The sequence below is a fragment of the Nuphar pumila genome, chromosome 6, assembly GCF_984573655.1.
Source record: "Nuphar pumila chromosome 6, dmNupPumi1.hap1.1, whole genome shotgun sequence".
Taxonomy (NCBI): Eukaryota; Viridiplantae; Streptophyta; class Magnoliopsida; order Nymphaeales; family Nymphaeaceae; genus Nuphar; species Nuphar pumila.
The window spans coordinates 12276369-12348457 of record NC_143254.1 but is presented as its reverse complement, the minus strand read 5'-3'; the positions used below and the strand labels follow the sequence as shown (position 1 = coordinate 12348457).

Sequence of the window (72089 nt, the reverse complement as noted above, 5' to 3'; positions counted from 1 at the left end):
CTCGCTCTTTAATTATGGGATGAGTGATCAATGTAATCACCATCTCATCTTGAGTCATATCTTATCACTTACAACCTTCACTGTAAATCTTTCTATCTTGACTTTTAATTCATAATGAGAATGTTTGCTTTCTAAAAAATATTTTTTTTTTTTTGCTTAAGCCAAATGCTTGTGCCACTTGCATGAGCCCAATGGACCATCAACATGTAAAATTGGTGAACAAGTATTTAATGTAAAAGCATTTCAGCAATGGATAGTCATCAGATTAGAGATGATATCAATTTAAGAAGCTTATTCTATGTCAACGATGAGGTTAGATCTTGATTTTTTTTCTCAGCAAGAAAACTCTCTCTCTCTCTCTCTCTCTCTCTCTCTCTCGTATGTGGCTCCTGGTCTAGCGCGACACAACTGAGATCTTGTGCGAAGGATGCATGTAGTTTTTGGGGGGGGGTGTGACTCTTCCATGTGTGGCTCTCTCTTTCACTCCACCCCTTCCTCGATAGTGCCCCCCCTCTGTCACCTTTGGATGTTAAGGTTGAAGAGGTAACCTAGATGCTTGATATCTCTCTCTCCTCATCGCAGCTGCTTCATATAACTGTCGATATGGTATCTACCATTTTGGCAGTCTCTACTATCGTATGTGGCTCCCTAGGTCCTTCATTTGGTGCTATCTCCGATTTGAGGGGTGATTCTATCGGTTCTTCGAGGGCTACTGAGTGTGCAGGGGTTGTTCGGCATCGACACGTTAGCAGTGGTAGTAGAAGCAACCCACTTAATGTTACGACTTTCGATGGCAGGTCTCCACGAAGGTCGTCGAGGCCACACACTCCCCAGATTTTTTTTTATTGTGTGTCATGAAGTCGCTTTGTTGGAACATCAAGGGCTTGAATTGACCCGCAAAGAGTATATTTCTGGCTAATTGGGTTAGACAAGAGAAGCCCAACCTGATTGCTATTTGTGAAACCAAGATGGATGACGTTTCTCATTCTGTTGCCTCTGGTATATGGAGGGGTGCTGACTATTTTTTTAAGCCTGCGGTCAACCTTGCCGGTGGTATCCTTATTTTGGTGAAGCAGTCTTTACAAATTTCTCAGCTAGATATGGGTCTTTTTTCATTGTCAGTTGCCTTCACTTTGCAAGACAGCGACAGGAGAGTCGTGGTCACTGTTGTGTATGGCTCTAATCATGTTGTCATTAGGTCTGCTTTCTGGAATGACTTAAATAAGATCATCGTTTCAAACGGGGGGTACTATTTTCTAATGGAGGATTTTAATTGCCTTTTGTCTATTCATGATTCTAATAATTAACCCCATTCTTCTCAATCCATCTATGCGAGGTTTTCAAGATTTTGTTCATTGGCATCACCTTTACCCTATTCTTTTTATCGGAAAGCGTTTTGCTTGGTCGAATAGGCGGATTCACCCATGCTGCAGAGTTCTTGACAAGGTTTTTGTCACTCCAAATCTGCTGGATCTCATTCCCGATGTCAAGTGTGTCTTGCTAGCTCCTTCTATTTTGGATCATGGTCAGTTAATCACTCTTTGGGGGGGTGATTTTAAATCCGCTAGGAGTTTTGTGTTTGAACAATGGTGGCTCCAAGAGCCAGACTTTCATACGATTATTTCGGACTCTTGGAACAAACCCTCAAATGAGCAGTGGGCGACTATCCGGTGTCATGAGAAGCTGTCTCGTCTCGCTAAGGATATTAAATCTTGGCTCCATAATAGAGATGTGGTTAAATTTCAGCAAATGACTGCTTGGGAGCAAGAGATTTCAACATTGTATCAAATTATGTCCTCTCCGGAGTCTTTATCTGATTTTCATCTGCAGTGTTTGCAGGCCAGATCCATTGAGTTGTCAACGCTTTTGAAAAACTGGAGGGTCAAGGAGAAAATTAGATGAAAGCCGCGGGTAAGGGTGAAATGGCTTGCGACTGGAGGCGCGTGACAACGAATTTTTAATTACGCAATCTCTGAGTTGCTGATGACGTATTTGGGTCTGCCGTTACAAGTGAAGTGCCTCTCCTCCGCTGCTTGGGCTCCAACTATTCAAAAAGCGGAAAACAAGTTTTTTTCGTGGCAGACGTCTTATCTCTCTATCGCTGGACATCTGACTTTAATCAGACATGTTCTTTCTTCTATCCCTGAATTTTTCATGTCAATGTTTGTGATGCCTGTGGGTGTGGAGAAGCAGATTTGCCGTTTAATGGTGGATTTCCTTTGGTCTGGGTGTCAACTCCAGGGTAAGTGTCATTTGGTTGGTTGGCAAACGGTGGTGTTACCTAGGCGTATGGCTGGCTTAGGTGTTTTTTCTCCAAGACAGAGGAGCATTGCTCTTGTGGCCAAGCAATGTTGGATGACCCATCAACCAGGTTATCCATGTGCTTGTTTGCTTTATGCTAAATATGGTGCTTCTGATTTATCTTTTTTTTGTCATGGAACCCGGGGGTTGGCGATCTCGCACTTGCGAAGCATGTGGCTGAGAGCCTTATTGTTCTTTAGAGATCAAATTGGGGATGCGGAAAATTATTATCAGTGGTTACAATGGGTGATTGCGCCAAATGGTGTGTTCCACACCCACAAAGTGTATAGATCGTTGCTTTCCCCAAGGGCAGATTGGTTCCCTAAGTGTGTGTTATGGGCTAAGGGCCCTTTCTTATGATCTCAGGTCTTGGCTTGGTTAATTTTACATGATAGGGTTCAGACTCACAATTATTTAAAGAAGTTGGGTTTTCAGTTTCCTAGCTGGTGTGTGCTTTGTCAAGCTGCTGAAGAAACTACCTCTCATTTATTCTGGTCCTGCCCAACCTTTGTGGCTCTATTTAATAGGACGTGAAGATCTCTGGATGTAATTGTCAAAGAGGATTTTTTTGCGCTTGATTTGCTCCTGGGCCTTGTTGGAATTAGACGATGCAAGCGGTGGAGACTGATTTGGAAGACGTGGTTGCTTACTACTTGGTGGTTTGTTTGGATGGCATGCAATGATGCTATTTTTCATCAAATTCTGGTCGTCCTTAATAATCTTGTCCATAAAATCCTGATTGATGTATATGTGATTCTACGTATGCATCTTAAAGACCTCTTCTTCCCTCTGATCAACGTTCACTCATCCGTGGTTCCTTCTAATTCAGCGGATCCTGGTTGAGCTTGGCTTTGTTGTCTGTTGCTATCTGTTTGTAGTTTCTTTTTCTCTAGCTTCTTATTTTTCTATAGTTTTATTTTTGTTTTCTATCTTGTTTGGTTCATGGGTTCAATATTTTGTTGATCTTCATGAGTGGTAATGTTGATACTCTCTCTCTCTCTCTCTCTCTCTCTCTCTCTCTCTCTCTCTCTCTCTCTCTCTCTTACTGCTTAGTGGGAAATCATAACCGCAATAACTGCAAGCTTTATTTGCACAATCTGACCCATAGATGAGGTCAAATGCGATAGCTAGATAATTAGATTGAACTGTCATTCTGAGGAGTTTCAGTTTCCAATCCTACAAAGGCTGCCCCCAGCTTACCTACCAAAGACAAAAAACCAAACCCATAGACGCGCTCGGCATGGTGCATTCTGCATGGTTTGCTTAATAGGAACAAAAACTATTCTTTGGATCGAGTATAAAGCTCAAAAACTTTTTTCTGAAAAAGATGACACTTTTGGCACCATTCCGTGTTCTGACCGAGAAAAAAATGACAAACATGGCAAATTCATGACTCAAAATATGACAAACATGGCAAATTCATGTTTTTTCTTGATGAGTTTTTACCCTTTCGTGGCCTGGAGAACTAGGTGCCTTGAGCACAAGGCCCACAACCACTTTTGTAAGTTGTCGCTTGAAAAAAACCAGGTGCCATTAAGTCGTCACCTGAAAAATCAAGAGATTTTGACCACAGTACCTAATTATTCAGGTGAAAAACTGGCAAGTAAATTTCCCATTTTGCCATATTTTTGAGTTTGCAGCTAATTAAGGTATTGTGCCAAAAATTAGTGCTATCTAAATCATTATCATTTCCATTTCCATCATTGTGCATGCACTATCAATTTTTAAAGTTCTTATATAAAATAGTTATTTGGCAGACCCCAAATTCAATATACAATTCCTACTAAACAAGCCACACAAAATGTTGTTGCCCCAATGGGGTTTGGCGTAGCAGGATGGGACCTAGGCAGGCAGTTTAGGTTCAAATCTCACCTCTTGCGCAACTCGAAGTGTGGCGACTCCCTTGGGACAAGGGGTAAGCCAACAGAGTTTTACATTGTCAGGACGACGATCATAAGTACTAGCACAGCTAGGTCTCTGATCCTGCGGGTGGTTTCTCGGTATAAATATAAAAACAAAAGGCCACACAAAATATTGACTTTATATGCATAGTGAATATCAAAAGAAACTCAATAAAATCAAAATTAACGTGATGCCTTGCATAGTCAATAGGATCATAATGGTCCATTGACCAATGTTTAGCTTGCATCTATATATATATATATATATATATATATATATATATATATATATATATATATATATATATATATATATATATATATATATATATATATATATATATATAAAGGCCCAAACAACCAGCATGCCCACTTCCTAACATGCATAAAAACATTAAGGCAAGGTGCTCACTCAAATTGAGCCCAAAATGGCCCTTGACTGGTTGGTCAAACTCCCAAAATGTTAGGCAATAAAAACTCTCTTTAAGAGGTTTAAAATAATCCAAAATGGCAAAACAATAGCCGAGTCAAACCAAGACTAGGACCAAGATTAAACAGAACCAAGCAGGCTAGGCCAAATCTGATTTTAAGTCCAAACTTCAATTGGCATGCATTCAGACGGCCTTGCCCTTAAGGCCACTACATATATATAATAAAATTTTAAAATTAGGCCCGGTTTGGGATTCTATTTTCGTGACCCGACAAAACCCAAACCCGGTTATTAGTTATATGGGCGGGTCCGATCAATTCTGACCAACCCTAACCCGATCCATTGACAGCTAACCCTAAACATACTTTATCACTCTCATAAAACTAATGCATAATTAGCATTACGAGATAATAAACAACCCTTTGTTTATATTAGAACATGTAAAAAGTAATTGTATGGCCAAGTTTTTTCCCAACCCATAACATGAAGCTCACATCGCCAAAAACTGTTACATTAAGAATATACACACATACAGCATACAAATGATGGAAATTCCATCCCTTCATATCAACAGCTTATTTTCAAGTTTCTTTTTAATCCACTTATATTTCTTAAAGGTCAGAACGGGCAATTGGTATTTAATTAGCGACTAGGCTTCAAGTTAATTCTTAAAACACTTCGTCTAAAGCAGCTAGGCTGAAAAATTGAATACTGTTGCTCTTCATGTTAGCATCCATGGTTGGCAATCTCTTGTAACGCTTTGAAGGGCCTACTGTTTGCTTATCTTCCTCTATGAACTCAATATAAACACAATATTAAAGCTGGATGCGCGTACTTTTCAGTTATGGTTCTCGGTGAGAGTTCCTCGTAAAAAGAAAAAAAGAAAAAAAAATCTCCATTGTCTTTAAACTTTTCCTATCAAGCATGGTATTGCTATATTTCAAACCATGTGTTACAAATTAACTGCAATTTATAATGTTGATGATGATTTAGAATTTGATTGTACCGAGTTATGTTCAGAGACAGCTATTCTTGCCATTAACAGAAACAATATACAAGAAAATGCTGTTGTCATGGCATCAATGCAAACCGTAACAATTCAAACAGAAGAAACAAATATCTGAAATTCTGCGTAAAATCTAAACAAGTACCAGCAACACTTATGCATATCTTTGCATCAAGAAAGTAAGGTCATCAGCTGAACCAGAAAAGAAAAACAACTCAAATAGAGAAACTCTTAAGATCATAAGAATCTGGTGTTGGAAAAGATGTTATAAGGCGATCTACAGAAAAATGGATGTGACATGATTCTGCTTTTGGGATACAACTAAGGCTGGCCTGACTCGTGCTATGTCGACTTCCTTCTACGCTAGGCAAGATGGCCACCACAACATGATTACTCAGCAGTCTCAAAACAAAAGAAGAAAAAGAGAGAGAGAGATAGCAAAACCAGACGTGTCTGACACCTCTTGGATAAGAGATTTTGTTTTATTAGTGTGGTGAGTTATGTACACCCGTTAAAACTGATATTGTTTAAAATTTTGCAATTATTTGTGAGGTGATGTATGTGCACCTCTTATGGTTGTAGCTTATAGCCAGTACTATTGGTCACTATTATGGTTATTTTTAACATTTGTGTTTGATCTCTTGTTCTATGCGGTGATACACTTGGATTTTGAGGTTTTGAGTTGGAGGCCTGATCGAGGTGATTATTTGTTGTGATCAAAGTATTGTTGGGATTTATAAATATCATTTCTTCTTTTATGATATTAAACTTTATTATATGTGGGTTTTTTTTAAAAATCTCTTCACGTTTTTTCTAAGCTTATTATTGTGAGGTAATATATATATATATATATATATTGGCTCTTGTGAGTTTGTTTTTTGTGTATGAGTGTTTGGCCCATAAGTGGCATTTACATATTACTCTCTTATTGCCCTTATATGCATTTTCATTGTTTTTCTATTTAAATCATTACATGGTTCATTAATATGCTTATACATGATAATATGCCTGCATAGGTTGATATAGTTTTAATGTATTTATAGATATTGTTACAATTATTGAAATTTAAATTGTTATGATAGGTTTGAGCCTTTGTATATCTTAGACACATTAAAGTATCATCTTTGTATCTATGTTGTTTGCTTATTGACAACTTGATATAGTTGTTGATCCATGTTTGCCATTGTTGCAAGATATCATTTCTCTTGATTTATTGTTTGTAGGATTTTTGAATTTTCTCATTTGTTTTCGCTGAGCATTTGTATGAAATTGTTTTTTTTTAAACCTCTTCATGAATATTTTATTTTCTCTTATTGTGGATTTAACTTCTTAGTGAGTTGTCTTGTTTAATTGTTCTCTTTTGATCTTTTTTTGTGATATTTAAAGGTTTATATTTATGACTTCATATAAACTTTTTGATTATGTTTAAAATTTTGTGCTTCAAATTATTATTAAAAATATTTTGTCATAACACTCATCTTTTTGGATACTATATATATATATATATGTGTGTGTGTGTGTGTGTGTGTGTGTAGTTGGGATGTTTTGTTAGCTCTATGTTCTCAAGCATTGATGATATTGAAGATCCTAAAAACCCTTTGTATAATAGAGCATATGATTGAAGATCAAGAGCATCTTTTAAGGAAGCAATAAACAAAAGAATTTGATGAAGTCAATAAAAACATTTTATGTAAATGAGTTCTTTCTTTTGTAATTGCGAACTTATGATTTGTCACCATAAGTTTGAGGGTGGTGTTAAGATTAATGTATCTTTTTTTTGTATATATATATATATATATATATATATATATATACAATATACATAAAGTCAACCAAATTTGACTCTCTTCTAGGCATTGAAAACTAATTCCAACGATTAGAGAGGACTCTCTCTCTCTCTCTCTCTCTCTCTCTCTCTATATATATATATATATATATATATATATATATATATATATATATATATATATATATATATATATATTGTGTGTGTGTGTGTGTGCATATTGTGGCTCGGAGAGTGATGAGTAGTTCTAGGTTTATTAGTGTTCTTAGTGTACTTTATAGTGAGGTTTTTATGCATTTATTTATTTTATATATTTTATTGTTTACTATGAAAGAATTCATTTATTTACAAAACTTGTATTAGTTTGTATCTTGTTATTATTCAACTACATTTTGATTTGGCATTTGAATTACGATTTGAAATGTCTTGAGTTCCATGCCAATTCATGACATCAATATAATAGAGTTTTTCTTAAAAAATCATTCCTTAAAACTTAGGCAAATAGGGATGAAACTATCACCAGGGCATGGGTACAAAGGGTACAACATGACAATTTTAAAAAATGTGAGTATGGAAATACGACTATATATATATAATAAATTCAAAATAAACTGAATATAATCTAAATATATATGACATCGACTACCTCCAATTGGTAAAACTTTGAGATGACTATTAGAAAGTATACTATGTTGAAAGTGTAAACCCATTTTGGGATGTGAGTCAAGGTCAAGTATTGAATTTGTCATGTAATTAGTTGTAGGTAGTTTTGTCAATGTGCGGTGTGTAAAGATTGAATGGACAAAATTGACATTTTCATAATGTAATTTTTTTTGAGAGAATTGCCATTTTTCCCTTCGTACCCGTGTCGACACTCGGACACGCCATTTTACCCTCCATACATGCAAGTAAGTTTGTATTCAATTTATAATTTAGAATTTCAGTATATAATATATATTTATCATTTTGTCACGAAAGATCATAAACAAGTATGACATAATGGACTACAACAAATTCATTGTTCAAGCCTGAACACCAAAACAAAGGAATTCCACTTGCTCTGACAATATTTCCAAAGAACATGAGAACATGAATATACAAGACTGATACCTACCCAAACAGATTGGATATCCCAACCATCGATGACACTGCTTAAAGAATGCTCTGTGTTGTTCTGGTTTTGCTATGGTCTTTTGGCATAGACACAATGTTTGAACTTTGAGTAAGACTTGATCAATGACTACAAATGATGGAACCTTGATCAAGAGATCAGTCCTTTCACTGCTCTAGTAATACACATAGATGCAGATGGGCTGGTTATGGCTGGGTATTGAGTTTGTTTGTACTCCCTTCAAGCTTGAATCCTATTTCATTAAGGCTGGTTCTCCTAGTTCCAATTGTGTATGATATAGGTGCACTTAATTGTATGATGCATGGCCAATATATCTTTATTGAAGGTGGCCTGCCCTTTAAGCACGACATAGAACTTACCATGTTGGGCAGGGCAGTATATTGTCCAGCCAAACTGATTTGGAGGTCTGGTCAAGACTAGTGCTAGACTTTATCCGACCTCATTAGCTTGTATCCATATTTGCACTGCAATTTATATCATCATCGATATACTAATAAGGCATAAGACAATTAGGTATTGGATAGTTATTAAGAAACAAGCTAAAGTTTCAATCAATTCTTGCCAATAGACGTATGAAAATTAAGAACATGAAACCAATAGCCCAAAGAAGATGCCCAACTAAGAACATTATATATAGGGCTACTAGAATATGAGATCCTCCATGTGAATTGAGATTTTCATGAGTTTTCTGTTCTTTTCTCTTAAATCTAACCATACGGATGTGATTTACATGCTTGGTTTTTAATTCTAATATATTTACAAGCTTGTGAATATATAAGTTCAGATTCATTACTGGATCCACTTAAAAAATCTAGATTTAAATTTATTGAATTTGTATGAGTCCATATCCAAATGCGACTTGAGATGTTATCCATCAAGTTCAAGATGATTCATATTAAAATTCAAATGGATCCACATCTTAAGTCCACCATTATTCTTATATAGATCTATCTTGGTCAAACTAGGATCCATACAAAACATATTATTAGATCCAATATTCAATCTTGATATTATCCATCGATCAAATCTAGTTTCATATTCTATATTCGGGCATTATATTATCTTGAGCTAACACAAAACCTGAATCAAATCTAGAATTATATCACATATCTGCCAGTATATTTCTTGATTCGTCTGTAAATCAAATTTGGATCCATATCCCATATCATGGCATTATATTATCTAAAACCAAAATAAACTCTGAATAAAATATGAATCCATATCCTATTAACTTGATATATTTAGATCCATTTAAGTATAACAAGATCTAATAGCATTGCTTAGATCCAAAACTAATCTAACTGAATTTATACTCAATTAAATTGATCTATCCAAATCCACACAGATTCATCCAAATCCAATATTATTTTACTGGATCAAACTAGTGTGTGTGTGAACCACCTGCTCTATTTAATCCCATAAATGTATTCGTGCAGTCTATTTGTTAAGGATGACATAATACAACTTTTTAAGTCATAAAATTTTGATGCCCACGAGGGCTTCATGCACCTAGCTAGGTGGGTCGGCTTAAGGCTTTCAAGTTGAGGGAGGTCGAGAGTTTGATATCTGGATTGCAATCCTTTGACTTTGATGCACAAGCTAAATAAGAAACTATCTCCAATCGGCAAGGAAGATCTTTCTTTGTAAATCTGACAACACGTTTATGTTAATTAGGCATGATAAAATTTTATAATATAGTAAATAAATCATGCTAAATACATTTATATGATTAGTTTTAGCATCAGAACAACATCATATCATGGTAAACAAACACTATCTATCTATCTATCTATCTATCTATCTATCTATCTATCTATCTATCTATATATATATATATATATATATATATATATATATATATATATATATATATATATATATATATAATGTGTATGTGTGTGTGGTGAGCCTGAAAAGGTTTTCATTTTCAGTTTTGGTTCCCCAAGTTGTTTTTCGTTTCTGTTTCTCTTTTGACAACCTTGGTTTGTAGTTGTAATTGTGTATAATATATCATTAGAATTTAGTTTTCATGATGGTGAAATGTGTGTGTGAGAGAGTGTGTGTTGTGATATTTTTGAAATATCTCAATACTATATTTCAAACAAAAATATCTCTATTTGTTACCTTCAACATGAATCCTTCAAATGGAAGTTGAACACAAGTCTTGGATCATTTCATTGCAAGCAAAGCTCAATGTGCATTTCTGTTCATTATAAGGTTTATGTCATGTGCCTGAATTGACTAATAGTAGCTACTTTTGTTAAATCTACTCAAACTATGGTTGACAGAAAAGAAGTTAAAAAAGAAACTAAACTGAGAAAAAAAGTTACAAACTAACTAAACTAACATGCTTATTGAGTCCTGGCATGGCAAAACACCCAAGAGGGGGGAGGGGGTGAATTGGGTATAAAAGCTTTTCACTTTTTACAAAAATAAATAATGAAAAATCTTAAGTAATATGAAGAGCAAGACAAACAATATATAAAGGTTCAGCCAACCCTAGTCTATATCATCTTAGCAGTGAGCGCATTCCACTAAACCACTAGCTTAACAATGTTAGTTACTAATACAATCATTTTACACCACTTATGAAATACCAACATGAGCTTTTTTGGCTCACTGTAGCTCAACCCTAGAGTTACCAATACAAAATAAGGTTAAAATAGATCACTCTTTACATAATACAATATCACAACACAATAAAGAACGAGGGTGAGTGAAACCCAATACAAAAAACCTAAAAGATTCCAATACAATAGATAAAAATTGAATATATAGTTGTTGGAGAGCTTTAAAATGCATGAATGCTTGAATCTTGATGAGTTTGAGTATATACATTATTTTCAGCCATCCTAGTATAGTTTTCTATCATCAATTTATAGCTGGGGATGAGATAGATCTATTGGAGAGTCGTTGGGGATGAAAAACAACTTTTACAATGGCTATATGATTGTTAAAATCCTCCCATTATACCCTAAAGTTGACTCTGAACTTTTCAAGGGTTGACACTTTTTTTTCGAGAGTCAACTTTTTAAATCAAAGTTAAACTCTTTCATAACTTTAGCTTCCACAAGAATCGACTCTTCATTCTTGAGGATCAACTCTTCAGTGCACAATCAATATGTATGTATTCGGTTGCATGAGGGTTGACTCTTTTGTGCACTGTCAATCTGTGTATGTTTGGTTTTTTGACGACCATTTCTTCATTTATGAGGGTCGATTCTTTTGTGCATAGTCAATCCGTCTACGTTCGATTCTCCGATAGTTGACTTTTGATTTTTGAGGGTCAACTCTTTGATGCATAGTAAAAAAGTGTGCATTCGGTTGTTTGAGGACTGACTCTTCCTTGACGGAGGGTCGATTCTTTTTTCTTTGAGACTTTATATTTATATATTTTTAGGAGTCAACTCTTTGACTTAAGGGTAGACTCTTCTATACTTTTTTTTTTTTAGTTTTTGGAAGTTGATTCTGAATCTCTTCTGGAGTAGACTCTTCTTCATTTTAAGCATATATATATTTTAAGTTTTTATTTAAATTAAGTGATTTTTTAACACTTTTTAAAAGAATTTTTACAACTGAAATTTAATCCTTATAAATAATGTAAGATTAAATGTACGCACACTTAAGATAGAAAATTAATCCTTAAATAGTTTTGTAATCATCGAAATCAAGTCTAGAAGCTCAACAATGCTAAAAATGGGCAAACTGAATCATGAAGGCTTTACACTGGAACATCAACATCCCCAAAAACCATAGATCCAAATAAAGGGTGTTTGGATACCCACTTATGTAAGTGCATTGCCTTGTTCTCCATAACACAATATCCCAACTTATCTTGGTTTTATGTGTTAGTGACTGCACCCAGCCAGATTTCTTGTTAAGATAAGTTGCAAAATCACATTATCCATTACAATGTTTTATTATAAATTACTCTGCTTTTTTGGTTAAACTGTTGCATCCCCACAGTGCAGATGTAATTTATCCTACATTTCTAAATAAGCAGATTGCATCAGGACACCCAACATGGGGGATTTATACTTGGTGTAATAGTTGGAATCTCACCACACAAGTTGTTTTGACTCGATCTAACTTCGTACATGTGTTCAGCATGGTCCTTTTAGTGGGTTACAACCCTCTAATCATGTTTTTTTTTTTCATGAAAAAACATATCTTTTTAGTAAAAAAAATCAAGAAAAATTGCCGCCAATTTTAACAGGTCAGATTCTTGCAATCAAAATGCCTGTTTCCACTAAATAAAACCTGCAGATATCTACCGTATTAGATGTGATAAAAAAAGAAAAAATAATAAAAAGAGCAAAGTTCGCTGAATCTATTGTACTTCTCTCAAATATTTATCTTCAAAGCCCATGTAAAAATCGTGAACATTCACCAAGCTGAGATGAAGGAATGCCACAAGTTCGAGCCGCTGGTATGTGTCCTTCGCCGTTAGGCAAAAGATGGTTGTACTCTTTGGTGGGCAAAAGAGATCTAAGGTCTCTGTACCAATGAGCTCTAAACCCATGGGTGGCATCCTTGCCCTAAAGTAGAAGCTTGATGTACTCTCCAATGCGCATGAGGGATCTCAAGGGTTTTACCAAGGGAGGCCAGCCATCGTGTGCTCTATGATGGGGGAGGGAGGGGGTCCTTGGATTATAAAAAAAAACCATAAAAGTATTTTACCATTAAAGAAGGAAATGGCCTTAGACATTATTTAACCATTACAGTGTCCGCGTGGAGAGGTGCATAGCAATAGAACATACCCTGAGGAAGATTAAAAAGGAAAAATCAAATGGACCAGCCAAGAACTTTCTTATAGATGAAAAAAAATGTTAAAACGCCTCCCATTTGACTTGATCAATACAAGCAAGCCTTGTTGCGAAGGACCTGTTGGCGGGCTGAACAGGGATGACTCGGGATGAACCTCTCTAGTACATTCAAAAACAAGAAAAACCAACCAAGATCCTGAAAATGATGGATTTTATGAACATGGTCAGGTTTCATATCATCTGGACTTCATTAAAAGCTTCAGTTTGTCACCAACCTGTTTGTATCGTTGAAATTCATGAATATATTATAGTTCTTTTCTCTCATTTTTTTTTCTTAAGAAAAAAAGATTAACAGACAAGGATAAAAACGCTGAAAATAGAGAGAGGATCAAACAGAAAAACAGAGAAAAGAAAAAAATTGCTTAACATTGAATTATTTACATGGAGGAAAAAGAAAAGGAAAAAAAAAAAACTAAAAAAGAAAGCTTACTGAACCACCGTGAATCACATCTTCTACCCTCTTTCCCTCCAACCACTAAACCCCAAAAAACACCACTACCACCATTACCAAAGGCCACATTCACCAGCACAACTACCATTGCCAAGAAAAGGGGTATTTTTTCATGGTTGGTATGGTTGATGTCAGAGGCTGCAGCCACAGCAGAGGAAGTAGAAGCAGAGAAACGAGACGAGGGCGATGAGCTCGAAGGTGGAGATGATCTTGAAGAAGATGTCGTCCACAATGGAGAAGTGGAAGTAGGGCCATTGCAACTCCAACCGCTTCCACGCTCGGCTGAGACTGAATCTCGAAGCCAACTGCTTCCTTGTCCTCTTGAAGAACCCTGCTGCTGCTGCTGCTGCTGCTTCTTTCGCCATTTTACCTTTTTTTCCTGCCTTGCTTTTCTTCTGTTATAAGCCTACTAACGGTAAGAGAGAGAGAGAGAGGGTTCCTTTGAGTTTTATGAATTGTATGACCCCTTTTATTGAGAACTAAAGAGCCATCGGTTGCTTTGCCTCCACGTTTAGGTTTAGCTCGTGAGCTAGCTGGGCCCATTGATGACATCTCTCTCATGTATTTGTTTTTGAAAGTCTAGCTGGGTCAGGCGGACCCGAACAACAACAACCGCTCCCATGTGGCAGAGGGATTCGATCCGGGTCCTTCAACTTGACACAGGACCCCGCTTACCACATGGGATACCACCTGGGTGGTAAAAGGACACTCTCTCATGTATTTGGTTAGGTGTTATGTTCTAATTTCTATATGTTTAAGATACCCTTATAGTTCAACTATATATATGTGTACTACATAAGGGCTCATGGTTCACATGTCCAAAATGAGGCTTTGGCAATATTGAAGTAACCTTAGACCCAAGGGGTTGGTGGTAGTGGAATAGGGCCTAGACTGTTTGATGGGCAGTCTAGGTTCAAATCCCATGGGAATCACCCTTGCGGAAGCTGAAGTTTGGCGACTCCTTGAGGTCGAAATTTGTTATAAAATGAAGACCTTGGGTTATACATATCACAGGCTTACTTAGCCATTAACTTGCTAGTGCCAGGTGACATGCAGCCACACTTCTCGTTGAGGTTATCTTTGCCATCATGCGGAACATGACCAAATTCATGAGGGCCAAAATGTGTAGTCAGTCATGAGTCAACTGATTTGATCTAGTAGGTCTTGATTGTTTTGATATATTATTTCCTCTCTTTCTTTTTTTTTTGAAAAGTTTGTGTCATCTTTTGGCACAATTTCTATGAGTTTGATGCCATTTTGGCCAGGTAAAACCAAAGGCTTAGTGTTCAAAGTTTTAAAACCTAGAGTTTCATGTATTTTTAGGTCTATCTGAGTGGGTGCAAGTTTCCCAACAAACAAGATTCAGTCCAATATTTGGTACGTTTTAGGTATTAGGTTTATTTGAATGTACAACTTTTTTAACAAAGATTTAGTCCTTGAATTCACAGGCACTTACCAGCTAGTGAAAACTTTAGAGTTCATGAGTTTTTTGTTTTTTGTTTGTGTTATATATATATATGTGTACTACATAAGGGCTCGGTTCAAAATGCCTTTGTACAAGCTCGGCTTGAGCTCGGAGCTGAACTTGAATGACATTGTCCAGACTCGACTCGGTTTCAAGCTTGAGCTGAGCTTAAATGACATTCCAAAAAAGTTGCATCTTGTAAATATTTTTGAAAATATAGGATTCAATCCCCAACCTCTTCCAACATTTCACTAGTAACCCACAACCAAGCCATATCATGTATTTTATTTATTGTGATCGAAAAGAACATATACATATTACATACTAAAAATCCTCGAGATTAACGTACAATGAAAAACGTAATGGAGAATTTGAAGTCAGCACCTTTTGAGGAAAATACTAATGCCTTGGCCATTATCAAAACAATGACTTTTTGATTTTTTTTGCAAACATATTATATATATACTTTTATCCGAGCCTTATGTAGCTCAGTAGGCCGATCAAGCTCGGGTCATTTGCTCGTCTCAGCCTCAAAGCCATGTACAAGTTTGGCTCATTTAAAATATGAACGAGCTTCGAGCCGAGCTCAAGCCATCTCGGTTTGATGTGCATCCATACGTGAAGCACAAGCAAAGCTCATGTAGAGGCCAGAGATGGGCTGAGAGCTGTTGAAGGTATGCAGGAAGACTTGGGCTGCAGGACACAACGGTCTGCAAACAGTGCTAAGGACTAGTTCCTGGATGAAGGAGGTGATCCTGATCTTTGTGTGTCGCAGTAGTCAACTGCATCAGAGTGGCCTTGAGTGAGGCAACGCAAAACACTTGTACAAGGCCATAGTGTAACATGTTGGCTCCCCATAGACCCTTGTTGGGCATTTAGGAAGTTAAGTGTATAGCAATAAAACGAGCCAGCGTTAACCCTTTGAAACTCAGAGTGTCTCTGTGGGTTGGGTGTGTGTACCTATTCATTTCTAAGTGTCCCTTGCACATCTAAGTCTTGTGCTTTTCCTTAGATTGTCCTTGGGTTAGCTAGGCTGCTGTACTTGGATAAGTGGTGCAGGCCGCATTGAAGGTAAACTTCGTGAAAAATTTGCTCCTGTGACACTAGACAATCCTTAAATACTTGTTCTTTTATCTATTAGGGGACAAATGATCTAATTATGTGAGTATTGCCCCTCCTATTCCAGGATCCAAGCTTCTTTAGATCTTCAACCTGCTAAACAGAACGACTCTAGAGGTGCTCCAATTTCTGTTAGGCCTATACTCAGGGATGTGTTAGTGATTGTAGAACCAACTAGGGCTTTGCTTTTGCGGCCAGGTGCAATTATGGTTTTCACCTGATATGTAAACAGGTCGTGTTTGGTTCAGACCAGGTGTTACCAGACTTGAACCCGGTTTTTGGGTTTGGTTCAGGTCCAGAACCGGGTCTAATCGAGTTCACTATATATAAGAAAAATAATACCCGGATCAGATAAAAACTACATGAACTAGACCTGGACCATACCCGGTAAAACCATATTTTTTATCATTTTTACATTGAAAATTTGCGGGTCTTAATCGAAACTCGGGTCGGGTTTGGGTCTGGAATAAAATTTCACAAACTATACCCACGTCAATGTATTAATCGGACCTTCGAGTCCGAACCCGAGTCTTAATCAGGTCTTACTATTTATCACCATACCCGGATCCTATAGGGTTTGGTTCAGGTCGAGTCTGGATAAACCCGACCCGTTGACACCCCTACTGATATGGGATGACTATAGTTCCATATCAATGGCGGTGTCCCTCACCAACAAGGTCGAAGCTGGGTGTTCTCTGGTAGGCAGGGGGAGACCTCAAGAATTTTACCAATAATGAAGGTGTTTTCCCTTCACCTAACCAAAGACAATGGTTGTAGAAAGGGGATATACATTGATTAGTTTTTAAGGATTTCTGTTTTAAGTGGCAACCATGTCCTGATGTTGGCAATTGCTTCTCAGGGAATTTCCCCCTTTTTTATTTTTTATTTTTTAGGTTTAGTTTTTGTTAAAAGAGACAACCTGTATATACAAAGAGTGATTTGTGCATTGACTTTCCAAAGCGACTAATGCTCTCCTTGACGTGTCTCATTCTCATTTTATGTTATTTACTTCAGTTGCACATTTTTTTATTTATCAATGATTAGTCCCACCTACATACAATTATGATGTCTGCTGAGGACACCTTGCATACAAAATTAAGAACTCACTAGATTTTCAAATTTTCATACAACTGCAAAGGTAGATGCTCAGGACCACCAAGAACATGAAACCTTCATATGTTTATTTTTCAGAAAAAGTTTCATTTAGGAGTTAACCTTTTGCCTTCAATCCAAAAAATGAGCTTAACTTTTCTGAAATTCTGGATATGGGCCACAGTTTTCCAACCGTCAAATATGAACCTCAAGTTAATATCCATCATCTTGAAAAACATGATTTGGTTTCCTGTACTGTCCTTTATAATTGAAGGATACTTGTTCATCCTCGTTCAAAAGACAAGGGTAAGAATTTTGGACATTTAATTATGAAAAAAATGATTACGTAAGCCTTTGTTTGGTAGTTTTCAGGAGAAAAGAGGCTCATATCAAGAAAGGCTCATTTTTTGAAATTAGAGAAAAAAAATACGCCCTTAAATGAAATTTTCCTTTTTTTTTCCCTTGTTTTTTAGATCCAGAGCAGTTCTGATGTAGGAGAAAATTCAGAAGTCAATAAAATTCTGGATTTTCAGAAAAATGGTGGTTAAATTCAATGTTGTCTAATGAAGATTTAGGGCGCAGGTGTGGCCTCTTAGACCAAATCTTAAGACAGCAGAAGCATCTATTAAGTACAAATTCCCTCGACCTGCATGAAGTTTTTCCCGAACTTAAGGCTTTTGTAAGCTTTCTATCTCTAACCCAATTTATTAAAGTGACAGAACAATAATAAAGATGAAACTGAACATATTTTATTATACCAAACGGGGGCTCGGCTTGTCTGGTAGGAGCAGTTAGTGCACGTCACCTTGTGTTGGGACATTGCAAGTTCGAACCCCAAATGGTACAATTGTATAACTGTTTGGGGTCGGCCTAACCCCCCAGCTTTCTCTGTCGAAAAAAAAAAACTATAATTTTAAGAAACAAAATAATCGATCAGAAAACGGCTCTCTGGTAATACGAGAATTACTATGGGAAATGATAGTTCAGCAGAACTCCTGAATCCTGATATTATTGCAGGCACATTCATATTTTATTAATGCTTAGCAACACTAAGCCAACATTACCAAGTTTTCAATGATCATCAGCTACACTATAGAGTTTTAAAAACTAGGTGGTATATAGTACCAGAAAGCATTGTGACTTTTTTTTTTTATGAGAAGCGGGAAAATCAACCCGTGATCAGAGACCTAGTTGTGTTGGCTATGACTGTTGTACTAAGGGTTGCGTTTTCAATGGTGCAAACCCTTGTCATACCCTTTGTACTCAGGGAGTAGCCTTGCTTCGGCATGGTGAGCAAGGGTTGTAATACCCTTGTCTTTTCTTATATGCAAGGGGTTGACACCCCTGAGAATGGCACTCTGATCACTCGCTTAGCAGCTATGGCGTCCTCCCACTATGACAATCCCCTTAAGGTTGGTGAGGACTTTGCTGTTTGCCACACATTTATACGTTCTTAGTGCTGCAAGAGATTAAGTAATTAACTAATGAGCCCACCACAGGTCGTCGTCTAGTTGGTTAGGGTGAGTGTCCAGATGTGTTTGGAGGCCAGAACATCATGCTGTAGATTCTCCTAGAGTCATGCCTATGATAAGCTAAGCCACAATGACACGCCATTTACAGCGAGTGTTATGGGTGACAGGAGTTGGACAGGTTATGATAAGCTGGCACAATTCTGACATGTAGAAGCATTGTTTTAATATTTGAATAATATTTCATTAAAAATGCATTTTTATATGTTAAAATAATCTTTCTATTGATTGAATTTTTTTAAAAGTTTGTCTTCATATCTTACTTTTCAGAAAATCTTAAGAACTGATCACCACGTTTCAAACCCTTTGCGCGACACAGGTTGTACAGATATCATTGTGAGATAGCTGATCCACTGTCCTCATGTCTTAAGGCTGGACCCTCAAAGATTCATCACAAAAAAAAAAAAAAGACAAGCGCCTCATACCAACCAAACAAACATAACTACATGTTACTGCTCTGTATCATATCTAAACATTTGTGCTGCATCATCCTTTCATCTCAATCTGTTTATTGTGGGTGTTTTTCTTTCTTTTCCTTTCACGTTTTCATTGTTTCCTTTCTTTTTTCTTCTTATTATATGCATGATTTCCATGTAATATTCTTCTCCACGACAAGTAGTATGTAAATGAATAAAAAACAAAACCAAAAGATGCCTTTCAAAATGAAAAAAAAAGAAAACCCGTGCATCACGCATGCTAATGGGCTTAGGTTTAGGTTATTATCTTTATTCCTTAGTCCAAGATTCGACTTTGAATATGGCCCAACTTAAATATAATAAAATCAAAGTGCCATGTTATCATCTTTGTGTTGAATGGTGTGTACAATGATTTTATAGAGTCTACATCAATAAGTTCCTTGTAGGGAGCTTCCATAGATCGATAATTTAGACATGTTCTATTGGGGGAAAACATTTTCAACTTTCTACCCTCTTGGGTGAGGAGCTCTCTAGCTGGAATTCATAGGGAAGGGTTTTTGAGCAAATCTAATCACATGGATGGGTTTAGCATGGTTGAAGTAGTAAGAATGTACCCTTGAATCATAATTTGTTTTCTTATGTAAAAATATGTTTCTGAGGGCTGAAAATTCGGTACGCTGTTGATTTTTCAGCCCCTGGAAAATCCAATGTATACGTTGCAAAAGCATTGATCCAAAGGTCACTTTTTTACTAAAACAAACATGTAAATCATATCCGAAGGGTCAAATGTGTAATTTTTTTTTTACAGTTTTTCACTAGAGAGTTCCTTACTATTACCCCTTCCATTTGATATCCTTAAGGAAAATAAAGTGGAATTTTAAAAAATTACAAAAATTATACCTCCTGCAATGTCTAATATTGGATTTCGAGTTTGTTGAGATCAATTGATGCATCAAAGTGTTACCAACTTTATTAGGCACTTCAAAAATTTAACCATGACAGTGGTGTTACCAGATAGTGGTTAAGGTTGTTTCAGGGATCCTTTGTGTGATCTTGCTCCATTATCTTCAAACCATCGATTAAAGGGACTCATCATACCTTTGCACAGAGGCTTTGCGATGTAATATGCTTGAGATGTTCGAAGAAGGACCTCAAGATGTACTTAGTCTACAATTATAATCTTCATTTTGTTGGCGCTTTACCAATGGGATAAGTGAGCATCATCTAATGTAATCACCATCCCTTCCTTCTTGAGTGATACCTCGTCACTCAAAATCTTCTATGTAATTCACTTCATCTTGAGAGTTAATTAATAATTTTATTTTTATTTTAAAAAGACATAGGGTGTAACATGATTATGATTCATGTGGTCTCAAGTAAACTAGTTCAAACTAAGTGACCCATTCAACCTAGTGGTAGACACCACGCTTTAGGCCTCGTAGTCCGAGTTAGCCAACAAACCTATAATCATGAGAAGGGCATACTCTGCTTTTTTGCTAGGAAAAATGAAAGAAAAAAGAAAACATGATGGGGACCTGTATAACCAAGATGAGTTTTAAATTCGAAGTTCAAATTTTCCAATTTCCTTCTCATTTACAAAATATGGTTCTGAAGGTTATCTGCACTAAAGGTGGCAAAGGCATCATGCTTTAAGAATATAATCCATTCATGACATCTTTTTTGCACCCTTCAACTTTTAGATTGTTTTTAACAGGGACACCCATTACGAAAAGCAAAAGAGAAAGGATGACTTAAAAGATTCCAAATACAAAGGAAAGATAGAAGAAAGTCAGTCTGTGAAAGAGAAAAAGCATATCCCTAATTGAATGTTTCTCAGATGTTTCCTGGCACCCTATTCATTCTTGCATATTTTTTAAAACAAAGTCGACATACTTATTAATTAGAGCTCTAGCAAAGTTGAATGCCTGTTAAAAAAGAGAAGTGGGAACTATCTTCCAAGCCACAATCCATAAACTCACTCTTGTTCAAACCAAATACCTACATAGTAGTAGCAGATTATATTTGAGAGCTAATTAAGTGGGTGCATCCAATCAAACCCTAAAAGAAATCTTGGAATTAAAAAAAAAGGGTCTCAAGGGATAGGCTTGCATGTGTTTAATAATGTGAAGGCAACCAAAAGAAGAAAATAAAGGTAGTTCTTGAGTCTTGCCAAACTGTGACAGCAATTGCCAACATTGCAGACTTGTGTGACCATCGTGGCGACCACTTTGCTGATTGTGTGGCTTGTGTGCAAAGAAACTAGTTTCTTATAACAGCCTTCGCTAGTAAAAGTACCCACTGCGAAGACAAGCTTTTTTTTTTTAATTTCCCTAGGAAACAATCATTATGTGGGTATACCAACCCCAGTTTTTTGAACTTTGGTTTCTCCAGAGCTTTTTTTTAAAAGAAGGACGCTGGGGTTTACCCATAAATTATATTAAAGAATCAGAAAACATTACAAACGATTGCCCAAATAGGGTAGCTTGTCCTTCCAAAAGAGATTATCACATGTACGAAGCAAAAATAAGATATAGCCCATGGCCAGAGAAGGGGCCCCTTGTGCATAACTTTATGCACACATAGACATGACTATGACGAGTAAATAGCACAGGCAAGAGAGGAGGCACAACGTCCTTCTAAAGCTGCAGTCATCGCTCTGCGCCATCTGACGCTATCAGATAACATAATGACATGGTTACTCGGCTGAATTTATGAGAAAATATGTGAGCATTCTCCTTAAATGACACTGGAACTTCCGAACCTTTTCATCCCCCCTATGAAGAGAAATCTATCATGATGATAAGCCACATAAGAAACTAGTTTATAGTTTGTATTTGAATGTTATGGATTAAAGATAAAGTTTTTTTTACTACAGAGTATAAGGTTCAGGTTCTAATTTCACTATGTACTTGTTTATTGTGATCTTATTGAAGAATAAGGCAAGACCAATTGAAAATAGGCATATTCAAATCACATTACATATAATTTTCATGCTTCATATCCATGCTTAATTAATTTATGTCGTTGGTTGTCAATATATGTGATCATTGATGGGTCTATTTAAGATGAATGCAATGAAAATTACTTTGGTTCAATGTTGACATGATCAATAGACCATATTGTTAGAGAAGTCATTTGGTAAGATAGTGTTATTAAACTCATAAAGTTATTGTATAATGGGTGATTGTATAATGACATATGTGGTCAAAATGAGAGATTGTTAGATATTTTGCGTGGGCCTACATATGTAATTAATCATGCATTATAAATTAAGATATGAGTCTATTCAAAGTGATCTTATGCAGTTGGGCCATATGACATCTCATAGAGTATAGTTATAATAATGTGTAGATACTTAATATACCCTTATATGTCAATTTTTTATTTTATGATAAGTTGAATTGAAAAAAAGATATATAATGTAGTGGTTATAAATGGGTTATAGTCCTCAAAACCATATATAGTGGAGGTTTCTTTTTCTTCCCCCATGAAGAACCATGAAGAAAGAGACTCTCTTATTTGGATTAGAGAAGAAGAAAAAGACACTAAAAAAGGTTTTGAAAGATCAAAACTTCATCAAGATCTACCGGTGCAACGATGGATTCGAGTATGCTTCCGCAATATGTTTTATTTTATTTTTTTTAATGATACAGTATAAACAAATTAAAGATAAATAAAGATTATTTCTCTAAATTTTTCGGCACATTCTCCTTCAATGACACTGAAACTTCTCACCCTTTTTATTCCCCTTACTAAGAGAAATCTATCATGATGATAAGCCGCATAAGAAACTAGTTCATAGTCTCTAAGCAAATCTAATAGTCAACAATAAAGAATCACCCATCCAAAAGTGATATTGCAACCAGACCGTTCCTCACAAACAACCAGATTTGATTCTTAAAGCACTCAGGCCACCCCAACGCATCATATTGTTCAGTGCATGCTGACCACACAATACTAGCGATTGGTGACCTTCCCAAAAGTCCCCCTTCACATTAACCAGCCGAGCTCTATCTCTCTCAGGGATGAGAGACATAAGTGGGGGTCCCAACCATGTGTCAGTCCAAAACCGGGTCCCGGCACCATTTGAAACCCTGCATGACAAGAAGACTTCCACATGCTGCCAACCCCAAAAAATACCCTTTCAAGCCCCCAAGTAACAATGTTATTGGCTCCCCAGAAACTTCTATTACGGAGACATTTATTTCTCATAAATTTAAATTTAGAGTCACCCAAGTACACATCAAGAGCAAGCTTGGCCAGATAAGCTATATTCAGCTCTTCAATCAGACGAATGCCATCACCACCTTCAAGCTTAGGTTTGTAGAGAAGATCCCAAGCCACCAGGTGTGGTCGTCTCTCAGATTCAGAATCCAACCATAGAAAATTCCTGAGCATTGTTTCCAACTGCACTGGTACCTTCTTAAGAACTTTGAAGGATAGAATCCAAAAAACAGGGATACTAGTCAACGTATTTTGAACGAGTAAAATTCTCCCTGCATAAAAGCTTAGCCTTCCAAGCTTCAATAAGTTGCTAAATTTTAGCAATGAGAGGTTGGCACATAGTTGTATTAGGCTTCCTGATATAAAGAGGTAGGCCCAAATATTTAAGAGGTAACCTAATTAATTGCCAATCAACCATAGAAGAAACCTGACCAGCCATATCAGCATCAACATTAAAAGGTACTATACTTGATTTTAAGTTGTTTATTTTCATACCTGTCGCTGATTCAAACTCTGCAAAAATAGCTTTCAACTTGCTCACTTGATCCTTCATGGGCTTGCAGAATAGAATAACATCATTCGCAAAAAAATAGATGTAGCACATTGTGCTCAAGATGAGGGATTCGAATAACGTCCAACTGGTTGAGATTCTCACACAATTTCAGCCTTCTAATCAATCATTTCATCACAACAAGAAACAAATAAGGAGAAATCGGATCCCCTTGTCTCAATCCACGAGAGCTCCAAAACTTCTTACCCGGGATACCATTCACCACAATTTGAAACGAGGCCGAAGAAACACACAACATAATTCTACTCACCCAAGTTGGGTGAGAGCCCAATTGGATGAGGGAACTCTCAAAAAAAATTCAGGACACCCTATCATATGCTTTGGACAGGTCTAGCTTTAAACATAAAGTTGAAATCTTCTTTCTATGAATGAAATCAATCAACTCATGAGCAAGGAGCATGCTTTTGGGAATATCCTTACCTTTGAGAAATGCCCCTTGATTCTTAGAAATCAGTCTGGTGAGAATATCTTCCATCCTATTTACCATCACCTTAGATATAATCTTATAATTTTTTTTTACAAAGGGCAACACTACAAGAAAAATGCGAATTAGCGATGGACGTTATCTGTCGCTAAATTATTTTGTGACAGATTGGCGATAGATTAACGATGGATAGCGTTCGTCACAAATTTTTTGTCGCTAATTCATGACGGAACATATCTGTCGCTAATCCGTCGCTAAATAAGCGACGAATTTAGTTTTGCGACAGATACATATCTGTCGCTAATCCATCATAAATTTTTTTAAAATAATTTTAAAAAAATTAAAATTGAAATATAAATACTTCACATCAAATTCTATATGCCTAAATAGTGCATAACTACATTTTTATACTTCATATCCAAATTATTACATACAATTTTTTATAGTCACCAATACATAAATCTGATATACAAAATAAAATTTTTTATTTATCCAGAAGAGGAAAAGAGCATAACGTCATTGTTCCACAAAATACCCATAATACAAATACATAAGTAATATGGATTGCTATTGCAACAATTAACAGCATAACCGTAATATGTAAAAGGGCCCAAAAACTACTTTCTGGTCATGAAGTTTGATGAGAATGCATAGCAGTGACATGCAATTTAGCATAATGGACAGAATCCTTACAACCAATGTTAGAAATTTAGAATACTGACCACTCCTGCTACTTTTTTTTATCATTGACGTTGGATTTGAGTGCAATCCTTTCACCAATGCTACAATAAAATTCTTTAGCTTACATAGTTTTTTATCTTTTTCTAAGTCAACAAGGATAACATCTGCTATCTAGGTATCCCACCTCAGCAGTTACATATCTCTGCAATAGTGGCGGCAAAGCTCTGCGCTTGGGAGCTAAAGTACTGCTCAATGCACTTGGCTGTTTGGCCACTAGGATGTTGCTAACAGGGCCTGCATGTTCACATTAAAGCACTTTCATCAGAACCACAAAACATTGATAATATTTAGTTGATGTAACTAGTATCTTCATGTAGATGTAAGAATGAGATATAAACTTGAACAACTTCAATGCATTCCTTAAATCTAAGATTGTTTATTCTATGTATATCAGTATCAAAAAAGCTATCAAAAGTTCAGTAAAATACATACCTTCTCTCATTAAAGGAACAAAACAAAAGCAGAAACTTTATGCAACAGAAAAACAATAATCATCTTGCTAAGAAAATGCACATAGCCACCTCATACTAGCATCTATTTGCTGTTAATGGGGGCATATTATAAATCCAGTAAATTATATTTCCTAAATAATGCTTGGTGAGCTTTCTTGAGTGTGTGCAAGTACCAGTTGTAGAAAGCACACATGTTATTTGCACATAGGTTTCTCATGCTTGCTTAATTATACATCACATTATGATGCTTATATTTCAAAAAGATGAACGTGTTTCAACAAATGTCTCAAGAATCGATGAAGTTTACCTTCAATGTCATTGCCTAAAACCTGCCTCCATCCGGCATACCGGATTTAGCGATCCTTTGCAATACATCCAAGTTTAGAACCTCTCTGTAAAGCTTCAAAAAGAACAAAACCATAAGCCAAATGGTAAGAACCTTATAATCATACAGAACACAGTAACTCTCTCAAAAATTTCCGTAAATGTGGCTTCATTAAAGATTGATTCCAGTGGCCAAGTCATAAGTCGATGAACATATAGCAAAACAAGAAAAAAAACACAACTAGGTGCGATTTTTGGGCCACCAGTTATTCAAATGAGATTATGCATTGAACCTCAAAGTCAGAAGGGGCTTATGATCTATTACATACAATACCTCCCAATCAGATTCCCTCATTTTTGTCAATAGTCCTTCCATAAATTCAACCAAACGCCCTATTTGACTCATCAAATTATAAAAGTGCCTGATTTTTCTGATGACTTAATCCTCTGATATCAAAACCTTCAAAAATCTCTGAAAGTAGCGTATTGGCTGAACCCTAATTCAATAGCAATACAATTCATTTTTTTCCTTTTTTTTTAGGAAAAAGAAAAAGGGGAAATTCAAGTGAGCCCTAACCTCAAATTCCAAATCTGATAGCTTTGCCTCTTCGGCGATCGAAGTAGATACCGAAGGAGCAGTCTCTTTAGGCGTCCCTCTGCAGACATTTGAATCTGATTGTCCTCTAAACCCCTCCTCTTCTTCCTCAACCTCGTACCCCACTCTCTCCTTCGCGAACTCCGGACTGTGCCCTCGTATGCAAGCTCCTCCGCAAACTCGAACCCTCCAGCAAGGGGGCTAAGATCTCCCGCCTTGCCGTCATCCTCGGCACCGCCTACTGCAGAGGAGACCCAGAAGCCTGATCCTCCTCGGTTATTTTCCGATGATGGTTGGGCCGGGGTACGTGGGGGTCCCACACCAAGCCGTCGTGCTCCCGGGAAGTCAATATTCCAACACTGGGTTCCGACGGGTTGCGTACGAGGCATCGTCGATAAACGCCGGTCAGCACGTTTATTACACCGAATATCCAGATTTATGGACTAAAATTGATGACCCAGCGAGGGAGGGAGAATTTCGCACCCGTTTGATATTGAAAAGTAGCGAGCAAAATTCATCGCAAATTAGCGACCGATTTTGCAGCAGAAAAATTCTGTCTCTCATTCATCAGGAAGTTGCGACAAAGTTTGAGATAAATTTTTTTATCGTAAATCTGTCGCTAATTTACAATGGATTTTACTAACAGAATTTTTCTATCGCTAATTTCGTCGCTAATTTTAATTTTAGGGATGACTAGTTTTTTCTAGCATGACTGAAATCCACCGAGAGATTTGAGAATAAAAGAAATCAAGGTAGAATTTACATTCTTCACTGTCTTTCCATTGACAAAAAAGTCTTTCACTACAACATTCACTGCAACAATAATATTTCTACTCACAATATCCCAACACTTTGGGAAAAACAATCCTGTATACCCATCCGAACTGGGAGCCTTGTTACCTTTTGTCTCAAAACAACTTTTTTAATCGAGTCAAACAATGCCTCATTTTCAAGATTAAGACACCTGAAGTCCCCCCCCTCCCAACAAGGAAAGGAATCAACTCTATCAACTTCGTCTGCAACTGAAAATAATTAAGGCACTCCTTTTTAATGAGCGTACAATCAGTCACATGGGAGCCATCAATGAGAAGTGTATTAATACTATTATAATGCCTTCTTCCTTTAACATATGCCATAAAAAAATTTTGTGTTCTTGTCTCCTTCTCGGAGCCATTGAACACGAGACTTTTGCTTCAATTGGCATTCTTCTTGAGAGAAGACCCTCTCAAGCTCTTTTTTCAGCTGAATCTCAGCATCAATATCATCAAAAGACGGGTTCACATAATTCATTCTTTTGTAGGAGATGATTGCGCAACCACGTGATCTTATCCTCAAGCGTGCCCACCTTAGATTTTTTCCAAACCAACAATTTGGATTTCACGTCATCCAACTTATTGAGAATTCCAACAATCAGAAATAATTTTCAATTCCTCCGGTTCAGACAACCACCAAGCATAGAATTTAAAGGGAGGCAGTATTGGTATCGGCTAGGCATCATTTGGCCAACGATTCAGGTGAATCGGCCATACAGATACGTCAAGTGAATCGTTTTGACTGGGCCAAAAAATAATTAAAAAATATTACGTCTCAATCAGGATGCGATACATGTTAAAACTATTAAAATAATATTAAAAAATAAATTAAAATATGTTTTTTACATTTATTAAAAAATAGTTGATTCAAGAGTAAAGCTTATCGATTTTCCGCCGATATGATGCATATCGGCCCATACACACCGATACTGACAACATTGCTTTAGACCATGATAATTATGGGAAGCAGATCAGGTCATGCTGAAAATAAGTGTTTTCGCTCATGCTGACATCGTGGCCATCCGATTTGCATTTGAAAAAGCTCAAAAGTCAACAAAACCACGTGGCATTCATCCAAAATGCAAAATTTTTAGCATGACCTGATCTGCTTCCATTTTGTCCCCATGTTTCACACCAATTATGCGTGGTCTACTCTAAAAAAAATTAAATAAAACACTGCAAAATAAAAAAAGATCTAAACAAAACCTTTTTTTTTTGTTTATAGCAAGGGGAAACCCTCCTTATAACTATACATTGGCAGTGTTCCTTACCACTAGGGGTGGCAATCGGGTAGGATTGGCAGGTCGACCCGACGGGTTGGCAAGTCAGCATACATCAACCCGAACCCAACCCGTTTATTAAACTGGTCAGTTGTGGCAAACACGAACCCGACCCGTTTATTAAACGGGTAACCCGACACGACCTGCCAACCCGTTTATAAACAGGTTGGGTCGGGTTGGCGGGTCGACAGACGGGTTGGCAGGTTGGCGGGTTGACCCGCCCGCCTAACCCGTTTATTAAACGGGTCAGCCGGGTTGGCATACCCCTAACATGAACCCGACCCGTTTAATAAATGGGTTAGGTGGGTCGACCCGTTTATTAAACGGGTTAGTTTAAGCCCAACCTGAACCCGCCTAAGAGGCGGGTTGGTGGGTTGTGTCAGGTTTTGCCACCCCTACTTACCACCATGTTTTTCACTTTGTTTTATCTGTTGTAGATACATCTTTGCTCTCTTTAAGTATTTGTAATGGGCTTTGCCTTAAGACCCCCTATGTACTAAGAGATACGAGACCACTTCCTCTGTACATGCTTTTTTTTGCTAATAAAAGTTTTTGCTTATCTTGTATTCTTTTCTCTCTCTTACTCTCTTTGTCTCCTTGCTTTCTTTATGTGATTGTGCATACACATGCTTGTGCTATTGTGCTTATGCCCGCATGCTTGTCGAGCGTTTGTTTGTGTGCTTAAAAGGCCTGTCTCCAGTGTTGGGGAGCACTGGGGTGTGTCACAGGGGCCTTTGATTTTAAGCCTATTACAAGTTTGTATCATAGCTTTGTCGAAGCTGGGATAGGGACTCAACAACCACTATCAAGCGACCCAATGACAATCGTTGAGTATGGTGCCGAAGAAGCATAAATAAGTTGCTCAGGGGAGAGTCAGGTTTCTTCCAAAAAAGAGTTCTTGGCTGATGACCGTGTGACAATTTTCATACACGATGTCGCCAAGTTGACAGATACTATGACTAATATGGAGCAGTTGGTTCACAATGCAAATCATGTTTTTCAAATGCTTGATAATGAGATCAAGTCTCTTATGGAGGGAGTATAAGACTTTGTGGATAGTTTTACCATCAGATTTGAAGACCTATTGGAAAGGTTCAACACTATGACCACAAAAATGAATGTGATTCGTAGAAAAAATGACCAACTAGAGTGACAGTTGAAGATTGTCATAACTGAAGGGGGAGCAACACATGGAGATAGGCCACATATTAAGTTGCCTGAACTTCACAAGAGACCAACTAGAGTGACAACTTATTTTAAATTTGAGTAAAATTAAGGTTAAAATAAAGTTAAATTCAGACAAAATTCGAGAGTCTAAGTTGAACTTCTAGTTAGGTCCATTACGAGCCATAAATCTCACAAGAGATCAGATTTGGTGATTTCGGTTTAGGGTTGGTTAAAAAAATATAAATTTTAAAATTGATTGGCCTCTATTTTGGGTTTTTCAACTTGGATAAGGTTTAAAATTTGATTATTTAAAATTGATCAGACTGTAATTTGGATCCAATCCAATTAGTTTGGATATAATCCATGACATTTGGATCTAATTAGGGATGGATTGAGTTGGATATATCTCAAGATATTTGAATCCAATATCATTGGATTGAACCCGTAGGGTAGGACGCCCTGAATAACATTATTGATGTTTTGATAAAAATTTTGGCCAATCAGTGACTCACCTATTAAATCAAAGTTGAGCTTGATGTTTTTCATTTCAAGGGCATCAAAATCAACTATTTATATGCCCAAATTGGTGTTGATTTGAACATTTTATCATCGACTGAAGTTCATGCTTATTTGTAGGTCAAAAATCAATATTTTTCAACATTAACTAATTTTTTTTGTCGATTTGTATGAGTATGATAATATCTAAGACCACCACGATGATTTATATTTTGAGAGCTATGAAATCAACTATTTAAACGCTGAATTTTGTTGAGTCTTTAGGTCTATAAACCTCCCAAAATGTTACCATGTCACTAGAGCCCAAGCTAGGGTAAGAAATCCTCCTATTTCTTCTCTAGCTTAATTAACTTTGAAATCTAATGAGTTAGGACCCATAATTTATTTATTTTTATTTAATATTAATATTTTATATTAGAGATGAGACTTTTGCCGAAGCTCATCTTTAAATAGAAATCCTCATGAGAAGGATTAACAAGGTTAGTTCTATCTTCCTCTCTCTATTAAAGTGTATATCTTTCTTCTTCCATCTAATCCTAAAGGTAGTTTAAACCTCTATTAGAGACCTGCAACTACCTTAGTGAAGGTCTAATCCAGCCCAAAATGAGGTGCATCTGAAGGAAAAAATGACAGTATCATTACAAAAAATGTGTTTTCAGCAGGAAATCTCTACTTTAATGGTGCCTGATTTCAAGATGCATTAGCATACCATCTTTTTTATCTAGAGCTTGGATCTACATGTAATATATGCCTAAAACATTTATGGCTATTAGATCTACATGAAAAATATTTTTAAAAACCTAAAACAGTATTTTGAAAGATCAGTTTTGAGAAAATGATTTAGAAAAGACTAGTTTTGAAACCCTAAAAAGCAAAAATCATATGAATAGTTAGATCTATATTTTATTAGATTGTTTATCATATATAATGAATATAGAAGGATGTTTTTGAGTGTTTCTTCATCGATCTTGATGCTGTAAATTTATCTCTTGCTTAGATCTTGGTTAAAGATACAAGAAAATGTTTTTTGAAGAAGGTTTTGGCAAAAATGTTTTAAGGTTTTGATGTTTCATGTTAAAGAAAGTTAATCTAAGCATATACGGTAGATTACATGTGTAGTATGATTAAACAATATGTCATTACATAAATAAACTATGATTTTATTTTGTTTAAGGTTTCTTGTGATTCTTGCATAAATAAAATTGTATTTGAGATATTCTATGAAGGTTTTCTGATTTTTGGATGATAGATGCTAATGTTTTATCAAGATTAGCATAAATATGATCAAATATGTGTTGTATGTTATTGTAAATATGTTAAGAGCATAAAAGTCATGATTATATGATTCATATCATGATTCTTATTCTTAATAGATCTTGCAAGAATTTAAATCTTGGCTATTCTATCCTCATTTTTGTTCCAACCTGTTTAAAAAATAAATCAATATTTCTATAAAAGCCAAGTCAATAAATAAAAATAAAAATACTGAAGTATTTTACACATCCATAATTTGAATTTAGAAACTTGTTTCATTCCATTTGGTTCAGTGTTGAGCCAAAACATCAATTGCAACAAAACACACGTTTTCTACCCTGTCAAAAGGACTGTTTCGACCAAAGATTTTGAAAGTTATAAAACCTTAATCAAATGTGATCAAAATAAATTATAAAAATCTGGGTGAAAGCTAATATATATAAAAAGATTATGTAAAAAGAGTTTTATCAAAAGTTTTTTTTGTAAATCTTGATAAATTTCTCAAACTATGATAAATTTCTATAATTGATAGGATCTGTCTGATATTGTTTTCTGAACAGGGTTTAATCCTAGAATTTACCTGATTTTATTATGATGAATTTTGCAGTTCTGTTTCTTGGACTGTATTCTTGAGATGTTGGAGCAGTCCCAATAAAATATTGAGAGTAAAATTCAGTTCTTGTGTTTTTTGGTGGGTTTTTCAAATTTGGGTTAACAGAGATCCGAATTGCACCATATAACATGTGTTGGTGCCTAGTTGTATTTTACTTTGTGCAGTATATTTATTGATGCTTAAATAGGACATTAGACTGATATGGATATTAACTGGATGCATTTCATTATTGATTGAATTAGGCATGCATAAATATGAAAAATTAGCCTACTTTGTTTGTGTAAACATATAATTATTGTATTACTGTATCGATTTCATGGCAGAGACTAATCGAAAGCATGCATATAGTGCCATGAATATTGTTACATATGAACCCTGAATGTGGTTGCATGTTTGCATTGGCACAATTAATAAGAGAGTTAAATAAGAAATCAAAATAAAATTAATTATCTTGTGGCTTACTGAGAGACTAAGCCTAGTATTGACGGTTCTGTGAAATATTATTTTAGCACGAAACGTTGCTTTTGTCTCCCATCCACAAGACTCGTAACCAAAGAAACTACCACGATTTGTCAGCAGTGTGGCAGGTAAGACTCATGAGAAAAATTTGATATATCGTGTTGTAGGAGGTTGAAAACTCTATCTAAAATTATATTTTTCTCTCCAGAGTAGTCACAGTTGGGGCGTTACGCAAGTTAATAAGACACAATTGCTTGAAGATACAAACCTAGGTCGTACCTCCAAACAGAAAGATTTTATATTGTACCCATACATAGATATTGGCAAGCGAAATAAGAATCTGAATTGCATATAGATAAAACATGACATGCATCATTTAAGCAAGAAAATAATAATTGAAGATAAAAACTTATTCATGCATAAAAGACTCGCAGCATTGGAGTGGTGAGTCCATGCATCTTGTATATATTCATGCATTTTATAAATGTTCATGCGTGTGCATAATTTATTATATTGTTGCAAATCTTAGTATAAATGAATATACATTAAATTGACTTGATAGCATGATTTTATATTTATTGCCTACTAAGATATGTGTTACATGATTGATATATGAGGCTATGTTTGAATGTATTATGATATCATGCATTTATTATAAGTATGTTATTTTCTATTAGGCTTTCATGAGTTTGACCCATTTTATAGGATTTCAGGTAGATTATGATATGCAACTGCGGAGCGGATGCAGAATGCTTGGGTGGCATCGAGAGCCAGTCTTTTTCTTTCTCGAAGATAATTTAAAAAAAATAATTATTGTTATTAAAATACTCTGATATATATTTTAAATTATTGAGACTAAATTAAATCTTAATGTTATTTATATTTTAATTCAATTATGATGATTGATTGTACTTTAACCTGCCTAAAATGTTTAACCCAAAGAAAAAGATTGTTTTTGTTGTTCTTAAAAAAAAAGTTTTCTTTGAAATTTTGGGGTGTTACATCGTGAGAGCATGTATGTTTAAGATGGATGACCAGAAGGTCAAAGCCATTCGAGAGTGAGAACCTACTAAGTTTCTTGAGTTGTGCTTTTTCTTGGGGCTTGTTAATTACTATCGATGACTCGTTCAAGGATATTCACTGATCACCGCCCCACTCATTGATCTGTTGAAGAAAGATAAATCATGGTTATGGATTAATGATTGTCAAGATGACTTTCAGTAGTTAAAGTATGTTTTGACAGAAGAACCTATGCTACATCTGCCTGATTTTTAAAAGCCAGTTGAAGTCCAGATAGATGCATCTAACTTCATGATTGAAGTGGTGTCGCTGCATGAAGGACATCCCATCACTTTTGAAAGTTGTAAGCTGAAAGATGCAAAATGATGTTACATAGTGCTTGAGCATGAGATGTTGATTGTTGTACATTGTCTTCCCATGTGGAGGCATTACCTTTTGGGGTTATAGTTTGTTTTGTGGTCTGACAACATTGCAACAAGTTACTTCCAAACCTAGAAGAAGTTGAGTCTAAGACAAGTTCGTTGGCAGGAGTTTCTAGCAAAATTTGACATGGTCCTAGAGTACAAGCCAAGCATGACCAATGTCATTGCTGATGCATTGAATCAGAAGGCTGAACTTGCAGCATTGCATGAAGGAAAAGAAAACACTAGCCAACCGACAAGTGATCTTCTCGAACATGTTCAAGGGGTGTTGAGGAATAATCTGATGAGCTAACAACTTATCACCTTAGTGAAGGAAGAAAAAACTTAGAGATTCTGGTTAGAAGATGATTTTTTCTACACCACTGAGAACCGTTTGTACATCCTGTGATGATGTACTCTACAAAGGTGTTTGATGCAAGTGTGTCACAACACATGCTGGGCTAGTTACCCAAGGCAATAGAGGATATGGGCATTATTGAAGTATGCATACTATTGGCCGCAGATGCACGATGATGTTGATAGATATGTGCATACTTGATTGATTTGTCACCAAGACAAGGTTATTAACCACATACCTAGAAGATTGTTATAGATATTACTAGTGTCGGGTCATCTACGAGAATGTATCACTATGGGCTTCATTGTCAGCTTGCCTATTGCATAGGGGTACAACTGAATTCTTGTGGTTATGGGTAGTTTTTCAAAATATGTTATCTTTATAATTGCCCTTGCTCAACTGTTGATACCGCGAAGCTATTCGTGCAACATATGATCAAGTATTGGGGAATCATAAAGAGCATTGTCAGTGATTATGATGCTCGTTTTACTAAAAAAAATTGGCGAGATGTATTGTGCTTGATAGGGTTATACTTGAACTTCAACATGAGTTTTCATCCCCAGACTGATGGGCAAACCAAGCAGATTAATGGCATGATGCGAGAATATCTTCAACACTTTGTTAGTGCCAACTAGAGAAATTGAATAGATTTGTTTAATATCGCTCAAATTTGCTACAACATCTATAAGAGTGAGTTATCCGGCTACAATCCATTTGAAGTTGCTACATGACAACAACTACAAACTCTACTCTCTTGTTGCTTGAGGACATAGAAAAGCATCTTATGCAAACCAGTTGAACTGACAAGACTAGGCAGAGTTGGCAAAGGCATATATGAAAAAAGCGTCGAAGCGCATAAAAAATGAGTTGATGAAAAATGTCAACCTACAAAATTTCGAATTGTAGATAAGGTGTTGGTGAAGTTTTTTCTCGAATTCACAATTCATGAACACCACCGAGATCTCATTCACAAATATGATGGCTACTTCACCATCACAAGGCGTGTTGAAAACTTGGCGTATAAGTTTGACTTATCAGTGATTTTTTAATTGCATCCAGTCTTTCATGTGTCCAACCTGAAGTCGTTTCATGAATAGAAAGAAGATCAACAGTGAAGCATACTTTAACATGCTCTCATTCCACAACGCACACCTTCAACAATTAGCACACGGGGCAGATAACCAAAAGCCATCCTGAACCACTTAAAATGTGCATTTTGCAACACGTGGATGACTTCTAGTTCTCTGCTCGCTTGTCTAGTAGGAGAAGCTAGTATATGTCACCTTGTGTTGGGATGTTGCAAGTTCAAATTCCAATGGTATCGTTGTATAACTGGTAGGGGTCTGCTTAACCCCAGCTTGCCTTAAAAAAAATACACCTTTTAAGTTGCCAAGATATACGTATTGAAGAGAACTTTTGAAATGGTTTGAAGACCAAGGAGCACTGTTACAAGGAAATACAGTACTATTTTGATTTTGAGTGAAGGAAATGCAGTACTAGTCAAACGGGTTTTATGAGAGTTCACATTTATTTTGCATTTATTCATTTTATCAACTGTTTGAGACCATAGATTTGCCTTTCATTATACAAATAAGTTTTGATCAATTAACACTAAGTGGCAAGTCTAAAACTTCTTGACATATTAAGGGCAAAATCCTGAAGTAAGATAAAACAATTGCCAAATTAGGTCACATTTGCTTGGCTCCAAATGAGAATCGAAAAGAAAAAAACCCAAAATGATGAGAGAACAATTCTCATTTGCCTCCTTTCTCATGTGCAGGCAAGCGTGAGAAATGGACAATGAGATTCAAAACCACATCTTGGGCTATTTTACTAAATTTTCATGTGATTCCAAATCACATCGCCCATCTATAATTTGAAATCATATGATTTCCAATCACATAAAGGACCAAATCACACAATTTTCAAATCAAATGAAGTGCAAGCCAACGTGCCAATGTCTTGATCTTTTTCAAATCAGATATTCATTCTAGAATAGCTATAACATGGAGAAGAACGCCTTGAAATGTGCATCATATACACAAGTAATGAGGATGTTAGCAAATTATATGTGATGCATTAATGCCACAATTAGGGATGGCAGTGGACCGGGGGAAAGCAGGGGCCCGCCCCGCCTCGCCATGTTTCGACCGGGGATGAAGGGTATGAAACGGGGATGGAGGCGAGGACGAAGGTTAAAATCCATCCCCGTTCAGGGATGAAGGCAGGGATGGACCTAAAAAAAATAAGTTTTTTTTTTATGAAAAATTATCTGGGGTTAGGCACACCCCTACCAGAAAACAGCCGCCCCACGTGGCAGATGGATTCGATGCTGGGCCTTCAGCTTGACACAGGACTCCGCTTACCACAAAATAAGATCTAAATGGATCTCTTGGACCTACATTGCCTCGTCTTGCTCCTGCATCAGGGCGTAAACCGGAATGCAAAAACAAAAAATACATAAAAAGAAGGTTATACATATATTAATAAAAGTATACATTAAATATATTATAAAATATCATATAATTTTTATTATATATAATTATTAAAATATATACATAAATATTACATGTTTTTTATAAAATATAAAGGTAAACTGACCCGACTGAGTCGCGAGTCAATCATGGATGAGCTGAGTGACGAGTCAATGGGTTTTAAAACTATGGTTTTTAGGGGTGTTCAGGTTCCGGTGGTTAGCCCATCAAATTTTACATCAGCTTTTGAAACTATCATGATAATATACCACAACATGTTCAAAATATCAGTGACGTTTGTGACGTAGGATTCGGATTTGGCTTTATTTGAATGAACCATATCCAGATCCAGTAAGGTACTGCTGTACCCATCTTTCAGATCGGTGTGACTGGATCAGCTTAGTCAAACCCCCAACCCAAACCCAATACAATGTTCTCGGGCATGAATTTTAAATAGGATTCCAAACGTGTAGTTGGATCCGTTCACATTCATCAAAGTTCACTTTTCAAATCTGGATTACAGTTCTAGTTGATCGATTTAAAAGTCCAGATCAAATAAATTTGCGTGAGAAAAAACAAAACAAAAACATGTTTTCAGTGTATTTTCCTGCTCCAGGTTTGCCATACAAAACTCATATCCGGACTCCACCCTACTTCATCTGAACTTGTTTCTATCTGGATCCATTGCTTAACATTCAGATTTTAATCTACTATGGTCCAGAGCGTATCGGACCCGTTTGCACCCTAGATGGGCACAGACACAGACTGACAGATGAGATTCCATCCACCAAATCCTGGAAAGTGGATATGGGCCTTTTGGGTACGCGACCCGTATCCTTCCCATTTTCAACCCTAATCATTATGTCTAGCAGGGTAGCGACTTTGGGCAGCAACCATAAGAGAAATGTCGATCTCGATCCTGGACATCCACCCAGTGCGCACCCGCTTTGGGTGGATCGGTACGGGCGTCATGGGAACCGCCATGGCTGCCCGGGTCCAGGCCGCTGGGTTTGCACTCACTGTCTAGGCTCGAACCCCTGAAAAGGCCCGGCACCTCCAGGCAGCCGGTGCCTGTCTTGTCGACTCCCCCATTCGAGGTCGCCCCCCACAGCTATGTCGTGATCACAATTGTCAGCCACCCGGTCGGCGTCCCCAATGTGGTCCTGGGTGAGGGCAGCGTCCTTGCTGTGCTGCAACCCGGCGGGATTGTGGTTGACATGACAACCAGCAGACCAGCACTGGCACAGGAGATTGCGGTGCAGGCAAGGGCGAAGGGCTGCTGGGCCGTGGATGCGCTGGTGTCCGGCGGTGACATCGGTGCAAAGAAGGGGACACTCACGATTTTCGCTGGTGGAGATCAGGCGGTTGTGAATGTGCTGAGGCCGGTGTGGGACTTGCTTGGGAGGGTCTGGTATCTAGGTGAGGCTGGAAAAGGGCAGAGCTGCAAGATTGGCAATCAGATCACAGGCGTGGCTGCCATGCTGGGAGTCAGCGAGGGGCTGTATTTTGCCAGACGTGCCGGCATGGACCCTGCTCGGTTCATGAGGGCTATTGGTACAGGCCCCACATGGACCAAGGTGGGGGAGTTGTTCGGACCCAGGGTTGTGCAGCGGGACTTTGAGCCCGCCGGGATGGTGGAGTACATGGTCAAGGACCTGGGGATGGCCATGGAGGAGAAGGATGGCCAGGCGGCAGTCGCCGCTGCCGGGTGCAGCTCTGTTCAACCAGATTTTTTTAAGTTTGCAAATTGGATTTATTTTTTTAAGTTTACAAAATGGGTTAATATATGTCCAATTTCTGTTTTTTTTTTTTTTACTGCAACTGATTAAGTTTATCTTCAACAAGCATTTATGTAATCATCTCATGCATTTATTGATGCAAACAAGATTGGTAACCTTATGGACAAAGCAGGTCAAGTGCTAATTCATAAATAACACTTTCCTAAAACAAAAAGGGTGAATGGAAAAAAGAAAAGTAGCAAAGTGGGAGGGGGCTTGTCTGATAGACGGGTGGTCAGGATTCCATTCCCATGAGAGTCAGCCCCTTGTATATAAGAAAGTGCCTTTACTCGTGCCGAAGCAAGGCGATTCCTTAATGGCAAGGGATGAGTCACGGGTTTACACCGTCCGAAAAGTGATCATAAGTACGGGAAGCATGGCCCACACAACTAGGTTTCTGATCCCGAGAGTGATTTCTCAGTTCATAAAAAAAAAAAAAAAACTAATGGTCAAACTTGGTGCAACCCATTTCACTTGTATCAAACTGGCCGCAGTTGGTCACTTCTATAGATGGTTCATGGTGTGTGATTTCTTGTCTGATATTTTCTGGGGAAAGTTTACTTCAGCTAATTGCTTCTTATGTTGATAAATGACCAGAACTTGTCCAAGTTAACTTAAATTCCTTGATGAGTGGGAATTTAGTAGTTAGGAATCGTTCATGTGACTCCAAATCCTTCCAAATTTTCACAAAAAACATGATTTTTTTTATTTATTACACAAAAAAATCACACTTGGGATCAAAGACTTGGCCACGTTGGTCTTAATCTGCATTGCCTATGCCGCTGTCCAGCTGCCATAAAATTGCATGGGCACGCCCTTAAATCCTTAGGGAGACTCCCGTTTCACACCTTTGAGGAAGAAGGTACCCCCACAGGCATTCAAACTCGAGATATGGAGAGACCTCCCTATCCATGAGCCATGAGCCTCAGGCCATGTGTGGATCCTCTTGGGGTCACTAATGACTTGACATCAAGTGTTTGTAAGCAATTCATCTTAATAGGCTTGATGTAGTATCGAGGACGATGCACAAATGCACTCTATTCTCTTCTTTGTCTTTAGAGTATATCAAGATATTATCAATAAATATAATTATGAATTAATCTAGATAACTTCTGAATATATGATTCATCAAATTCATAAAAGTAGTTAGGGCATTAGTCAAACCAAATGACATTACTAAAAATTCATAGTAGCTATAAAAGTATACAAAAAGTTGTCTTCTATATGTCACTACCTTTACAAGCAACTGATGATAACCAGATCTCAAATCTATCTTAGAAAATATAACGTATACGAAAAGTTGCTTTCTTTTTGCCTGCAGTTTGTGATTGGAACTCTTAGACTTTGGATCAATACATTATTCGTTGGTCAGTAATAATTTATCTAGGTCAATTTCATTTTTTGCTTCTGATCTTGCCATCTCTTTCTCGTTACGGTTTTCTGTAATTTCTTTTTTCTTATTATACGTTTTGATTACTAAATTCAAGTTTATTTTATTTTTATATTTCTGTTATTTCGAGTAATGAAATGCATTATCTTTGCTGCAATCTTTGCTTGTTTTACTATAACATCTAAAATATGATGATCTTCCACTTCCTCTTCTACGATTTTTTTTCTGGATTCAGAACATGTTTTGTGAATTTGACAATTTTTTCTGTTTTTGCTGTTAGATTTTGATCCATATTGAATTGCTTCTCCATAGTTGCATTCCTTTGTAATTAGTTAAGTTGCTTATTAATTAAGGCTCACGCACATACATTGGCATCCTTTTTTCTCACCTTGTTTATCTTTTCTTACTGGATTTATACAAATTGAGAATTTTGAAATCAGTTTTAGATTATCTTTTTCTTCTCTTAATTTCTCAATCTTTTAGAAATGTTGCTTGCATTGCAGATTTTGTTTCAGTTATTTGTTCCTTGCATTGCAGATTTTGTTTTCATTACTTTTTTCTTTTTCATTTTTTGAATTTTCAATCTAGTATATGTAGTATGCAAGTTTTCTAATATAACCACAATTCTACAAATAATTTTAGAAAATGCTACGGTTGCTACTATTTTCTCATATTAAAATTTATTATTTCTTTAATTTTAGTATTGAAAGTGTGTTGTATTTGAAAGGTTTCATGTTCGGGGAGAGAGAGTTGTCCCGAGAGAGAGTTGTTATGATTATTCCACGTGGCACTCTTATTTTTTGCCCAAAATGAGTAAAAATAATAATAATAAAGCTAAATAGAAACACAAAAAGTATTTCGTGTTTTTTTTCCCTCTCTCTCTCTCTCTCTTTGCAAACCGCACAGGGAACTCCTCTCGTGCCCTCTCTCTCTGCTTCTACCATTATTGCGCAGAAGATGATTGAATGGAGGCTCAAGAGTGAGTCTCTCTCTCTCTCCACCTTTTCACTCTCGTTTTCTCTTTGTCTCATACTCTTTATCTCTCTCCTTTTGTAGTGTCCTTCCTTTCGTGCCCTCTCTCTCTTTTTGCTTCTACCATTATCGCTTAGGAGACGATTGAATGCCCTTAGAGTGAGTCTCATTTTCTCTCTCTCCTTGTTTTTATTTGTTAGGGTTTCTTTTTATGTATGCAACGACAATGATAATCCATACTAAAACCTACCTCCTTCCTCATCCATCCAAGAACAATGGTCATGTAAACCATTGTAACTTCCTTGACCAAGTTACCATATAACATGACTGGCATAGTTTGATTTGCTTTGATGTCTTCTTGTAATTTAGAGATTATTATACAACAAATGGCATAACTGAATGAACATATGTAGTACCGGTAACTCTATTGGGCCACTGTACCTAGGTATTGATATTGATTGTTCTAAGAGGGCATTTGATTGTGTAGATAGTTGTTGTCCATGCCCCACACACCCAATGCAAATAACGGACATGCGAGACACTTGGGAAGAGAGACACCTTTTAAGTGTCATGCATAGTTCCAACACTTCCCCTACAATAGCGGTGGCTGAGACACTTGAGACAAAACCAAAAAATTAAAATTAAAGAAGCAGAACAGACCGCAAAAACTTGACTTGCCTAAGACACCTCTGCACGTGGCCAACAATGTCTTGGCAGAATTGTTCTGCACATTCTTGTCTGCGTAATCAAATGCTCCATTAAGGCATGCTTGATAGTTTGTCCGGGATTTGACGAAATGAACAAAAAAGATAAAACAGAACACTAATTTTGTTTGTTCTATAACAATTGTACAAAGTCCAACATTTGTTTGGACCATACTAAAATGTTGTATTCCAAATGTCTGTTGTTTGATGATGATATGCGAACAACTTGGACAATTATAGATAATTGGTTGGATTACTTCATTTTAGATCATATGACCCGATCCCCCTAACCATATAAGTATTTTAACATGTTTATTATGGATTTTAACGTCAGATATAGATATTAGATTGAAATTAAAAACTAAAAAATGTTTAAAATTTGGGTAATTTGAAAAAAAAGCAAGAATTGATATTTTTTTATATATAAATGCTTTAATCGATGCCTTATTAGATCTATTTATGAATTTTTATAAAAAAATATGGATTTTAGCTTTAAATATATATCTCATACTGAATCCAAGTACAAAAAAAAATGTTTAAAATTTGGGTAATTTGAGAAAAAATAAGAATTCATATTTTTTATATACAAACCAAAAACTCTAATGCATATTCATATTCATTTTATATACAAACCAAAAACCAAAAATACAAAAAAATAAATCATATTCATATTTTTATACCAAAAACTAAAATACAAAAATTCATATTCATAAAACCCAAAACCCAAAACCCAAAACCAAAACGCAATATATTTATATACAAACCAAAAACCAAAATTTTAAAAAATAAAAAAAAATCATATTTTTATATATACAAACCAAAAGCCCTAATGCATATTCATATTCATTTTTATACAAACCAAAAAACAAAAATGCAAGAAAATAAATCATATTCATATTTTTATAACAAAAACCAAAATGCAAGAATTCATATTCATAAAACCAAAAACCAAAAACAAAAATACAATATATTTATATCACTACAAGAAATATGTGGATTAGCGATGGACGTAATCCATTGCAAATCTGTCACTAAACAGTTTAGTGACGAACTAGCGATGGATAACTTTTATCATAATTTTCTAGTTGCTAATTAGCGACAGAACATATATGTCGCTACTTCCGTCGCTAATTTGCGATGGATTAGCGAATGCCATGATCTGTCGCGAGGTCGTCGCTAATCCACAGAGATTTGGTTTTGCCACAGATACACATCCGCCGCTAATTCCATCGCTATTGTAGTGACGAATTATAATATGTCGCAAAACATCAGTCAATTCAGTTTTACGACGGATAAATATTTGTTCCTAATCCGTCGCTAAATTGGAGGCTGATACTAATTAGCGATGGATATTATCCGTCGCTAATCCATCGCAAAAATAAAAAAAAAATAAAAAAAATTGTTTGAAATATAAATATCGAGAAAAAATTTCTCGTTATACAATTTATATATACTGTGTATAAAAAAAGTACACATAAAAAATACAAATACAAAGTAGATGAAGCAAATTTAACACAAGTTATAAGTGAAACAAAATTAACAACCCAGTATAATCATCGTCAAGTTCTAATTTGTTACAAGTGAACATATACAAAGAGTTTCGTTTGAAAAAAATTCAATAGATGAAGCTAATCCTCACCAAGATTTAGATCATCGTCCTCTTCATTGTCTCGATTTGCCCCTCCATCCATGCCTCCATCAGCTCCTCTATGCCGATCATCTCCAGCATCCTACAAGAGAACCAAAATGTTAGTATTGATAAACAAAATATAATGAAATAAATTATATGCAATGCACCTAATCTAAGACGATCAAAGTAACATGGCTGAATGATACATAGACTGGCAATAAAGTGAAGGACATTAACAAAATTCAGAGGTTGTAAAAAAAAATTCATAGTGATGAAATCATGCTTATATGTGTTCTAAGGTTGTCAAAAAACTTTCATAGTGATTAAATCATGCATATATGTGTTATAAGGCAGTAAAAAAAAATTCATACTGATTCAATCATTTATATATTTGTTCTAATGAAGGCTGCCAAAAAAATTCATAGTGATTCAATCATTTATATATTTGTTCTAATGAAGGCTGACCAAAAAAATTTAAAGTGAATCAATCTTGCAGTTATGTGTTCTAAGGTTGTCAAAAGAATGTCATTGTGATTCAAGCATGCATATATGTGCTCTAAGGTTGTTAAAAAAACTTTTCTAGTGATTCAATCATGCATATATGTGTTATAAGGCAGTCAAAAAACTATCATAGTGATGAAATCATGCATACATGTGTTCTAATGCTAACAATAAAAATTCATAGTGATTAAATCATGTATATATGTGTTTTAAGGCAGTCAAAAATTTTTTATAGTGATTCAATCATGCATACATATGTTCTAATGCTAGCAATAAAAATTCATAGTGTTTCAATCATTCATACCTTACGGGCACCAAAGCTCATGTTGAATGCAAATGAAGTTTTCCTATCCCGAAAAAAGTTGCACAACTCATTACGGACAACGTCAAAAATGGCTTCATGTAAAAAGTCATGCATTGTGTCCTTAATAAGCTCGCAGACACCATCCTAAGAATTAGCAGGGTCAATCGGACGTTGAAAGTTGATGCTGGCAGAAGAACTCTAAGAGCTCTGGCTGGAGGAGGCAACGACTGGTGTGGTGTTCATATTACTTCCAAACATGAACACACAACCCTTTTTGGGTTCACCGGTTTCAATCACTCATGCTGTAGGATCAAAAGACGGATGCTGAGTGGAGTCATCGTCGTATCGCTCTATCAACTGTTGCTCGTATAACTCCTACAAAGTAATGATTACAATATGAATTAATAATTAAAAATGATAATGTTTATGATAATGTAATTCATGGTAACTTGTATATTATAATATATATATATATATATATATATATATATATATATATATATATATATATATTGATGAGTTACTATTTTCTTCTTGTGGCTCCCAAAAGTCCTAGAATCACCTGTGTGTAGATGGGCATCGAACATTTTTGCTCGATTTTGTGCAGCCTTTGTTGAGCGGTTTCAAAATTTATGGCTCGCCCACTTATCACACATTGTATCCCAATAATCTATCATGATAGCAGAAGGGTCATGGCCCTTCCAATACAGTGGATCATCTATCCTACCAGTTGCTTTTGTTGTTGCAGTCTTCGTATTGTGAAGCATATCGTCAAATCGACTGGCAGCCACATTTTGTCATACTATTTTCGCGTCCTGCTCCTCCTTCGCAGTCACGAAGTGATTCGAAGCCTACAAATAATTTTAGAAAGTTAGTGCATATGACTATAACACAAAATTAAATATGAAATACATTAGCTATGATAAATGATTGTATACCATGAATGATGACCATAATCTTTCCAACACTTCCTTCGGGTACTCTTTTCATTGAGCGACCAGTCCTAGTAGATGCTGAAGTAGTGACTTTCTAATTTCTCGTATTACTTCATCTGGCTCGAACCTCGCGATGTACATGAATTGGTACACATTAACAATCGACTATCGATACACATTATTTATAAGATAAGTATTAGATAAGTAACAATGTAATACTTACGGTCGACTATCGATATACACTATTTGAATGAGTCATCGTGTGTCAGACTGAGAAGACTCTACATCCGGCGTTGTCTCATGATGTGTATGAGTAGCTGGTGTAAGTAGGTCATGTACAGGCAAAACATCCTCTACAGAACAATGAGTTAGAAATTCACACAATGCATATATAAACTAATCAACTGTTTATTTATTTAAATGATATACCTATTGAAGCATTACATGAAGACGAAGGCTGAGACTGACTATCACAGAGCTGAGATCCTATAAATGCGATTAACAAGTAACATTTTTCATATCAACATATAATAAAAAACATAATGAATTCTTATATTTAAATATAACACAAAGATATCTATCTAATGATGTCCCACAACTTCCACTTGGTCCTCAACCACTAGGTGTTTGACCACTGTGACCTCCACAAACCATATTCTAACAAATAAAAATATTATTTGGATCAGTTACATAACTCTTGATCTATGCATGAAATGTAAAGATTTAAAGGTCCTACATGAATCTTCATCACTTGGTATGTATTACAAGATGTATTTTACTAGCTCGAGTATGCTTCCTTATCACTTGTTTGACTTTCATATTCTTCTTCTTCTTCCTCCTCTTCTTTATCCTCTTTGTCTTCTTCTTCATTGTGCGTTCATCCACATGATATATCATTTGGATCACATTCTTCTATACGTGTGTCATCAAACAATAGAGATGTGACATGTAAATCATGTGTAGCATCATGATCGTAAGAGAATTCATACATATCGTCTGATTGATAGTAATCACCCTGTTCAGCAATCTTGTCTTCTTATAACTCATCATACTCGGGGTATAGTTTAAACTTCACTTTGCAAATCGCCCACCCTTCATTTTTATCTGACTTCCTTGTATTAGAATATGAAGTATAGTAAACTTGTTGAGCTTGCGAGGCTAATATGAATGGTTCATATGTTCCAAACCTTGATTTATAATTCACCTCCGCAATGCCTGAGACTTTGTTGACTCTTGTTGTTGTGTGATCAAACCAATGATACTTGAATAAAGTTACTTGTTATTTATGCCTAAGTAAGTTAACTCCATTATTTCTTCAATAACACTGTAGTAGTCAAGTTCATTTTCACCGTAACTGCTACCCTTGACACACGCACCACTATTCATGGTTGACTTGTTTACACCATAGTATTTTGTATGAAATTGATAACCATTTACGATGTACCCATTATAACATTGCACAATTTTGGTCAGACCATTTTGTAAATCACATATTCCTTAGTCATTAACATCACCATGGCGGACCTACAAGCATAAACAATAACTGTAAATGCAACCAATTAAGTAACATATTATTGTTTACACTGAAAGAATGCATGTCATCGTCCTTACCAACTCTTTCAATCATGCCCCAAACTTATTTTCACGTTCTTTTTGTACTTCTGAATTAGTGAGATGTGGAAGTTCTCTTCGCAACTTCAGATCAAATTGTTTGTACTTAATAAATAATTATATTACTGAACCATGTACGTAGAGAACTTAGTGTAACATATTATGTATACTTACTCAATGTAGGAGTCGATCTCTGAGCAATTAAAAAGGATATAGATTTTTGTTGCATCTTGCTCTCGATCTTTCAAGAGTCTTGACCGACAATTGCTAAAGGCATTCTCAAGTGGTTTAAATATCGATAGTTTGTCAGCCACAGTAACTTGTTCTCCATTATCATTACGAGGTGGGCAAGTGTAACATGTTGGAATGTGAGGTTCAAAGTACATAGATGAGAAATTTGAAATCTCTTCTAAAGTGTACGCCTCACAAATTAAACTCTCTACTCTTGCTTTATTTCGAACCTTTTTTTTGAGGTCAAACATGCAACCCTCCACTCTTGTTTTATTTCGAACCTTTTTTTTGAGGTCAAACATGCATCTGTCAACAATATATATTTCTTAATACAATAAATTCCCAATAGCATTAAAGAGAAAAGTATAAATAAAAATATACCTTTCAAAGGGGTACATCCATTGATATTGCATAGGACCACCAACCCTAAGTTCATATGACAAATGTATGATCACATGTTCCATAACATCAAAAAATGTTGGCAGAAATATCTTCGCTAGCTGACAAATAGTAGTGTTGACAGAATCTTCAAGATTCTTTACCTCAGTTACTACAACTTTTAATACACACAATGTTCTAAAAAATCTATTAAACTCGGATAATACCCCCCATATAGGTTTGTCCAATATATCATAGAATGCTAGGAGAATCAACCATTGCATAATGACATGACAATCATGGCTCTTGAACTCATATAATTGTCCCTCGTTTATCTTCACAGCTCAAGCAATGTTAAAGATGTATCCATCTGGAAATCTCAACTATCTCAACCACTGACATACCTGCTTTACTTGATATGGTCCAAGCATGTATCTTGTCTTTGGTTTTAGTACTTTGCCATTGTACTCTTGGAGTTCCAATTCTGGTCTTTTATATATTAGTTTTAAATTCATATGGGTCTTCGGATTATCCTTCATTTTTTTTTGACATTCATTACCGTATTGAACATATTATCAAACACATTTTTCTCCACATGCATCACATCCAAATTATGTCGTATCAATAAGGTCGACCAATATGGTAGTTCCCAAAATATAGATTTTTTTGTCCAATTGTACTCCTTTCCAAATCCAAGGAAGGGCGTCGGACTACTGGTATCTATCAAATCGATTGTCTAATTAATTGTTCTTACATATCGTGCAGAGGCACCTGATCCGACCGATGAAATCCACTGTACTGACACTTGCCATTGCAAATTCAATAAAACTGTCAACACCATCCATATATTCGAGCGACACCTTATTAGCAACTATCATATGATACATCCATTCACGGTTTGCAGTCATTTTATCCTATGATATTACAGATATTATCTTCACCAGTTAAAAGAGACACAAAAATGCTATGATAAAGAAAATATCTAATTTATCATGCATTGATGGTGGATGCAATGATTTGATATATATATATCACACACACACACACACACATATATATATATATATATATATATATATATATATATATATGATGTTATTCAATCACAAGAACTATGATGAATGCATTGATAACTTAATATTTTCATGTGCAAAACCATCACATCATATTTACACACATCAAAAAGATATTTAGAATAATGAAATCACATTCATCAACACAATACATTCATTTGAAGCATGTTTTCATGATACAATTTCGCATGGAAGGCATAATCAAATTGAAAATAACTTCATGCAAGCATGGATACAATCACATCAAACATGGCAATACAATCACTCATTCATACCACAACAATGTCAAACATGTACCTGCAGTAAACACACTCCAATATCCTGCTAACTACTACGATGACTAGCATGGAATCTGAACTTCAAAAATAAGGCACTTCTCTTTTCATACATTCAAATCATGTTCAACATGATCTCTGAACTCCAGCAAAGCAGTCCTAGATATCCACAACTAGGTGAGTGTGTAAACAGAAAAGTGTTGCATCCAAGAAAGTAAATAACCTGTGATATGCCTGCATCACTTACTCACCACGGGTATTTACCTAATTTGCATGCTTTTGCCTTTGCATTTTTCTTATTTCTTTTTGCATGGCATTTTTAGCCGTATGCGATGCTTAGCACTAAGCATCGCGCAATTAGCTCAGCTACACACCTGCAAAGCACAAATATACAAATGAAAACTCGGTTTCTTCAAATTAAACAGGAAACTGATCCCACAAATCAAAGGTACCTCATGGCAAAAGCACAACATATAGCCATGACAACGGTGGGTACCAAAGCCAATCCCACTCATGCCCAAAGCATGCACAACAAACTTGAAGCTCCCTCCACTAGCTGGCACAACCGTTGAACGAGTAAGCAAGCAAGCTAGGGGCACAAGCACACTGAACACGAGAGAGGGGGAGCGCAGGGAGCAGTCAGGGCATCGCCCTCCCCTGCAGCAATAGGGAGACATGGAATACAGGCATGGGCTTTAGCCCCTGCCGAACTGCCATGGCTGCCGACTTGATGAAATATTAGCAGGGGCTTCAGCCTCTACCGAACGACCATGGTTGCCGAAAAAGACATACAGGCAAGACTTTAACAATTGTTGGTCGACAGGAAAGAAAAAGGAGGACAAGAAGAAGAAGACATACAAAGGGGAAAGAGGTTACCTGCGGAGGCGGCTAGCATCGCGGGTTACCTTGCAAGGGTCACCAGTTAGAGCACACGAGGGAGGCAAGGAGGCAGCCGAGAGGCTTGATTGCATCGATCTTGGTAAACAAAAGAAGAGGATGAAGGAGCGAGAAACAATGGTGGTGGCGTTGTCGCCTGGCGGCGGTGCTCACCGACGATGGCGGTTCGAGAAAGGCAACGAGAGAGAGAGAGAGAGTGCTCGGGGGTCGGCGGCGGTGGCATACAGTGGTGAGAGAGATGGAGTGAGGGAAGAAGGAGGAGGTGAAGGAGAGGGCGATGGGTGACATGCGACGAGCAACAGGCGGCGGACGACGGGTGACAGGATGAAACAAAAAGGGAAAAGAAATGGGCTCACATTAGGGTTTTAGAAGAAATTTAGTGACGGATTAGAGATGGAAAATTCTATCACAAACGTTGTCACAAATTTGCGATGGAGTAGCGACCAAAAAACATTGTCGCTCATTCATCGTGAAGTTGCGATGGAGTTTAAGACCGAATTTTTCTAACGCTAATTTGTCACAAATTTGTGATGGCGTTTGTGACAGAATTTTTTCGTCGCTAATTCTGTAACTACTTCCAATTTTATGAATGAATAGTTTTCTCTCGCTAATCCGTCGCAACTTTGAGACGGATTATTTAGATCACGAATTTTTGTCACTAAATAATGTTTTTCTTGTAGTGTATATAAGCCAAAAAACCAAAAAAATAAAAATAAGAATTCATATTCATATTTTTTTATAAATAAATCATAAAACCCTAAAATGCAAGAAAATAACTAATAACTAATGAAAATCAATGAAAAAGTCATAATCAATAAAAATCAAAGAAAAAATCCTTAATTAATGAAAATCAAAGAAAAAGATCCTAATCAATGAAAGTCAAAGAAAAATACTAATTATTTAGTAAATCTAACCTAGTTAGAGAAGAAAAAGAAGAAGAACGAAGAGAGAAAGAGAGTTTGCCGTCGACCTCACCTTCGCCCCTTCCTGAGCGTCATCGTCACCCCTCTGGTTGCTGCATAGAGAGAGAGAGGGAAGGTCGAGCACCCCCGTCGAGGAGTCTTTTTGTTTTTTAATTTGTTCCCTTTCCCTTATTATTTTTATTTTTGTAATAAAGGGGGGGGGGGCAAAAATAATGCCTTTTTTTGGACATGGCATTCTGCACGTCCACTGCGTTCAACATTTGTTAGAAGCACGATGCACAGGACGATCCATCAAACATGCCATTAGGGTGTAGGTCCGTTGAACTTTAAACATTGACTGACACATTTTATCCACTATAAGTTTGTCAACTTGTCAATCACATGAGATAAAAAATATCTAATGTTAATTATATATTTAATAAGCATAAATTGTTATTTACCTACATATATTGCATGCTTTAGATTTTATTTTAGGATTGGCAATTTGTATATTCACACAAAAACATTTTGAAAGATAAAGCACAATTGTGTAATTATATACATCCATTTTTTCATAGCCCTGCTAAAACCATTGTTACATGTGTTTTTCACTTATTCTAAACCCGTAGATGTATTTATCATAGTTTACTTAGTAGAACACATTTGTTATATTAAGAACTTTTCATACTTAGGTACATTTTATAGGGAGATAAATTGCTCATATCACTCAAAGTTGATGACAAAATATTCATTTTTTTTGTTAAACCAATTTTATCCACATCATGGTTTCTAGTAATAAATAAACAATGACAAATAAATCTATATATTCAAATTAATCAATAAGCATCTCCAACTATGACTTTTTGTAGACTCCTAATAAAATATCATTCATTATATATTTAAGGGATCTCATGATGCAAGTCCTTTTTCATTTAACCTATCCTCAACAAACCCACGTATAGGAGAAGTGGTAGGACATACTACAAGAAAAACGTTAATTAGAGATGGAAATTTGCGATGGATTATTTCTGTCACAAATTTGTGACAGATTAGCTAGAGAAAACTAGTTGTTCCTAAAATTGGAATTAGTTGTGGAATTAGCGACAAAAAAATTCCATCTCAAATTCTGTCGCTAATTAGCGATAGAAAGATTCTATCGCAACTTAGCAATGGATTAGCGGCAAAATTTTTCCGTCGCTAATTTGAGATAAAATATTTTTGTCGCTAATTTTTTATTTAAACCGGCCCATCCAAGGCACAAAATTCTCCCTCTCTCTCTCTCATTACCCCTAACAACAACGCCAGCCTCCGACTCCTCAACCGTCCATCACCCAAGAGCTCTGCCTCTCGCTCCAATCCTTCCAAGACCAGCAACACTACAACCAAAGCCAGCACCACCCTACTCTCCACGCCCAGAGATTCTCCGGTGACACTACTCCTGGCGGCGAGCTACATGGCCTGTTCTTTGCTGGGGATTGGGAGCAGCAACAGGCGGAGCTGGGCAGGTTCTAGAGGTTGGTTTCCTAGAATGTTGCAGCTGCAGACGGTGGTGGCGGTGCTGCCGGATTCCTCAGCTCGCTGCCATAGTTCCTGCTGCTGATGCCCATGCCGGCCAGCCAGAACACCAGCTTGTTCATTCAGAGGAGACCCCTTCAGTCCAGTAGCTCACCTTCGGTCCGTGCCTGAATTTTGCTGGAGACCCAGGTGGCCACGCCCGCCGGATTCACGGTTGGCGAGTTCGCCAGATTCTGGCACGAATCCAGGGCGAGGAGGAGCACGAGGACGACGATAGCAAGTCATCCTCTGCTTCTCACCATTGACATCCTACTACTCTGCCATCAGCACTAGTACTAAATCATCACAGAGGTGTTCATGTTCACTCTTCTTCCTTTGTTCTATTCTCTCTGTTATTTTGAACTAAGTAGCATTGAAGTTCTTTTTGATGTACAACTTCATTTTTTTTTTGCTGCAATTTTTGTTATGTTCTTCTTCTGGATTTTTAGAATCTACAAGTTTTTTCCTTCGTTTTAATGTTCTATTTGACTTACGATGTTGTGAAATTTTCGGCATTTGTAGTTTCATGTGTTTAGATATCCCTGCTTCCTGAATTTCTGGATGTTAATTTAGATTTTTCTGATTTTATGCGATTTGCTTTCTTTTTCCCTGTAGTTTGTGATTGGAACTGTTAGACTTTGAATCAATACATTATTCGTTGGTCAGTAATAATTTATCTAGGTCATTTTCATTTTTTGCTTCTGATCTTGCCATCTCTTTCTCGTTACGGTTTTCTGTAATTTCTTTTTTCTTATTATATGTTTTGATTACTAAATTCAAGTTTATTTTATTTTTATATTCCTGTTATTTCGAGTAATGAAATGCATTATCTTTGCTGCAATCTTTGCTTGTTTTACTATAACATCTAAAATATGATGATCTTCCACTTCCTCTTCTACGGATTTTTTTTTTGAATTTGGAACATGTTTTGTAAATTTGACAATTTTTTCTGTTTTCGCTGTTAGATTTTGATCCATATTGAATTGCTTCTCCATAGTTGCATTCCTTTGTAATTAGTTAAGTTGCTTATTAATTAAGGCTCACGCACATACATTGGCATCCTTTTTTCTCACCTTGTTGATCTTTTCTTACTGGATTTATACAAATTGAGAATTTTGAAATCAGTTTTAGATTATCTTTTTCTTCTCTTAATTTCTCAATCTTTTAGAAATGTTGCTTGCATTGCAGATTTTGTTTCAGTTATTTGTTCCTTGCATTGCAGATTTTGTTTTCATTACTTTTGTCTTTTTCATTTTTTGAATTTTCAATCTAGTATATGTCGTATGCAAGTTTTCTAATATAACCACAATTCTACAAATAATTTTATAAAATGCTACGGTTGCTACTATTTTCTCAGATTAAAATTTATTATTTCTTTAATTTTAGTATTGAAAGTGTGTTGTGTATTTGAAAGGTTTCATGTTCTGGTTTTCTTACTGGTGGTTTCTTTTGAGCAAACAACATTGCCTTTATCTGCCTAATGTGATTTGCTTAATTTTACTCATTTTATTCATATGATGGTTGGTTTATTTTCTTACCTTGCATGTGAAATTTATTAGTATTGCTTGTAGAATTCCCTCAACTCTCAAGCTTTCGTGCACATATTTATTAGAAGCTTCTCTGATTATGTGGTCCATGTATTTCAGATTCTTTCCTGCACTTTTTCTTTTTAGTGAGAATTTTAGACTTGGTTGTAGTATATAAAAAAGCATTGTTTGTCCTATTTTCATTAGTGCCTGAAAATCACTCACAGGAAATCAGTAATTGGGTTGAAGGAAAACTTGGGCATGTCAGGTACTTCAGCTATGGATCATGGCTCGCAGCTTCAGAAGGTTCATTCTAGAAAGGTTTACTTTGTCTTTGTTCCATCTATATGCCTTTTTGTGTATTCATTTTTCTCCAATTTTTTGAGAATCTACATCATTTATTCTTTCCTTGGTTTTTTATTAGGCCTCTAAGTGAGGAGGAGTTAAGGGTGAAGACCCCAACAATAATCTCTTGTAATGATCATAAACGAGAAATTTTTGCTTCCCAAACCATATCTAACAAGCAAATTGATCAAACATTTGAATTTGACAAGGTTTGGATCTCATTGATGCTTTCTAGACCTATTGCTTTTGAGGTTGTTGGTCCTACCATATTAGACATGCTTCCAGTTAATAACTTTTATGCTTACACCCGGTCTTTGGCCCAACATCTCAACAAAAGGATTTGTATAATCAAGCCATCTTTCCTATTGTAAATGAGGTTTTGGAGGGGTATAATTGCACAATTTTCGCTTATGGGCAGACAGGCATAGGAAAAACATATACCATGGAAGGAGGGAAGAAAGCAAAGGTTTAAGTTTGTGCTCCATTACATTTTATCCTCCATTGTTTTTGCCTTTCTAAGATTATCTCATGTTTACATCTCTTGAGTGCATTCCTTGATAAGCTAGCTTTTTGTTTTGTGTTTTAATGTCAAATATGCTTGTACATGTGTCCAAAGACTAATTTGAGGAGATTAGATCAGGAATATGTATGCTAAGCTTTGCCAAAAAGAAGCAAGAGCAAACCATTTCTCTCGGTGAGTTTACTGACTGGTTTTGCTCACCATATATGCCTCACCAAAATTCAATTCACCTTTTGATAATTTACGTTTTTCGTTGAGGTGACAACTTATATAAATTGTATAACGAGAATTTTTTTCTCAATATTTATATTTCAAACAATTTTTTTTTAATTTTTTTTATTTTGTGACGGATAATATTCGTCGCTAATATTTGATTTTGCGATGGAATGTAATCCGTCGCTAAAATAGTGATGGATTAGCAACAGATATGTATCTGTCGCAAAACTAAATACGTGCTTATTTAGCGACGGACTCGCGACAGATCATGACCGTCGCTAATTTGTCACAAATTAGCGATGAAAGTAGCGATAGATCAGTTCTGCTGCTAATTAGCAACCAGGAAATTGCGATGGACGATATCCGACGCTAAGCCATCACCAATCCGTCGCTAAACTGTTTAGCGATGGATTAGCGTCAGATAGTATAGTCGCTAATCCACGTTTTTCTTGTAGTGACAAAAAGGCTCAACACCAAATCTTGTTAGCCATGTAGAATGGATTAATCATGCTGCTTTAGGTGTCACTAATGTGCAACAAAGTTTTGCCTAAACCCAGGTGCTTATCCAAGTAGACTATGTTTAAGACCTAGATATGATTATATGGAGTTAAAGAAAAAGGGGTTAAAATTGTCACTTTGAAGAGCTAGCTAGGGCTAGGCGAATAAAAAAGCAAATCAAGTGGTCATTTGAGAAATTTTATAAAAGGTTAAGCATCTATCTTAAATATTTGAAATCTTAAAGAGTCAAACATAAATTGCCACCTACATATAAAAACATCCCTGATCTTTTGAGGGAGATCCAGGGATGGCTAAAGTGCTGGCTTCTAGGGAAAGTTGGCAAATGCATTGAAACCAAGTCATCTAGGTTATCTATTACTTTGAACACAATGGTCAATCATATTGTTGGCTAAGAGTCAGATCAGTAGGCAGTCTGGCTGCCTATGGGTGATCAATTCCCTTGACAATCTACTAATAATATCCAACTATTAGTCAAAACTATGAAACCCAAGAAACTGTGGCACTGAAAATTTGTGTGAAAGGGACCCGTCAAGGTCCAGATCCTCTCTAAGGCAGGCATGAGGGCCTACCATGATTAAACATAACAAAGGGGAATTTTGTAAGGATAAATGAACCAATTAACCTCCAATCTCTCCTCTCTCAGTATTTTATGGGCCTCCATATTGATTTATTGATACTATATGCCTTTAGGTTGGAAAATGGTTGTCCAAGTGAATATCATACCTACCATATTTGAGAAAATTGTTGACACCCTGCCTACCACCAGCCTACAGGCCTTTGAAGGAGCTTTTTCATTTTTTTAAATCTGACTGTACAAATGCATTATGCAGGCTTGATTTTATATGAATACTCTTGGATCGTTCGTTTCGAACAACAGGTAGGTTTTTATACTAAGATTTTTATAAATATTCAAGGCCTAAAAATCATGTTTTTATCAAAAAAACATGACCCAAGTGGTGTATTCTTGCAAATCAACCATATGCAATACATCTGCTGGGTCAGATTTGCGAAAAACAACACTAAAACACCTGTTTGCTTGCAGTGAGCTGACAGTAGGCTTGAAAAGTACAACTATCACTATATATATATATATATATATATATATAGAGAGAGAGAGAGAGAGAGAGAGAGAGTAGCAACTGCCTATACGGATCCATGCCTACCAACCTACGGTGCATTTGAAGTGTTCTTTTTCATGTTTTTCTCTTTGACTGTACAAATGCATTCTATGTGCTTCATTTTATGAGAATAGACTCTTTCAGCGTCTAATTCTGAGCACAAGTGAGTTTTTATGAGGTTTGAATATCTACAGTATAATTTTTTATAAATATCATAAATATTTAAGGCTTGAAAATTCACATTTTTTATCAAAAAAGCACAACCCAAGTATAGTTTCCTAGCAAATTAAGCATACCGAATGCATCTGCAGGGTCAGATTTGCAAGAAACAACCTGAAACCCCCTAGCTACCCTCTCTCTCTCTCTCTCTCTCTCTCTCTATATATATATATATATATATATATATATGAGAAGAAAATAGTTTGGTACTACTGTACCAACTTTTTAATCTGAATCACCTACTTTTTCACTTTTTACGGGCTTACAAAATTATTTGCATGTTGGTTCAGTGAAGAACTTACGTAACTGTACCATGTAAGCAGGTATTTTAAGAGCTTTAAAAATCAAAGGTCCATAATGCACTAAAATTTAACAATTAAAAAAAATCATGTTTTTGTCTAAAAAACGACCTGATTTAAAGTGTCTCCTAATAAACCAAATATGCTGAATGCCATTATGGGGTCAGATTGGTAAAGTAAACCTCGCACCTATCAGTAGGGATGCACACTAGCCGAGCTTGGCATGTTCAAGCTCGCCTCGCCCACATAAAATGGTGCTCAGGGTCGGCTCGGCCCAAGCCTGAACCACTGCGTGACAAGACCGGGCCCTCGGTTCGGACCTAGCTCTGCTCAGTCAGTGGTTCATGCATCCCAAGTATCGGGCGCGGTCTGTGGCTAAGTCCGTGGCTCAGAGAGAGATGGCCGAACCAGAGGGGCCAATCGAGCGTACCCATGTTGAGAACGCGCATCCTGAAACTCCAAACCATCGTCCCTGACGCGAATGGCAACTACCCATATGAAGAAATCCCCTCAAACCCCACCTCCCTCGTCCACTAGAAATCACTAATAGAACCATTAATCTAATCCTCAAAAATATACACAATCTCTGTAATTAATCGAAATAAAATCGCTAGAAAAAAAACCCGCTAATGAAACTCACTTGGTTGCACTGTAAACCGAAACTAACACATTTACCATCTTTTCAAACCAATACAACAAGAAACCCAATTTCTTGTCTTCCTCTTTAGGTTCTAAAGAAATGATCCTTTTCTCTTCTCTAGATGTCTGCATGTGGTGATTCCTTTCTGTCATAAGAGTTTTTATCGTTATCCAAGCAGTCCGATCCATGTCAAATCAAAGACGTATCTCCATAATGATAGAAAAAAACTTTTTTTTTTTTATCACAACCACCACAGGAATACGAAAGACTACTCACCCAGATAAGAAAACACATTTGGCAAAATAGGGCAGCCTCCACGAGGAGTTTGGTAAAATTGGTACCCGATTACACCGAAAATTTTGCTTACCTAGAGCTAGGCTATGTAAGGTCTAGTTAGGGTGCAAGCCAGAAAAGGTTGTGCAACTGATGTGATTGTCACGGTTAATTTGGGACATATATATATATATATAATCCCTATATGAATATAAAATTAGCTTCTTCTTAATTCGTTTGTAATGCTCAAGGGTGAGATAGACTTGTGGAAAGTCTGAATATCATAAAATCAATCACCCTAGTAGTTGGCTTGCCTTCTTAACCATGGTTGAGCCTAGTCTACGGATCCCACCTACCTTTCTGGGGCATGAGTTTGGAAGTCTTATTACTAAACCAAAATATTTCCTTCACATAACCCTTTAAAAAGGAAAATGGTTCTTCACATATAACTTTTTATCGTCCCCATTTCACCAGTCCTAGTTAAACCAAAGGAAATGCAAAAAATAGAGCGTCAGAAAGCAATCAAAATCCTTTTATCTTAATTATGCTCATCTGGTAGGGGCGACTTGTGAATGTCACCAAGTTGACGGGACGGCACAACTTCGAAACCCACAGGTGGTATCCCTTGCCACAAGGTTGAAACTGAGAGTACTCATGGTGGGCAGGCTGGGGGGGGGGGGGGGGGGCTTAAGGGTTTTACCATTCGGAGGCCAGCCAATGTGCAATTGGTGATGAAGGGGGTTTCTCCTTGGATTATCCAAACAAAAAATAAAAAAAAAAGGTATGCCATGAAACGAATAGATGTGTAGGATCTCATATCAATCCAGTCATAACAATGTGATTAGTTAATAATAAACAATATTCATTAAAAATGAGTATTGAGTAATGATAATTAATAGTAACGAGATCTTTCCTAAAGACGGACACGGTAACTAGAATTGTAACCATGATCACAACCTACTAAAGCTCTGAGTGCAACACACCAGCAGAGGCACCTAAGACGCATGATTTTCCTTCTTCCATCTCCCAATAACGGGATTATGGATAAAGTACTTGGTAGTATGTTGTCGTTAAGAATAGGCTTCTTTTTCTATTGAAGACAGATATGTACCATGGAGCAGCATAAGTGGGGCAATTTTCACGTCGGTAGATGGGACCCTCTTCTTGCCAGTGAAAAGCAATTATCTTAGGAATCAATGCTCTGGACCCCTCATAAAGCATGTTATACCACATATAAGATGGCTGATACAAAATAATATCTCCTATAGTTGCCCTAGAAACATTTGTCATTTTAATGTGAAGCTGGATCAAGATCAGGTGCATATATTTCCAAGTTTTCAAATAGCTCCAATTTATAAAAAATCGCATAAGGACTATTATATCAGGATTGAGATTTGTCTTGGGAATCCAAATAGTAGCTGATGTCAACCACATGCAGATCTTATAAGAAAGGAAAACATGTTAAGAGTTTAAATTATCTTTTCCTTGGCAAAGAGAAATTTTATCATTCCGACCATATCTGCTGCTTCTTGATACATGCGCTTGTGTCAACATACCCATAGATGACACATATCTAATATGTATTTATATCAATTAGTACAGAGAGCCAGATACTCTTCTTCAGGAAAATCCCAGTATTGCCAATAAATACTCAATTTTTTATATGTTGTATTTCATATTCAATTTCATATATACATAATTCTAACTCTTATTTTTGTGTAATGAACCCAGAAGGGAAAATGTAGAGAGAAATGAATATAGATTGTAACGTTAGGAATGAAATACTACTGTTTTTTGTCTTGGATGAATAAACCAAAGCAATTTCTATGTATATAACAATTTCCTTAATTATTAGTGAAAACAGCATGAGCATCACCACCATTACAACAGCAATAGTGATAAGATCATAACGATAAGAAGAAAAAGAAAAAGAGGCACAATGTGGTTCATAGAGTAGCCAGGTGTGTTGCTAATAAATACAAATGTTTCTTTCCGTAATTATGTTTTATTTGAAATTTAGAAAAAGACAATGGGGAGCTTCATACCAATCTAGTGAAGTCAAAAACAAACAGGGACCAGCTTTCAGAAGGCATTGTTGACTCAGTATTGTCCGTAGGGGAAGTCCTTGTCAAGGTGTCAAACTTGATGTGGGTAAAGAAGGTGAGTCAATCTAATCAGTGGTGCAAATTAGGTCACCCACTTTGAAACTGTGGTGCTCTGTGAGGCAACATCAATGCAAAACGACTCCCATCAAGCAGGAAGCTTTGACAAAGAACTGTGGGAAGCAAGTTTTAATTGCCTTCCCCAGTTTTGCAGTTTCCAATCAAACCTTCAAAGAACAAGTGGCCGAATTTGGTTTTGGTGTCCCTTATTAGGTAGCCATTTTGGTAGTTAACGAATTATATGAAATCTAGAGATAGCGTTTTTGTGTTATATGAATTGATGAAAAGTAGCAAATTGATTGAGAATAAAATAAAAAATATGGTAGTTGGTAGGCTTCATTTATTGCGCCACCTCTCTCCCCAAAGTCTCACAGATTCTTACCCCTATTCATACCTCTCTCTCTCTCTCTCCTATATATATATATATATATATATATATATATATATATATATATATATATATATATATATATATATATATATATATGATGTAAGATTTCCTGGTGCCAGTTGTTTTGATTCAATCCCATCTTGTTGTAATCAGTTCAAGGTAGTCTATTTGCTAGAGATCAACCCTCGCATTATTTTGTGTTGGTAAGTTTTGGTACATTTAAGACTCAATTTTTACATTGATTGAGAAATCATGCTCACACATTAGAATCTGGTGACCCAAACACCAATCCACACTAAGACAATGTAGATCAAATTACCTAAAAATGCAAGAAAAAGCAAAAAAAAAAGAAAAAAGAAAAAAGGTTTTGATAAGTCTTTTGTGCATACAAACAATTATACCAAATATATTCCTTAATACATACGTGTGTGACAGTGCAGTAATTTCCCTGTCCTACAGCAAGGCTGATGGCCACAGACTGACCACTTACTGCATTTACTTCTCTTTCCCTAAAAATAATGGTCTGTCTTATATAATTTGAGTTTGGACTCCGTGTGGACCATATTATTTTGGGTAACGTTCTTATAGCCACTCGATGTATGACAAGTTTAAGTTTAGCCAACTCAAGTTTGAAACATTTAAGATAAACAGCCATCTTTTCAAGAAATTACTCGGGTGTTCAATTGTGTTACTTTTACAGTTACAACAAAATGAGGAGCTATAAAAGTACTCGATAACTTAAGAAAGGAAAAAGGTTAAAAAGTATCGTTTTGAAAACTAGAGAGAGATGATATGAAAGCAACTCAGGCAGTGATCTGAGTAATTTATTTCAACAGTAGGCACTAATCTTAAAAACTGAGATGGGTAAACATAATTTTACCGTATGTTTGGTGTTTTATGTAAATTATCCTATTATTTTTTGTTGTTTTATTTCATGTTTGTAAATCAGACCTTACAAATGTGACTTCTACAGACCATTTAGTGGATAGCATTTATTAGATAAGGACTTTTTTTATGTTAAGACAGGCGTTGAAAGAATCTAAAATCAACAGTCTATGTTACACCAAAACTTTACAAAAAAAAACTGGAACAATTCAATTCAGAAGATACTTTCTCTAAATCAATGAGGACAAACACATCTACAACCACAGATTTTTTTTATATTTAAAAGGAGAAACCACTCCCAGGATCAGAGACTTAGCCGCACTGGCCCTGTCTGTCATACTTACGATCACTGTCCACGCAGCGTAAAACTCCATGGGCCATGCAACCACCGATTAACCCAAAACTTTCTGCAACTATGATTGTGAAAGTGATTCATACTTGTACATACTCAAATTAAAGAGAAACAAACATATATATTGACATTTTCTCCATTACGATCTAACAATGACATTTTATATAATATTGGATACCCCTCCTGGGTTTGAAAGTCAAAACCTTCTGGGTGAAACTAAAAGGGTTAAGTTGTTTTGAACAAATCTAACCCTATGAATGCATTCATCATGGTTAAAACAGTAAGAATCAACCCTTGAATGATATTTTTTAACATTAAAATGTAATTTTTTTAGGGTTCAAAATTCAGTATATATATTGGACCATTAATTTTTCAATCTCCAAAAAATCTGACCTGCACTTAAGAATAGCATGATCCAAAGTCTGGTTTCTACTAAACCAAACAGCTAAATTTAATGTCTCCGGAATCGTGTTCCTCCACTAACTACTTTAATTTGCATTTCCATCATGGGTTTGATCATACATTCAATCTTAGCCATCCAGGAACCATCTAACCATTGATTGAATGGCTAGGATTGAATGTATGATGGAACCATCCTATTTCAAATGATGGGATCCGTGTTCAAAGGTCGCCCCCCCATAACAAGAACTCGCTCCACTCATCACGCAGGCATCCACAATCTTCGGCCTCTACCTTTGCCATCAAACCAGCAATACAACCGCCTCGATTGCTGTTGTACTGACAGAATAGGAGACCTACGCTGATAAAGCCTCCATTAATGCACATTGCCCAAATGCGCAAACCTTACTACACGCTTCACCCCAATCATGGAAAGGTTTTGACTTAAATTTTGGAAATGGATATTGACTGAGTCCTCAACATGGAAGTGGAATAAGAGGGATTTATATATGTCGAAAAGATATCATTCTAATGCTGCGGATGCATGTGGTTCTAATCAAGACTGTTATTTATACAGACATACGGATACGTAGTCATTTTGTGTTCCCTTGTATACTAGTCATATTGAAAACTTCATAAAAATGGTCATATCTTTGTATCCGCAGCAGCAATATCCATGTGACATAGGTTTACATTAATTACCTATACAAAAAGAAGGGAAAAAAAAAAAGATATTGGCTTCATTGTTCTCTGCTGATGAAAGAGGGAATAATGTCTTGGAGGAGGCCATAGTCAGGTAGCAGCTGGTGTTGCTGAACTTGAGGAAGAGGATTAGTGCTCTGCAGGAAGAAGGAATTGGTGCCAATTAAGTTGCTCATGTTAGGGACTTGCACTGGTAGCTCTGCTGGAAAACGGTATCCGGCCGACGCTGCAAGAGGGGGCATTCCCATGATGCTTCCATTGCTTCCTCGAACTGATGCCGGGCTTTGGTGTGTATGCTGGCCTTCATATGTTGTGATCACTATGGTAGGATCTTGGTAGGATCTTTCCACGCGCTTCTTCACCGAGCATTTCTGGCTAGTGCACCTGTAGTAGCTCCTGCAGCACCAATGAAGGAATACATAAATTTCTTGAATCCAATCACAATGGAAGAAAACTAATTAACTCATACCGATATATATTCCCCATTATTTCTATTGTACTATCATTAGAGCAAGTTGGTAATAAGTAAGTTACAAGTGGAATTCATCTTAATACTATGCTAATCATGCACCTATGTTAAGCTTCAGCAGCAGCAATTGAGAAACAAATTTCTAGTGTGTATTAATACTGACCCCTCTTCCTTTCTTAGCATCATCAGAATAAGTTGGAAAAATGAAAGGTGCAACATTGAGGAACTTCATCCCAAGAGTACTCTCATATCAACTTCAGTACTACAAGGATGTCTGTATTGACATTTTCGTATCTTGTACTATCATTCCGTATAAGCAGCTTGGAGCAAGGCGAGGTGCAATACTGGTACACCATGCTAATGAGAGAAGATACAATGATGGATCAAGTACTTAACAAAGCATTCGGCCCCTCAAAAAGTATAGAAAATCACTGGATTAATAGTGCGCAAGTCGCGTGCAGCGATTTTTCTTGCCGATTACTTTGTTAAGTACTTGGCCTGATCACTGGATCTGCTCTCCATGCTTATCTTACTTGGGATATGAGTAGAGCAAACTATGTAGAGACCTTGTCATGTCAATTCAATGGCTCTCATGTTAAATCCAATTTACATCAGACTTTCACCAAATTCAATTCTACTCTTGCACCATGCCTGAGTAGGGCCAACTTTTTTGAGGGTCTAGAACCTACATGTTAGCCCCATACTAGGGCTTCACTTGTTTTGATTTGGAATCTAGCGTTTGATGGAATTCAGGTATCAATTATCGGGCTTCTATAGATGATTCAGAAAATGGCATGGGCGTGCCGGGAAATCACAGGAGGGTAGTTGGGGGAGGGTGCACACCTTGGATAAGGACTATTCTTCACTGCCTTTTGGCCGTATTTCCTCCATCTGTACCCATCTTCTAGATGGTCTACTTCACTTTTGGTCATGAAAGCAAAGCGTGGCTGTCTTTGCTTTTTCTCTCCTTTCTTCCTTGGCTTGTTCCTGTGAAAAGCATCACCAAGATTGAGACGGTTTAACCATAAACAAAAAAGCTAATAAAAAAGGCATAAATCAATGCGAACAGGGAAAACGAAAAGGAGAGAGAGTCCTATATTCAATTATTCAACAAGAACCAAGGAAGCAGTGAATTTCAGAACTCCTGACAGTACTTGTATTGAAAAGAAATGAAGCAACTCTAATGTTACTCCCAATGAACCAAACACTCCCCACATCAAATTTCATGCGTATATCAAGCATACCCACATGCCGGAAACCATCACTGGTCCTGGAATCCGGCAGCGAACCAATTACCAGGTTTCACAAACAGCATAATGCTAGAAAAACAAAGAAAACTCACGTTTTCTTACTCTTTTCCTGCCCATCGTCTGCTGTACCAACCTGATCCTTCCTACTCTGGCCGGAATCCTCCTCAACTGCCTCGGTGGTCGATGAAGAATACGACGAGTTCTGCGTGTTCGCCGCCTCCTGTGTTGGGTCGGGAACCTCAGCAGAATTCAAGACCTCTGACGAACACGACATGTCGAGAGCTGGACCCCTCAGATAATTCACTGGGATCTTGGCCTGCAAACATTGTGTGAAGCTCATGTAAGATGTATCAAACCCAATTAGATCATTGATCCCCATAAGACCTCCGGCCACCGAGCTCTGAAGGTGGTCGTCCGACGGAAACCCAACGTCAAAACTCATGGTTTCCTTCCTCAGATGATGAGTTTGAACATCTCTCGTGAAGAATTCTCCCCCCTCCGCCATTAGAGTTGCAAAGTAGAACTCTACTTTTTTGAGAGAGAAAGAGGAGGGGAGAGATGAGTCTAAGGAAGTGTTAGCGTGTGATTTGTATACTCTTGTGGGTCCGTGCGCTACCGGATGCATCCGGTGACGTGGCTAGGTGGTGGTCAACAACCTAATTAGTCCTGGTCTTGGATTCCGACAAGTGTCTCTGTGCAGCACCGGCGTTTGGCGTTAACCCCTTGGTCCATAGCACGTGGGAACCGCGTGACACGAGTAAATGGATGACGTGTCCCTGAGTCATCCCAGGGGTACGGTCACGGACGGAAACGAGCTTCCTTATACGGGTTTAATTTTGGATCTTGAAAAAATGACAAAAAAAAAGTGGTATTCTGGTGTCTGGACTCGGACCTGAACCAGGGAGTTCAAATCACAGAGAATTCAGGCGGGTCCTAGTAGAAGCCTGTTCTTGCCCAGATTCTGAGGACAACAGGTAGACCAGAATGGCCCTAGTTCAATCAGGTTGGATCCAGACCTCTGACTTGGTTTTGTTCCTGCATTTAGTTGAGCCTTGTGGGAAACCAAATTCGGTTTTTCCTTTTAAATTTTGGTTGGAACCTAGATACCAACGGTCGGTGATTCGTTTAAAATATCACCTATTGTTAAGTGGTAAAATGTAAAATTATCATGTATAGTAAGTAGAGGTAAAATGTTGTAGTAAGTGATGGTAATTTAATCTCTTGCCATTTGTTGCAGATATCTCGTTCGATATTTACGTTACATTTCTAAATTTTGTAAAAATACTTTTAATTTTTATGTTTTGTATATTTTAAAGTTTTATAATTGCTGATATTTAGCAAGTTTTTTTTTTATAAAAACTAAAACAATTCATCTTGAAATTGTCTGGATGACAAATAAAATCTGAGTACCATGATACAGGTTCCCACTTATGACCAACTTTCACAGGTTAAAAGGTGTATAGAATCACAGCTGTGATTCCTCTTACTGTGATTCAATTTTCACATGTTTGTTTGCTTTGTGAAAGTTGTGATTTATAATCACAGGAACTTGAAAAAATCCCACTTTCGGATGGGCTTTGCAAACACTGAGGCCTACGAAAGTTGGTGATTGAGATTTATAGGTAGCTTAGAACTAACTCCAATTGGACTCTCTAGGACATGAAAATGGGCTGACCTAGACTTCATCGGGTCCATTAACACTAGATAGTCATTGGTAGGATGCCCAAGAAGTAAGTCATTAGACTGGGTCTCTAACAAGATGACCGGGCTGGTTCGATATCGAGCATCCGTGACTTAGTTGTAACCCCGTCATCGCTGATGAATCACTATCAATAACTAGCCTGATTTTTTTTAAAGGCAAGCTGAGGTTAGGCGGACCCCTACCATTCGAACTTGCAACGTCCCAACACAAGGAGACATGTAATGGATTCAAGAAAAGTTGTTGAAGGTAACTAACCTTAGTGTTATTGGCTTAACAATCCAAAACTTTGGTGGAAAGTTGAGACCCACCAAACTTTTGGCGTGCACATGAATTAGACAAAAAAGTTTGATGGTTATTTGAAAATTTTTCCTTTCTGAGTTTGGGCAAACAAGTGGGTCTGGTCCAACTATATAAAAAAAGAAGATAGATTTGTAATAATTTTGTTGAGGCCAGCAGCAAAACTGACACTTTGCAAATTCTAGAATGTTCGAAAAATGACCAAAATACCCTCAGTGTTTGATGTTGACTTCCTACTAGTCAAGGTCATTGTGTCATTTTTGATATCAACCTTACTCACTGACCTTGACCGAGTGCTAAAGAAGACAAAGAATAAAACCTAAAGGGTATTCTTATCAAATATGATTTTATTTACCGGTGGGGGTAATTTCGTCATTTAGCCGAAAGAGTCAAGCCTTAATTCACGAATAAGGGAGAGGACTCTAATTATTGCACCGGATTCCATGGTGTGCGGTCTTGACCTTTTTTTGGTGCAGAAAATTACTGAAATACCCCTGGTCGACCTGTCTCCCCCTCCCGGGTGCACGACTGAGAACCTTTTATTATTTTTGCCGCAACTTTGAAAGGATGCGGGTGAGGACGAGCGGGTCCAATTGACCACTTTCTGACAGAATGACCAAATTGCCCTTGATAATTTATCCCACTTCCATATTCGGTAAATATCATTTTAGCGGGACATTTTGTAAGCTCGGTTAGACAATCTGAGGTGGCATGTGAGGTGGCGCTGATGTGGCATGGGCCCCACGACCATAACCGAGCCCTCTCAAACAGGATTTGAGTGAGATCCTCAAAAAAATGGAAAACACAAATTATTTTTGGGTTATTGAAATCTCCATCTTTGTGTAGTGATGACATCATCCCTCCACTGTTTGCACAATGAATGAATGGCGGTGATGAAGGTGAGGACGGTGACGATCCCAAAACACAAAAAATTTGTGTTTCAACATATCACCTGATCTGACCTTAAAAAAAGTTAAAAGGATCTGAAGTCCCCAATTTTAAAGGATGTAAGAGGGAGCGGCAGAGGGCAGATCGGGTGCAATGTGATTGCACACTTTTAGTGCGCCGCTACACCTCATCACCCACCAAGATTAGAGGATCCTCCCTCGGAAACAGCAGGGGGTTTCGGTTCTCAGATTAGAGGAAATGTAATTCTCAGTTTTCATGTTTACAGATTTGAAAACCAAGGCATTCAAACGCCCACTAAGTTTTTCATAACTTGAAACAATCAGTGTGCTTGCATACCACAAGAGCAGCTGCCCCCCTTGTTCATATGTGTATAGCTGTCCACCTTAATTTGTTAATTTAAAACTTGATTTTAGATTACAGGGGTATGGTTTACTGCAAGGTGGAAGCTGGGTGTACTCAGTAGGCAGGGAGGACCTCAAGGGTTTTACCAACCACAGGACAGCCTTGTGCTGTGGGTGATGGGTGTTGATGAGGGTCTTTTTTTTTAAGAAAAATATTATACAGCATAAGTAATATTCTGAATGTGTCATGATTTTATTATGATAAATTCACAAAATGATAAAACCTTGATGAGATCATGAAAATATAATTAAATAATCTTTTTTAATGTATGGTGGTTTTATTGCAATTTTAGCAGAGTTTTCTACTTTTTTCTTATTTTAAGCATTTATTCTTTATTTTTGTATACTTTTTTATTTTTAGTTGCAGACATGTTTTGAATGTTTTATGAAAATACGTAGAAACTTTCAACTTAAAGATGAGATTTTTCCATGCAAACAAAAACAGTGTTCGGGACTTGTGACATAGTGTTACATTAACCACTACGTGAAGCATGCCTCCCTGGGATATGGAAAGACGAGGGTGCTCTCTGAGTTGGTGTACCTCTTGAAGTGTGGGACAATGAAGACACCCTTTGAGATGGGCCGCCAAGGTGCTCACCATCCCCAGTCACTATATCTGGTTGCCCCATCTCTTTCTTTTTTTTCGCTTTTCTTAGATATATGGTAGAGATAGTGGAAGTGCAGTCCCTCAACAAATTTACATCAAATAGTAAACAGAGTTTGTCTACTTGTAAATTGCTTACTGTTCTTCCAATGCAGCATGTCCTCCCTAGTTGTGCATCATCTGTGATTGCTAACCGGCTATAGAATCTACCGAGAATTCTCCACTTGAATGGCTTTCAATTTTGAAATATCAAGCTTGTGCCACTTAGATTTCTCTAATGTTAGCAACATTATTATGTATGATGTAGATTAAAGGAGCATAGTCCACCGAGGGTCCAGCCAAAAAGGGACTTCTCTCACATTTCCCAATTGACCACTTAGCATCTTTTTCAATTATGGTCATGCTTTGCTTCAAACCATGCTATATCCCCCTGAGTAGTTTCACTTTTTAAAATGAATACATGTAGAATTGGAGTGATTGTACTTCTTCATTACTAGATTCACCCATGGGTTAACCCGTTTTAAGGCCATCATTCATCCCCATTTTTGCTTACAATGTCAAATTAACCTACCGCAAGCTTGCAAACATCCTCCTAGCTCATCAAATGTATATCTCTTTTTTCTTGTGACTTGTCAAAGAATACTACAAATAGTTCTCTCTAGTTTTTGAGTTACACTAATGGGGATGTGAAAACTAGTAATAAGATAAATAGCAATTGAAGCCAAGATAAACTTGATAAGCATAACCCTGCCTACCATTGAAAGTTTGTCATGCCAAAGCTCTAACTTTTGTTGCATTTTGGATGTCAAAGCACCAGATAAGGTGGCTTTTTATCTTCCTATGAACATTGGTGCATGAAGGTATACGAAAGGAAGATATTCTCTTCCACGCACTTTTGCTTTGAACTTCATTTATCCCATCTGTAGAGCATTAAAGGTGGTAGTGGATTTTTTTTGCTTATGAACAAATCAAAGAGCTTTTGAAATTCCTCCATTGGCGATTAAGATGTCTTTAGAAAGATGAGACGTTCCCCTATGAGTAGCCATATGTAATGCATTGAAACCATTATATAATTAATTTATTATTATTTGAGTCAATTAGGTTATTTTCACACCAAACTTCACCACATGCATGCATTTATGATACTTAATCAAAAGCATTTTATTTCATTAATAGCATCCAAGTACGCATGAAGAAAATAAAACCAGACAAAATGAAATAAGACAGAACAATACAAGACATAACATAACCAGATAGGACCAAACATGACTAAACATCTAGAGGCATAAAAACATCATATCACTCATCAATTCATCCAAAGCTTGTTTCTCTCCCTGAATTCCTTCGTGTTTGCTAAGGGCGTAGCGTAGGAGGGACACTCATATTGTATGGAGGTGAATAGGTGGGTGAGGCGGGAGTAACAGTGAGATCTTTATCCTCACTTTCCTCCCACGAACTCCCAAAAGTTGTATGTCCCTTTGCCGGCCCTAGGTCACCTCCATTAATTTGTGCAGCATTCCATGTTGCTTCTACGACCTGGATTGTTGCCCTCCTTGTCTCCTCAGCAAGAAACATCATGGTCAGGGCCAAAGCTCCTCTATTAACTATGTTTGTGGCAGCCGTATAACTAGTCTGAGAGATGTGTCATTCTCATGCACTAGCCATCTTGGACCTTCCCTGGGATGCATAGTCCTCACCAGAGGATGTTCTTCGTGTGACTCATTCTTGAGCTATCATTCAGTCTCTTATCGATCGCCCATGTACTGACTGAGCTCTCTAATGGTAAGACTAATAAGTATCTCGCCCATAGGGTTGTGACTGTCGCCCTTGAGCAGTGTTATACGTCTCATTCCTTAGATATGATATAGATCAGCGGGGGCCGTGGTGTCAATTTTTGCACGATTTTAATCATGCTTGCCATAACTTCAATAGCAATCGCTATCACGATAACAAGTTCTTCTCTCCCTATGACTGACAGTTCAAGAGGTTTCTACCTCCTAGGCTCTTCGTGATTACCATGCTCGATAGTCATTCATAATCACAAAACAACTTAGTTACTATCGTGCTTTTAGTGAACAGAGACTTATATTATATTCTTTGTCATTGAATTTGTTATAAGTAATATACTTTGTGTGTAAACCTATCTCTGATACCACTTTGTAACATCCCGATCTAGAACCACTAGAATCTAAGTCCAGTTGGTATTACTTTTCAAAGGAAAAGCATATAGAGTTTACACAGAGAAAATATGACTATTTTTTTCTTTAATAGACATTAAATTCCTTAACAAGGTTCACCATTCATAACATACAGAAATAAAGATTACATGAATGTTCAATGACAAGAAATAAAACTAACAAATATTTTTGTTGCATGATTGAAGTAACTGATCACATTCTGCCTCTGCTAGTATGCCTGAAACCTACAATTGTAATTATTTAAGGAGTGAGTTTACAACTCAGTAAAGAATATTTATAAGCAATAAATGGCTTTAACTTACAATTATACTAGACTCTAAGCTCATAATCTAAGTTTAGTTTTGACACACCGTATAAGATTTGTATATTTTAAATTTCTATCCTTAACTCTCAATCTAACACTCTCTCATAATAGTTTACTCAGGGACAAACTTGACTAGTTTAATTTTGTCTCAATCAGGAATAGACTGAACCATATCCAATTCAGTTTCAAACTAGATCTATAATAAATTACAAACTGGATCAAGATCTAGTTCTAATATGAATCTAAAATTATCAGACTGGATCCAGAATTGATTCATCCATCTATGGATTGGATCTAGGTCCAATTATATTATGGATCTAGAACTTATTCAAATAGTCTCAAATTGGATCCATATCTAGTTTTAATTTAGATCCAGGACTGATTCATCCAGCTCTAGGCTAGATTTACACCCAGTTTCATCTGGATCTGGTTCAACTTGGATTGTTATAGGTCAACTGGATTGAATTGGACCCAGACCCAGTCTGGTCCAGTTTAATCCAGACCCAAAAAGGAAACTGAGACCCTATCAAAATCAACTCAGTCCAGTTCGGTCAAAACCGGTTTGGTCGATCGAGCTGAGTTTAAGACTTGTTGACCAGACTCGGTCTGGACTAACCCAGACCGAGTCGGTCTTAGTCAAATCTAACTTGGTTTGGATTCACACCTAGACTAATTTGGTCAGACTGAGTCAATTTAGTTCAGTTCAGACCGATTCGGTCAGTCGTGACCCTCTTTTTTTTGGGGTCTCACCCAGAGTGACTCTTCTGAGTCTTAACAGACCCGACTCGGTCTGGTTTACCCCAAGACTGAGTCAGCTCTGCCGACTTATTTCGTTGAGGGGCGAGGTTGCCTTACAACCTCTGGTTGCCAGCTTCTTCCCCTTCTCTCGCTCTCTCCTTGTTACAATGACGACAACGATGGTTGCTGGATATCTCTCCTCCAACTCACCGGCAACCATAGTTGTCAGCCTCTGAAGGAAAATAGAAAAAAAATAAGGGAAAAGGTGGTTGTTATCTGCTGTGGTCGTCGGCGGTGCTCCAACAATTGCCTCCCTCTCTCTGTCACTCTCAAGCTCTCTCTCACACTCTTTGCAATCCTCTCTCTCTCTCTCTCTC

At 36.8% G+C, this 72089-nt stretch overlaps 1 protein-coding gene, 1 long non-coding RNA gene and 1 pseudogene across 2 annotated transcripts; 1 reads left to right on the top strand and 2 right to left on the bottom strand.

Moving 5' to 3' along the window:
- Positions 1-25362: 25362 nt before the first annotated feature.
- Positions 25363-27255, bottom strand: LOC149833985 (uncharacterized). Its single transcript, XR_016432495.1, has 3 exons — positions 26768-27255; positions 26174-26266; positions 25363-25648 (listed from the first exon to the last, which is right to left on the bottom strand). It is a non-coding gene; the product is annotated as an uncharacterized LOC149833985 (long non-coding RNA).
- A 10788-nt stretch (positions 27256-38043) lies between these two features.
- LOC149833984 (putative 3-hydroxyisobutyrate dehydrogenase-like 2, mitochondrial pseudogene) lies at positions 38044-52384 on the top strand (annotated as a pseudogene).
- Positions 52385-62575: 10191 nt separating this feature from the next.
- LOC149833983 (WRKY transcription factor 28-like) lies at positions 62576-65340 on the bottom strand. Its single transcript, XM_090009915.1, has 3 exons — positions 64652-65340; positions 64153-64296; positions 62576-63236 (listed from the first exon to the last, which is right to left on the bottom strand). Exons 1-3 carry the CDS (start codon positions 65182-65184, stop codon positions 62879-62881), a joined length of 1035 nt encoding a protein of 344 aa, XP_089866041.1. The 5' UTR covers positions 65185-65340; the 3' UTR covers positions 62576-62878.
- Positions 65341-72089: the final 6749 nt, after the last annotated feature.

Bases quoted from the DNA above. Each gene is read 5' to 3' on its own strand.
- LOC149833983 (XM_090009915.1), bottom strand. From the start codon at position 65,184: ATGCATCCGGTAGCGCACGGACCCACAAGAGTATACAAATCACACGCT. The intron at 64,297-64,651 runs GTGAGTTTTCTT...TGCTTTTCACAG, and splicing joins CAGGAAAAGAGTAAGAAAAC to GAACAAGCCAAGGAAGAAAG. The intron at 63,237-64,152 runs GTGTGCACCCTC...TTGGTGCTGCAG, and splicing joins AAGAATAGTCCTTATCCAAG to GAGCTACTACAGGTGCACTA.